General features: G+C 28.4%; 2 protein-coding genes across 2 annotated transcripts; both read right to left on the minus strand.

Annotated features, from left to right (window-relative positions):
- Positions 1-21,807: 21,807 nt before the first annotated feature.
- On the minus strand, positions 21,808-32,779 carry LOC129981510 (uncharacterized). The gene is made up of 2 exons (XM_056092368.1): positions 32,487-32,779; positions 21,808-23,935 (listed from the first exon to the last, which is right to left on the minus strand). Exon 2 carries the CDS (start codon positions 23,743-23,745, stop codon positions 22,570-22,572), a length of 1,176 nt encoding a protein of 391 aa, XP_055948343.1. The 5' UTR covers positions 23,746-23,935; positions 32,487-32,779; the 3' UTR covers positions 21,808-22,569.
- A 21,185-nt stretch (positions 32,780-53,964) lies between these two features.
- Positions 53,965-64,328, minus strand: LOC129980525 (uncharacterized). Its single transcript, XM_056090867.1, has 2 exons — positions 64,046-64,328; positions 53,965-56,297 (listed from the first exon to the last, which is right to left on the minus strand). The coding sequence occupies exon 2, from the start codon at positions 56,078-56,080 to the stop codon at positions 54,917-54,919; it is 1,164 nt and encodes a 387-aa protein (XP_055946842.1). The 5' UTR covers positions 56,081-56,297; positions 64,046-64,328; the 3' UTR covers positions 53,965-54,916.
- Between the last annotated feature and the right edge of the window lie 7,761 nt (positions 64,329-72,089).

Here is a 72,089-nt window from a genome sequence, read left to right on the forward strand (position 1 = left end):
TAAATTAATATCTTCCACTATCTAACAAATCAATCAAAATTTTAAAGGTTGTCTTTTGAATGGAATTAATTATTAAAAAATTATCAAAATGAAGAATAAAAATCAAGATTGGCAGTGTCTAGAAACATCAACATGTTTTGTCTCCAAGGAAACGTCAACCAGTAACGATTATTTCAACAAAGCTATAATACAATGAATTATTATACAGTTAAACTGAAAGGACATGACAATAAAATATAAAAGCGATTATTTTTCTTCAAAAGAAATACTGATCATAATTTCGTAAAAAAAAATCACAGTTTGCTTCATGAAAGAAAAATAGACATCAAAGAGTTTTACAATTATTCAATATGTCACAAATAATTTTTGAGGCGTCAGATAATTTCTGGACTCATGACTGGAAAAGAAATTCCAAACTGATTTTTCTGCTCTATATTATTTCCCTATTAAATGCTGGCAAATGCAACAAATTCAACTAAAGAGTTAGTCAGTTTGCTATTATAACACATTAGTTAGTTTAAATTCAAGTTATCAGCTCGACGAATCAAAACAAATTCTGCCATCAAGCCTCAAAGGATTGATTGAATTGAGATAAAGCATATTTGTGATACTCAGACAAAAATTTTAAGAAAGTATTCTAATGGAACTCAGATCGAAAAATAGAAGATAAAGAGAAGACGTATTCTATTCACTCTGTCTTCTTGCTCGTTATTAGTTTCTAAACTTAAAAATTATTTAGAGAACTTTAGAACACATATATAAAAATTAAAAGAAATGCAGAATAGTTAATTATTTAAAAAAATTTATGCTATCATTTGAAAGCAAAAAATATTGACTCAATTTTATTCATAATCTCATAAGTCTGGTAAGCAGATTTAGAGTCATTTTCTCATAAAAAAATGTAGAATTAGAAATTGTAGATCAAAATTCTATGGTATTCTGAGTCATTACTGATAAGGGATTAAAGATAAAAGTTAACGATTTGTACTTTAAGTATTGTATGTCAAGTACCAATTTGAAAAAAAAATCATGATTGTGTTGAAGAAATTTTTTTTCAATCTTTAATTACATATAAATCGTTTTCTAGAGAAAATAAATCATCCAATTGGAAGAATTTTTTGAATTTAATATTTAGAGTACACCATTAAAAGAATGAATCCAAATGTAACTTATCATGAATTTTATCATAAATAAATTGCTTTTATTAAATATACTAAACTTAAATGCAAATATATACTGGTTTATAAAACTACTACGAATAGGCAAAAAAGAAAGGCAAGAGTTAATACTAGTATGAGTTATAGCATATATCCTTCAACATAACAATAGCGAAAATGAATTTCAAAAAAAAACTATACAGAATTCTTTGATATAAGCTGATTCACAAATGTGAAAATCAAGTTGTTTATTTAATATGGTTATGTGGACAATAGTTCTAGTTGCAATCCTTCAAAGATGTTCCTATAGAATTTACTCCTTTATGAATTCATATTCTGAATATCCCGTTGTTGTAAATCTGCAGATGCTGCAACGATGCAAACAGAATTTTACTTCTGTGAGAATTTGCAGATTGAACTGAATAAAACTGCAATAGGATCTATGTGTGCACGATTTATCAATCTGCCTGAATTATACACAAAATTCTGGTCAAACACATCTCATATTATCAAAAAAGAATGAACTCAAGGTAAAAAAACTGAATCGAATTCATTTGTAGTTTCATGAGAAGTACTATACATAGAGTAAGAAATACCGACAAAAAATTGGTTACGTGATTGAAGAAGTTATAGAAAGATGTGCCTTTAATTTCAAGCATTATGAATTTGAACATATTATCAACATCATATATGATAATTGTTTTACTTTTTACATAAATGGATTATTTATTACAACAGGTAGATATGGCCACATTCCCTGGATTAAATAACGGTTTGGAAATGTCCTTGAAAATCGGACATGAAAAATATCTTCCGATATCTTATACGAATGGTATAAGAATTGTCATACACGGACCATCTGATGAACTGAAAGCAGAAGATAAAGGAGTCACTGTAGCACCTGTTTTTGAAACACACAGTTCCTTTAGACAGACGGTGTTGCCCAGATTGCCAGCTCCATATAAAGATGAATGCGTTTTCTATTGCGGTGCAAATAGCTCTTCGGTTAAAACTCAGATACTATGCACGCAAGCTTGCATTCAACAATATAATTTAGAGAAATGTCGTTTTTAGAACTATCTTTTTGGTCAAAGTCAGAATACCAACAATATGACACGACAAACTTTGCAGAGAAGAATTGCTTTGACTTCTTAATGGAGAATCTCGCTGTTGATAGAACAGATTGTAATTGCCAGCCTCCTTGTCTTTCGAAACATTATAATGAACAAATAAAGAGAGCTCTTTGGCCTTCTCAAGTGACTTTCTTCAGAACACATCATGGGAATATTATGAAGAACTATTCAAAAATTTCAGAACGTCTCATGTGATAGTTCGCATTTTCTTTTCAACACTAGAAAGATCTTAGTATGAACAAAAAGTAATGTTTCATGAGTCTGAATTGCTCTGTTGCTTAGATGGTGAAGTGGTATTCTGCCTTGAAATCTGTTTGTTTGCTTTGTTTGAATTTATATAAAGCTTCTTAATTTTCATCGACCATTTATTATGTTACTTAAAGAATCGGGTTAATTTTTTTAGTGAAAATATAAAGTAGGTCCTGTTGCATTTCCTGAACCGATTTTGCTTTACTTTCTTTTTAATCCATTTAAAATTATTCACCTAGGCAACTGATAACCTTCTTCTTTGACCTTGGCAAATGATAACCTTCTTCTTTGACCTTGACAACTGATGACCTTCTTCTTTGCCCTTGGCAACTGATGACCTTCTTCATTGTCCTTGACAACTGATGACCTTCTTCATTGCCCTTGACAACTGATGACGTTCCTCTTTGTACTTGACACTGATTCAGCCTGTTATTAAAAACAATGGATTACATTAATTAATCATTTATTTTATTTTTGAATAATAGTTTTATATATACAATGAAAAACTTTTACCACTGTGCTCGTCTTTAAGCGATATGAAGTTGTAACTTGATATCGTTTTTAAACATTCCGCGATGCTAATATTTTGGTTATTCTTACATTATAAAATTCTTTCTTTGATATTTTTCATATTCTTCACCTGTTATTTTATATTTAATCTTTAAAATTGCTTTCATAAACCTTTAATGCTAAATTTAATAATAACGCATAAGTAGCCAGTGCTAAATTTACTAATAAAGCATAAGTAGCTAGTGCTAAATTTACTATTAACGCATAAGTAGCAACTACTAAGCTTCCATTTCAATGGAAAGTTTAATTGAATTTTTCAAAATTAGTCTAATATATTTAATAAATTCTTATAATGCTGTGGTATAAAAGGTTCTATGGTTTTATATATTTCTGTTTCATTATTAAATAATAGCAGTCAAAATGGCTTAATTACAAGAATTTCTTTTCTTCTTAGCCGTGTTTAATCTTAATGATGGTTGGATTAGAATTTCTAATGCAATGATGCGATTATTGTCCACATAATGGTTGATCAGTGCATTAGTTGTGCCTCATCAAACATACCCAATACTTTGATTTTTTCTTTTTTATTAATTGATAATGAGTCATAACATTTTCTTTCACTTTTTTATCAAATTTGGCTATTCTATTCTAACCCTAAAATATTTTTGGCTTCTTAATGACTCTATAAGAATCTATCTATATTTCTTCATGCCACTCTTAATACATTTTTAATTTGATTCAAATGTTATCCTGCTCCACAATTTTAGTTTTTATTAGCTTATAATTTAAACTTTTGACTTATGTTATTTCTTTTCTCTCAAAACATTTTTATATCTTCAAAAAGCAGTTGAAGATTTCAAACGGCAAAATGTACTAATATATTTTTTCCCACTTCAAAATACAGTTTATGCTGGCATTTTCCAACCTGAAATAAAGACGCAAATAATAAGTAATTCATTAATATATGCATGCATTGTTGCTAGTCAAATAATACTTAAAGGGAGAAAAAAAAAGAAGAAAGAAAAAAAAAATAACAGTGGGAGTGGTTTTTCTGAAACATTTTCACATATTCTCAATAAAGGTGTGGTGGATTGGGATGTGCGAGGATAGAATCTAGGACCTTGTGATTCGCAGCCCAGTAACATGACCACAATACAACAGCAAATGCTTGTGTATCGTAGCTGTTAACTGGCTTATAAGCTATTCACTACAAAGGTCTTATCCTCTCCCCGGCATAAGGACCATGAGCAAGATCGTGAATCCCTTCAATTTATTGACAAATGAAAGATATGAAATGCAGATTTTGATGTGAATGCAGCATTTTTGTTTAATCGCGTATGTATTTTGAGCACTTTTCTCCACCTTTTATTCCGCATGTGTCTCAAGATCACATGCCGAATATCATTGATTTAAATTAATGCTTTTACATGCATGCCAAAGTACATACAGACAGCTTTAACGGTTAACTTTTCGATAAATTTCGTTCAAAAATTTGATAAGAATTTATATTTTAAATGGTAAACCTGTGTACCAAATTTTATTTGTCTAGTTCTTTAGGTTTGTTGCTATTCAGTTCATTTGTAATCACTTGTAATAGCAAGCGAAATAGATTTCTTTTGAAGGGTTATTGTTCAAAAATTGATAGAAATCTCCAAATTTCGGTTTCGATGCTCGATATTCGGATGCTATTAAACGCACGGGAGAAATTAATCGCCAAATAACTTGCCAAGATTGAGTAAGAATGCTAAATTCACGCAAAGTGTTAATACTTCGTGTTTATTGCTTTCTGATATGACAAGATTATTAAACAGAATGAGAGAAATTTTCGGGTGACCATTCCAGCTGGTTTTATTATAATTTCATCTACGAAACTTAAACAATTATAAGTAAGAAAACCATGAAAATGCCATATTCAACTGCTCATATAAAAATATAATAAATACTACGCATTAGATATATTTCTCTCGTTTATATATTTTGTCAACTAAACTAATGAATTTCCACACACAATTTAATTTAGGGTAAATATTCTGCAATATTTATTATTATGACGCGAAGATTATTAATCGTTTTGCGAATGGATGCAATTTGTTTTAAATAGCAATTTAAGTAGTAATCAATTAATATTAATAAATTGTTAATACGACACAAAAGAATAATAAAAATAAGATGCAATGTGATATTTTTAATGAACTTTGTTTTAATTCTCTAAATTCTTTTGTCTAAATGAATATGTTTGAGGAATTTTTGAAAATTCACAGTAATTTTAAAATCTTCCCCTTTTCCTTCATTTATTGATATACATTTCCGTAACATTAACATTCATAAGAAAATGCCAAGATATCATTTCCTATTTAATACGGTTTATGTCATGACAAAACTAAAAAAAGAAAAACTTAAGAAATCGTTAAAAATTTTCTTGAGCCATGAGAAATCTGTTACATATAATGATGTTGTTAATGTTTCCCGCACTTCAATTTCTTCTTTTTATTAATTCATTTTGTTTTGAATAGAAATACAAAGAAAAATGCCTTTTGAATATGTTTTTGAAAACATACGAATGGTTTGTATTTTTTAAATGAGAAAAATTCCTTAAGTAAAATTTTTATTATTGAAATGAAATCCTTTATTAAAGAAAATATCAAAACAAGTAACTTTTGAGATTACTTATATGTAAAAAGTAAAGATTTTGACGAGATATTCAAAGAATCCTGGTCAGATTCACGTGTAAAAAAAAATTGTAAATAATATTATCATAATACTTTTAATTGCCTATACTAGGATTGCTCGAGTTAGTGGATGTCATAGCGAGATCCCATAACTCTGCGCAGCATATCCAAGTGACTTCAAGCAATCATTCGCAAGCGCTTGTGATGTTATAATTGCAGTTTGGATAACATCTGTGATAAATAACTTCAAACCCTGCAAATTGCTGTTAAGCAACTGATATACACAATCTTTCCGTAACTGCCGGAGAAAAAAAACTAAAATACTTAATTTTGAATACCATTAATATGTACTTCTTTTTCATAAAACCATGTATTTTTTTTTCGGAGAAATTATTTAGATACGAATCACATACTGATTACATCATTACATTATCAATCTTGCCTACGTATGAACTGGTCATTTAAATAAAAAAAAATCATGAATGTATTTGGTTTAACATGTTATTCGAAACAACCTGCTATATTACAATATCCATTTCACAGTTAATTTACCATTAACTGTATTTTTTAACTTACGCTGAATTTTACCATGGTGTAATCGGGCCCGAGAAGGCGCTGTATAACATTATCAGCATTCAATGGAGATAGTCTCTGCATGTGAAAGATTTGCAGACAGTGGAGGGCAACAATTCCTTACCAGATGGAAAAATTTTATAAATTATCATGGCACGTGTCAAAAACAAGTTTGAGAACATAAGAATTATTATTTTTGGATTTAGGATATTGAAATCACCAAGGATATGATGATGTTTCTCCCATATTCTGGAACACTCAATGGCTTTCAGCCAAAAAGAAAAAAATGCTACTTGGTTTTATATGTACATTGTGCTTTTCTATTTTCTAAAGTTGGCTATTTCAAAGGCAAATTAAAAATATTCAAAACTGAGTCGGAGTAGTTGAAAAATATTATTAAGTCATGAATATCTCTAAAATAAATAATGCTTTGCAGTGCAGTATTAGAACTGAGCCCTTTTTACAAGAAAGAAACATGGGGGAAAAAACCATCTATTAAAATCGAAAGGTTTTCGTAAGGCTAAGAATCGTGGACAAATAGTATTATAAAGATCAAATTACTTAGAATTTCCTAACGTCTTGCACAAAATAATTTTATGGTTCCGAAATACTTTGGTTAAACTGTCCTTCAAGAATAATCTTCCATTCTCTAGATAAATGAAAAAAAAAAGAAACTTCAATTGGAGCTTCCAAAATATATGTACCTTTCTAATATTAAAGTGCGTTTTCAGATTGATATGGAAATATCTTGCGATATTCCATAAAAGAAAGGACCAAACAGAGACAAAAGACAAAATTTTCTAATTTCTTACTGCTTGTCAACGATAACACGGTTCAGTTTCATATTTAAAACTCTAACTCATTTGGTAATAGAAAACTCAGAGTTCCCAAAAAATAAGACTATTTGCATGTTTGAATTTTGAATTTTGATAACAGGAATACACTAGTATAATTATTTAATGGAATAAAAAAGAATATGAGGCAGAATATTATGATTGTAATATTTTTAATTTTAAGAAGAAAAATCAACCAAATAAATTCTATAACCGAGTAACCATTTTTTAAAAAAGTAAATTAAGTATTTAATGGTTTATCTTTGTAAACACACAGACTCGCCTTTTGTTAATCTTCATGAGCATAAACAGAAGTGTTCAAAGGTATAATCGGCCGAAAGTTCAACATTCTCCCCTATTTTGATTGCAAAATATCAGCCATCGAAAAAGAAAATACAGGGTTAGCAAGAAATAAGTTACCCACTTCAGAGGGCTTTAAAATCAGTTCCATTGACAAAACTGAGATAAAATTGGAACTACAGATTATTGATATGATGCGCTTTTCATTTATTAAATAAGAAACAATTAGTACAAAAATTCACTCCAGCTTTATTATGTCATAAATGTATTCAGCATCAATTAAAATATCTATTTTCCCCAGAATATTAAAATTTGTATCCGTAAGTCAATTAAGTTTGGAATCTGTACACGCGTATCGATCATCTTATTTGGTATTAGATCCGTTACTTTTGATGCCACTAACATGAAATATTTCTGTCGAAACTCTTATTTTTACTAGCCACAGTTTCTGTAACTCTGCGATTAAATACTAGCAAAGCATTATTAATGGAGGAAAAAGATTTATTTATTTATTACACTTTTCAATTTTAGTCTCTGCAAACGTTCTGAATCATGGCAAAACACTGTGTGAGCTGTTATCCAATAAGCACCTCATTTCATACCATCGTGAACAACTATATTTTATCTTTAACACTGCAAACGAGCGATAAACATTTAAATCAGGCGTTTTTATTTTTCACTACCTCTTCGCGTTCCAGAACAGAAAGTCTCTTAAATTGAGGGCAAGCATATAACAGAAGATTTTCACTCTTTAGACATAAATCACAATTTTTATTTTTCACTTCATTGAAAAATACGTTTGATGCCTGTTTTAAACTGTTGCTATGAATTTTTTTGCCCTTTTTTGTCTCATTTATGATTTTGTTTTTGGAAGCAAAATGCAGATCATATTCTTTTCCTAAATTAAGAAGTGGAAACCACTTTTGGTTTTGCCTAATATTGATATGAGTTGCTATTTCTGTGTTCAGCGTTTGAAATAATTTATCGCAAACCGTCAATTGTTTTAGGATTCCGAAATCTGCTACCCGCTCTTAATTTTAAATAATATTCAAAACAAGTTATTAAAAGTGACGGGAATTCACATGACATTCGTTATCTCTAGACGCTTGCTCTCGTATATGTTAATATTCAACAATGGTGCTTCAAAGCGTATGCTAGACAGATTGTACAGAGACTCTTGCTTCGGGTTTTTGATATCATCAATATTACTTGACTTGAAAAGTGGAAAATTTATTAAATCTTATAAGTGTAAATTTATTGACCCTAAAATATTTCTTTAACTATAAACATATTTTTCTAATAGGCTTGAAAACCCACAAAAGATTGTCTACAGCACAGTACAGAGGCTCGTTTCGTATCCAGGAAAGAAAAACAAATGGTGTGAATACCGTAGCTTACAAAAAAGAAATATTTATGCAAATGTGACAAATGGTGAAAGGTTGTCCATAATATTTTTGCTAAATAACCACATACATTGATAACAAATTAGATGGATTTTTATTGAACCACCTAGTTAATCTCTTCATGAGAAGATTACATGATGCCATAATTTGATGAAATACGTAGTATCGACATATAAGATCAGTTTCTTCATTTTCAAAGAATAATCTTCCTCGATCTGATAACATAAATCTTGTGATTCCCTTTTTGAAAAGGATTTTATCCAAATGCAAGAATACTATTTTAGGGAAACAAAGAACCATTCTTTCAAACCTAAACGAATTATGATGGATCTATACAGCGAACAACTAAAGATGTCTCTAAAGAGGAAACCATTCAGATAAAATTTAAAGTAAGTCTCTCCACAATGACAGTGTAATCAACCTATTTCCCTAAAGTACCGAGTAAAATTCCATAGGTCAAAAGTGTACCAATGCAGGAAATTATGAGGGATCTGTCCATTATATAAATTTTCCATAAAGTCAGATGGCTCCCATTTATGTTAATATTCAATAATGGTACTTCAAAGCGATTTCCCGAAAGATTGTTCAGCGATTCTTGAAGATTACTGTGGCTTTCTTTGATTGATTCATTCGTGAGTGCAGCTGATATCATCAATAGCAGTTGATTTGATAAATAGAAGATTCCTGTTGAAATAAAGAAGATATTCCTGTTTTGCGACAAGACTTGGAATGCTAATTTGTATCCGAAACGAAATAAAACTACAAATGACACAAAACTGGAAACAAAAGCAGGCGGAGAAAAATTATTATTAAATAATTTTATGTTTTTTAAAATTTTCTCGTATAATGAAAGATATTTATAAAAATCTTCAATCGTAGATACGTTTCTAACATGCTTATATAGATGGAGTAAAAGAGTTTCAATATTTTTGCAAATGAAACTGTAATAAATAACAAATATAGAATGAGTCACCCCAGTAATATAATAAAAGGAAATATCAAGAACTTCAACAATTATAGGATAATGTAAATGAAATAAATCGAAAAATTCCGATGATGATCTCATTTTGGAAAGATATTCACTGTCCTTCACTGTCCTGATACAGGCTCTTATTACCTGTATAGCCAAAGCTGTTAAATAAATTAAAGATGAAGCAAGGAACAAAGAAAACTGATTACAGGATCGTCTTGAATTATAATCGGGAAAGGTTTTTGATATCGTTTTTAAATGTTTTGTAATCAAAAACATCTGTCGGCGTTTATTAAACATTAAGATAAATAGCAGAATTCTGAAAATCTGCATTATAAATGTAGCTATATCAATTATTTCATCTGTTGAAAACATTATGGAAGATATTTGAATTAACACATTTAGAAAAAAAATAATAAAAACTGAACTTAAGAAACATTTTCCTATGAATCGTTTTGTGCGATGCATTCTGCTAACTTGATTTTCGCATTTCAAAGAATTGCAAGCATTCACTTTCGAATCATGTACATTTTTTAGTCCAAATGCACAAAACAGAATGCGTACGAACCAAACGTCATCCATTGCAAGAGTATTCAGACTTAGCCTTTATGTTTTTGAAGCGCGTTCTCACGCTTATGATAGAGTTTCAAGGCGTGTTGTTTTCAAAACAGATGAATAGCCAAATGGCATTGAGAAAATTATTTTAGCATGTTTTAATGCAGATTTATAGGTACGTTTGACATTATGAAGTACGACATGTGTGCATGTTGTATAATAGCACTTATTTTTGTGCGTGCGAAAATTGAAATAATCATATCAGATTCGGCTTCTTTATCTTGGCACTTACAAAATAATTTAATTGATGATATGAATTACTTCATTTTGATGTTTTTCCTATCTTGCCATTCCAAATGAGTTTTAGAATGAAAAGATAATTTAAAATTTTGCAACTTATATTTTCGAAATTCTAACTTTAATCAATCACCTTTCCTTTGATATTGCTTTTATAAATTTTTTTTTCACTTAATCTTCATTGTGTCACTCTTATAATTGGATTTTAAGGCATGATGTTTATAAAACAAACGACCGATAAAATGGCGCCGGAAAACTGTTTTGTAGTGTTTTATTTACTAATTTATTCTTCTCCGAATATAACTATTTTCATACTTTTTTTTCCTTTTAAGGCTATCCGAAATGTTCATAATATTTACGAATTATTTCTATTTTCCTTCTCGATTTTTTTTTCGCTTTTTTTTTAATTCTTGTCGAAAGAGCGTGTTTTTCCTTACCTTAGATTTTTGTTTGTTTAGGAAAACTGGAAGCTTTATAGTGACGGCTGTCTATACTGTGATTGCATTCAAACAGAATTATCAAAAAAATTGCTTTGCTTAAATTATTCGTAATTCATTCGACTTTAGATATTTAAAACCTTTTGCGAAATTACTATTGTATCTATTACACAATATAATATATACTCAGTGAATATACAGATTTATATATTGGCCATTTTGAAATGATTTCAAGTCGTTATACTCTTTTTTGTGTGATTAAAATGATCCATTCCGAGGCAGTTTCTTTTCCTTGGCACTTACAAAATAATTTTATTCATCATATAATTTATTTTATCTTAATTTTTTCGTAGCTTGCCATTCAAATTCAACTTTAACTGTTAAAAGTAATTTCAAATTTTGCAACTTCTGCTTTCAAAATTCTAACTAATTTTAGTCAGTCACCTTTTCTTTGATAGTGCTTCAGTCCTTTTTCTCTCAGTTTCTCTTTATTTATTTAAAGTTCATCAGAGCACTTAATATATTAATTTAAATATGTTCTATGCAATTACAGATTTTAAATTTATTTGGCAAGTAATATGCGAATCATTTATTTAATATCTTTTTCAATAAAATAAAAAGAAAAATTTGAAATGAAAAATCTATTATTTTGAAACTAAAATCACGCATTATAAAAGCCATGATTAGGATTCGTTCATTTCACAATAAATATATATTTTATTTTTAATTGTGTAATCGTGAAATCTTATAAGTGTAAATTTATTGGGTCTAAAATATCTATTTAACTATTTATTAGATTAAACATATTTTTCTAATCAGTCTGAATGCCCACAAAAAATTGTATGAGCACTGGACAGATGCTCGTTTCGTATACATGAAAGAGAAACAAATGGTGTGAGTACCATAGCTTCTAAATAAGAAATATTATATGCAAATATGCCAAATAGTAAATTGTTATTCACAAATTTTTGCTAAATGTCCGCCTACATCGATAAAAAATTAAATGACTTTTTATTGAACATTCCTAGTCAATCTATTCATGTGAAGATTACATGATGTCTTAATTTGATGAAATGCATAGTACCGACATATATGATCCGTTTCTTCATTTTCGAAGAACACTCTTCCTCGATTTGATAACATAAATCTTGTGTTTTCTCTTTTTGAAAAGGATTTTATCCAAATGCAAGAATGCTATTTTAGGGAAGCAAAGAATCACTCTTTTAAACCTTAATGAATTTTGATAGATCTGTACAGCGAACAACTAAAGATTCTCTAAGGAGGAAACCGTTCAGATAAAATTTGAAGAAAATCTCTGTACCTTAGTTGAATAATGAACCCATTTCCCTAAAGTACCAATTAAAATTCCATAGGTCAAAAGTGTATCAATGCAGGAAATTATGCGGGATCTGTCCATTATATAAATTTTTCATAAAGTTAGATGGCTTTCACTTGTCTAATATTCAATAATGGTTCTTCAAATCGATTGCCACAGAGCTTGTTCAGCGATTCTTGAAGATTACTGTGGGTTTCATCGATTGATTCATTTGTGAGTGCAGCTGATATCATCAATAGCAGTTGATTTGACAAATAGAAGATTCCTGTAGAAATAAAAAAGATATTCATATTTCGCGACAAGACATGGAATGCTAATATGTATACAGAATAAAATAAAATTACAACTGCCAAAAACTTGTAGCAAAAGCAAGCGCCGAGAAATGTTTGTCAAAGAAATTCAGGTTTCCCAAGATATTCTCACATAATGCAAAGTATTTATGAAAATCTTCAACCGTAGACATGTTTCCGACATGCTTGCACAGTGACGTAAAACAGTTTCAATATTTTTGCCAGTGAAACTGTAATAAATGACAAACATAGAATGAGTCACTCCAGTTATAAAATGAAAAGAAATATCAAGATCTTCAGCAATCAATGAAAAATGTGAAGGAAATAAATTGAAAAATTCCGATGATGATCTCGTTTTGAAAAGATATTTCTGAGCCTTCACTGTGCTGATACAAGCTCTTATAATCTGTATAGCCAAAGCTGTTAAATATATTAAAGATTAAGCAAGGAACAAAGAAAATTGATTACTTGATCTTCTTGAATTATAATCGGGGAAGGGTTTTGATAACGTTTTTAAATGTTTTGTAATCAAAAACATCTGTCGGCGTTTATTATACATTAAGATAAATAGCAGAATACTGAAAATCTGCATTATAAATGTAGCTATATCAATTATTTTATCTGTTGAAAACATTATGGAAAGAAAATCTGAAAAGAAAATCTTTCCCAATATAATTCAAGACGAATTATATTGGGAAAGATTTTCTTTATCATTTTAGAACGTTTTGTAATCAAAAACATTTGGTGGCGTTTATTATGCATTAAAATGAATACCGGAATTCTTAATATCTGCACGATGAAAGTAGCTACAACACTTCTTTTAACAGTGGAAATTATTACGTACGATATTTGAATTAGTACATTAAAAAAAATTAATAAATACTGAACTTGTGAAACATTTTCCTATGAATCGTTTTGTAGGATGAATTCTGCTTACCTGGTTTTCGTATTTTAAAGAATTGCTGGCATTTATTTTCAAATCATATACATTTTTGAGTCCAGATGCATAAAATAGAATGCGTATGAACCAAACGTCATTCATTGCAAGAGTATTCTGAATTATCTTTTATACTTTTGAAACGTACTCTCACGCATGTAATAGGATTTTAAAACGTGTTGTTTATAGAGCAGACGAACCACCACGTGGCGCCGGGAAAAGTATTTTGCCGTGTTTTATTTACCAATTTATATTTCTCTAAATACAACTATTTTCATATTTTTTTTCTTTTAATTATATCTGAATTGTTCATAAAATTTACGAAACATTCTTATTTGACCTCACGAATTACTTTCTTTACTAAAAAATAAATAAATTATGCATTTATTTACATTTTTCAATTTGTAGTTTTGCTTAATTTAAAAAGTATTATTTTTACAATAAATCAGCTGCATTTTGCAAATTGTCGTCTATATTACTTTCATTTTCGGAATCTTCAGCAATGAATCAGTCTAACATATTATTCACTACATTACTTTCTTTTATTTAAAATTACTAGAGAAGACTGATAAAAGGATTGTTTTTATTACATTCCATTTCGAATTATTATTTCTAAGTATCTAAATATTTATGTAATCCAAAAAAAAAATCGCAAAAAATATGCTCACTAATATTGGTAATAATACATTTTCTAAATAAATGAAGTAATTCATAAGTATAAGCATAAAAATAAATATATAAATCAAGTACTATGACAAGCGAAATGCATTCCTGAAACGAATGAATCAATTGCAATCCAGGCTGTTTTAAATTATACAGCACCTTTAAAATCGCTAAACAGGCCATGCTAAATATGTTACCACTAATTATAATTACGTACAAATAAAAAAAAATCGCATTAATTTTCCAATACACATAATAAAATCTAGCTATTATATCTGCAAGGTAGACAAAATATGAATACATAACTTTTAACGTATTTATTCATAATTACGCTGGGAAAATTGTAAAAAAAAAAAAAAAAAAAAAAAAAAACGTGCTTAGCTTCGCCGTTTTACTCGAAAACAGATAAAAAGAGGAAATTTAGCCGTTATGAGGCCCCTGCTGCCTTCTACCGGCCAAAAGTTGAAACGCTGATTGCGAAGGACATTCATTGCTAATGACCGATGGCAAATAATTTTCCACATGGTGCTGAGAATCAAATCGCGAGGTGGTAATGTTTTTACCACTGCCTTAAAAAGGGTTAATATTTTATGAAACTTGATTTTGAGTAGAGCTTCTACAACAAAATATATAAGCATCAAATGTTGATAGTTATATGACTAACCGTTATAGAACCCTTACGTTGTTCTGCTTATTGTAATACATATCTATATAATTTTCAGTGCGCCCTCGCAAAATTTGAATTTGAAATTGACTTAAATTAATGCAAACTTAATTAATTTTTAGCTTAATTAATACATAACTTTTTTATAAACTTAACTTAAATTAATACATGACTTTTTTGTTAAAACCAAATATATTATTTGAAAATATGAACAGAGAAAAAGAATTGTTTATAATTGAAGATTTATGTTTACTATAGAATATATTTTTCTATAATTTATCATCATTTTGATCTGATGGATAGGAAGATCTGAAATCGTGAATTTTAATAAAAGAGTAATATTGAAATTTTCACAATTTGGTTTATTTTTAGTTGCAATAGAGTCGACGTTTCTCTTTTATTTAAGTTTTAGTGTCTCCAAAATATTTTATTAAATATCATTTATAGGACCCAAAATTTGTATAAAAATGTAAAATTCGAAATTTACCCGGCAATTGATTGTCTCAAAATTGCATAAAATAGTATACTTTGGTTAATTTAGATAATTTACCTTATTACATGTATATGCCTAATAATAATTATTTAAAAATTAGGAGTTAAGAACCGCAGACCTCCAATTATGTATATATTATATAAAATATGTTTAACTTCTATACTACATAAATAATTACATGACATTTATAATATTGGTGTTTTAAAAGTTTACAGTAAACTTTCCCTTAGGCTTATTTTTATGGAAAATCTAGTAATTTATGTTTAATTACTTAGTAACACGTGCTAAAAAAATACACATTTCTAGGTTTAGTTTCCAGTTGCAGTTATTTCAATTTTTTAAATTTGAGCTTTTGTCAGCGTGATGAAACACATTGATTAAATCTATTTTTTCATTTGCACGTTTAACAGACTCGTGTGAATTAAAGAATTTTTATTTTCTGAAATATGTTTTTAGAAAATATGAATAAAATATTTTTTAAATTATTTAAGTATTTACTTATTTTACAAATTAAATATGAATATAGGATTTTCAATTTTTCAAAAAAAATTTTTAGTTATAAGATTATGAAAAATTAATTTTGTACTGTAATATTCTTTTATCTTGTAACGGGAGAAAAACCAAATTTGGCTAATTTTTTAATTAATTAAAATAAATCTAACAGAATTTTTAAAAAATGAATCCGAGCTACATTATTTCACCCTCTTAAGTATATATGAGTCAAATTTGGGAGCACTAGGTGAAAACAGGCTTGTATCTTGCATGATAATGCATACAAACAAAAGTGCAATTTCTTTATTTATGCGTAAAGATTATCTCTGGTGCTGGTAAATGGCCAATTTGTTTATATTGCTTGTTTTTTTTTTCAATGATCAGTTCTGGCTCTTCCTTACTTTATTTCATTATGAGAGAAGGTTTCGTTATAGATATACACTAGCAATTAACAAGTTGTATGTAGTTCTCCGGCTGAAAATGAATTTATAATTGTTTGATGACATTCTTTACTTTAATTATTTCAAAAACTTGTAGTAATATTTGCTTGTGGGACATTTAATAGTTTTTTTACAACTCAAGAAACCTACAGAAAATATTGTGTTGGTCACGCCATAAAAGCTATTCTCAGTGGAATAGATTGAGCCATAACCTTAAGTTCATCATCAAAGTAACTGAAGCATTATTCTATCTAGAAAATTTATTCTAATACACAAAAGGTTTTGAGGAAAATATTTTATAGACGCCACAACACTTTGATGACAAATATATCTACTTTTTTCAACTTCGGATTTGGATCAGAGAGAGCAATGTATGAGCATAAAATTTAATTTCCATACTAGTCATCTTGCAAGGGAATTATTTCTTGTGTTTCAGCTTGCCAACTCTTCGGGGCATTGGCCTGTTAGTATAGTTTATCGTAAGTCCTTCATATATTTTAGCTCTGTGCTCGTCTCATTTGTTTATTGCTGTATTATCATCGATTTTATTGTAATCAACAGCTCGCATCTTGACAACTTCTTCGTCATTTTTGAATTGTACCACTAAAGTAAATAGGAACGGAAATTGGACCGTGGAGGGGAACCATAATCTTATTTAAATTAAACAAAGAAATCTCTGCCTGTAATACAATATTTTCGAATAATGAAATTGATCCATTAGATGCTCCAGTACTTGTTCGATATCATAAAACAAAAAGCTTGTTTTTTGTCATCAATACAATTTCCTTTCATAAATTTTTGTATTGTCGATATTATGTCATTCTAAAACCAGTTTCTGGAGTTACCGTAAAAAATATGTTGACACCTGTTCTTCACTAAAAGATATGTGTTCTTCTACCTGACCACTTGTAACTAATTTGCTTATTTCTTATCTTTCCGATAATCAAATTAAAGTATTAATTATTTCTCAGGAAAGAGTTGAATTAATAGCTTGACAATATTTCGCCCTTTAACGAAAAATATTTCACTTATCTATTACCGTTAATTTATTATCAGACGTTTAAATAGGTAAATCCTGCAAAACAGCACTTAATGAATGAGATCATTTATACTGCAAATGGCTCTAATTTCTTTTGTTGAGGAAAAAGTGGATATATTTTCTGACACCTGTTTGCAAGGAGGTAGCAAATCGATACGATTTACATCTGAGTTTTAGTAATTCGTCATCACACAAAATAAATTTTTTGTTATGCCTAAAAGCTTACTTTCGATATAAAAAAAATTAATAAAGGAACTGATATTAATATATATTTTATGTTGGAAATTTATAAATATGACAGGTTTGTGTAGAAAAATTAAAAATGTTATTTAGAATCCGGGAGACCTAAGTATTAAATTATAGATATACTATTTTTAATGTCGATTAACATCCGAATTTTTAAATTTTTCAACTTGAAATTTCATGACGTATCTTCCTATACCTTTTCAGAATCTTCATTGCGTATGTTTACATTTTCTTAAAGATGATTAAAATATGCAATCTTTCTTTTTTAGAATTTTTTTCATTTTTATTTTATTTTTCAAATAATTTTTCATTTGAAAAATCATAATCTATCTGTTATGTTTCTATTTCATTATGTAAGAATCAATCATGTAATATTGTTTTAACGAAATTAGCTTTAATTTTATGCTTCTTTCTGCATATATTTTTAAATTTGAAATTTGATTTTGTGTTTCTATATTTCATCACGTGCGATTCCTATATGTAATCTATACTTATATATAAAGCTCAATGTGTGTGTGTGTGTGTTGGCGCTCTACAGAAAAGACCATTTGACATACAGCTACCAAATTTGGTACATTTATACCTTGGAGGTCAGGAATGTGCATCTGGGGTTCCTTTTTTTGAATTTTTAATTAGAATTTTAATTAATAATTAAAAACTAACTTTCCCGCCAAAAAAATCTTTTCATTTTCCCCACCTCCAAATCAGTAAGGGTTCAGGTTTTTTTTCTCAACAGTAATGAGGCTAGGCTTAAGATTTTTCGGCTGATTATTTCAAACGATTCTGTTTATTTTCTTAATGTTTGATGCATTTAAAATTAAACATTGTTAATTAATCGATCTTTCAGATTCATTCTGAAGTACTTTTGAATTAAAATAAAACGGAATAAAGGAAATTAAAAATGTCTAATCTGCATAGCGTTACCCCAACTGGCGTAGAAAAACTCATGAATTTGCGTTATCGTAACTGGTGTTGAAAATTCACGAACGCGCATTGTGTTCTGATTGTTGACATGACAACCATTTTCAACGGATGATTTAAATTATTTTTAGATTAGATGCATGCTTTTGTAATTAAAGTGTATTTATGTTAGTTATATATTTTTTGTATATGCTTATAATTTTAAGTCCATCTTTTTTAATTAGTTTTTTTAACCTGTTTTCAACCGATTATTTTAAACGTTTCGTTTTATTTTCTTAGTGTTTGATGCATTTAAAATTAAACATTGTTAATAAATCGATCTGGTCATGATGAATCTGAGAAAATTTTGTTGACAAATTCTTGAAATATTTTATAAATTAAGAAAGATATTCTTTAGTGCCTTTTAAGTTTAAACGCTCAGTGACTTTTTTCAGTAATCATATTACAAAAAAATACTTTGTTTCAGTTAAAAATATTATTATATTAATTGCAGATTAATCCTTTTCACTTTAATTTAAAATATAAATTCTACGGGAGCTAACAGAAAATGAGAGAGATACATATTACGTTATGACTGAAGGCGTTTATAATATTATGAGTGAATTATATGACTATCAAAATTTGAAGTTTTAAAATATTTTGATGAAGAAGCTATTAAGGTAGAAGTTGCATAAAATATTTAATTATTAAAATATTAACGAACATTAAGATTGGCGAACCGGCTGGTATTTTATAATAAGCGGCTAGTATTTTATAATAAAATTATTTTTCATTTCATATATTATCTTTTGATATATTTTTTGGACTTGATAAATTATTTGGCTTTCTGTTTGTCATTCATCATGCATGATATATCACATTTATTTCATTTTGCATGTTTCATATATTCAATATTATTTTAATAAAAGTTCTTACATTTCTTTTACGTTTTATTTTTTATTTTTCTGACACAGAAAATAGGCTTGATTTCATAAAATGAGAAAAAAAATTGCGTTTAGTAAACATATGTCAATTTTGGAAGAAAGATTGTTTGTACGGAGCGAAGAAATCTGTTGGTAAAAAGTAGACTATAAGCAAACGAATCCATCATTCATTTGTAATGAAATAATCCATTTTACTACTAAATCTGCATACTTCAATTTTAGACGCTACAAATTAAAAAAAAATTTGCCATTAATTAACATTCTCAGCAATTTCAATGTATTTTTTTTTCTCCAAACAATATTACAATGATTTCCAATAATGTAGTTTAAAAAACTGAAAATCTAATTAATAGTAAGAGAAAAATTAATTCTTCAGACACTTTTCGGATAATTTAATTAGTCTTCTATTTAATAAAAAATCCAATTAGATGTTTTTATTCTTATATTTAGTTTAACATATGTATACTGACATTTAATAAGCTTTAGTAGCAGGAATAATAGGAATTTGTAGGAATGTATTTGCATTCCTACAAAAATCATTCAACGATATTCATTCAATTAATGATTTTTTCCAGAATAAAATTTTTTGCCTGGAGTTGAATCACTAAACTACTTGAATTGTCAGTAATTAGTTCAGTTTGTAACGAATGATACATCAAAATAAGAAAAAAGTCCTAAAGCAATGCCATGCTCAGTTAGGTGTTTTAGTTCCTGTTCCTTTAATTTTTTTTCCCACTACTATTGTAAGAAATGTCCTTGGAGTTGCTTCAAATAAACATAGTAGATTTTTTTAAATGCATCTTAATGTTATCTTATTTAAAAATATACTATTTTTTTAAAAATGTATTTAAAAAGGTGAAGTATTTCTCAAAATTAAAAAGTTTACGAAACAATAAGGTGCTGCTTTGCAAACAAATTTTATTTTCACTTTCTTTTTATTTTATAAATTGCCGTGATTAGTTATTTCGTTTCAAGCATCAAAACCAATAAACAAATTGAGATCTTTTTAATTTTTCCCCGCTAAACGAAAGATTAATAATGCAAAAATAAACAATATAAACAAAGAATTGAAAAACGAGCAAACGTTTAGTTACTTTTAGTACAGTGAGATAAGAGTAATTTCACCATTCCTCGGGGAATTATTTTTGTTTCTGGACTTTCAGGTTACTTTCACCACTTATATACGAGAAAATAACAGAAAAATATTTGATTGCTCCGCTCAAAAGATTATATTATTCAAGAAAAATAAAATTATTACGAATAAACAAAATATTTTTAAACTTATGTGTTTATTATTGTTGTTCATAAAATCTATTAGGAATATTACAGATATTTGTATCTTCGTAAGACATTTTAATCGCATAAAGGTATTACAGAAAAACACTTTCATTCTGTTTCCATTGAGATATATTGGATTTCGCTGAAAAGTGATAAAATCGTTCATGGTGAAAAAAGATAACGCACGAAAAGAATTAAAAAAATCATTAAGAAAAGTCACTTGATTTTATTGATTTTTTTTTGTTTATCATTGGACTAAAAAAGGAAAAGCAATATTGGTAATTGTACCTAAAAATTTTGCAGATAATAAATGAAACAAATTTGATAGAAGCATTTAAATTATTAATATAATATCGAATTAAAAAAATTTTCCACTTTTTTTCAATTTAAATTTCTTTAATATAAATGGCATTATAAAAACTAAGTAATGAAATTTCAATTTTTATTTCTGAAATTCACTATTTGAGGTCTCTCTCAGCACGCAGTCAGAACTTTAGCTTATTTCAAACTGAAATCATCTTTCCAATAGTTGATACAAAAATTGTTAAAATCAAACATATGTACGAACCAAACAATGCTCAAATTTGCGTAATTATTGAATTGACAATGCCAAACTGTAATAGTATAAGCGAAATTTCCGTTGAATGTTGAATCCATCAATTGATAGTTAGATCACAGAATCAAATATAATGTTGTTTTTTTTTTTCTAATTTTACAACTTTAGTCTATAATTAGTTATATTTATGTTCTTTTTCTGAGAAATACGCTGGCTATCTTGAATAAACCTGTTTTTTGCAGAATTCATTTTTAATTATCTCTCACGCGGTGCGTCAAGTCAAGTGAGGACGTGTACAAATGGTAGCGTAATAAATTTTGTGAAAAAATTATTTTAAAATAAGTAAGATTTCATTTTTATTAGATAAAAAAAGTTTAACAGTTCATTGCAGAATGTTGCATTGTTATTGAAAATTTACAAATTATAAAATAAGTATTGCAAAAGAATTAAATGAAAATATTGATGTTATAGCTGGTACAATTCGGGAAAAATTTCCCAGAACAAACGTATAGGTTTTACATTATTTGGCCGATCAAATTTATCGTAGAAATTAATTTTAAAAAATCCAGTAACAGGTTTTTTAAACTTATAAGCAACACGTTGTCTCACGAACTAGTAATCAATAACTGCCTTCATATTTCAAATATTTTATTTATTTTATTGCCGCAATCGGGGAGCACCCGCTGCACAAAAATATTATAAGGAAATCTCGTGATATAAGAGGAGTATAATGAATACCTGATACATTGGGGAAAATAATCAACTCATTCTCTAAAAAGCAATACATTGTACACGGAATAAGATTTATGTCAAAGAATAGAGATTGATTTTTTTTTTAAATTTATATTAACTTACTTCTATTATGGGGAAAACATATCAAAAAGTATTAATTTAACAATTCTTCATTTTTATATTCTAATCTTTGGTATATTTTTCATTATTTAAAATTAAGCTACGCCATTTCAATATTGCAAATGCTATTCCTAAAATAAGTGCCAGTTTAAATTTTACTTGTCTTATTCAGACTCTTCTTGATATTTCACCCAATTTTATACTTATAATTGGAAGAATATACATTTAATACCAGCTTTAATGAGTTTCTTATAATTCAAACTAAGGCAACAATTCCTTCGTATCTACGACGTTTAATAATCTCAAATACAGTCATTAAAAAACAAGACATGTAAATATTTTCTTCTCTTCAATCAGAGCATGTGTGTAAACGCGCATTGCATTGCTGATATGTTTTTATATCCTTCAAGAATTTCCTCAAACGATACAGTCTTTGCCTTTTTGTCATAACGCAGCACTTGTGGAGCAAACTTCCTAGTTCGTATGCCAAATCTTTTTTTGTAACTTTCGGGAATAAGATTCCACAAGTCCTTAAAAAGTTTCAAGTAATCGAAATCTTCCACTGACTCCGACAGTTTTTGCTGCACTATATAAAACAAGCAATGTTCAAAACATTCAGGAGTTAATCTGTCCCACATCTGGTTTACCACATCTAGGAAAAGCCTTTGTAAAGGCCAATCAATATAGAAACCGAGCAGTTTTTTTGTTTTTGATTGAAAACGGAAATGGTCTGGATTGTGAAAAATCTCATCACGTTCAGTCTCATCACTTAAATAGTAACATTCAAGCAAATCATGAGTATGTGCATAGTAAGGCCACAAACTATGTATGAATCTTCTTTTATCATATTTGTTCAACACACTGTAAAATGACCTTATTCTTATGCGTCCACTACTACTTAAGCGTCCAGAAGTTATTAATTCCTGGTGGGCAAAACTTAAGTATTCTGGCATCCATTGTGTCCAAGGTGAAGCAGCATTTTCTCTAAGCCCTTTCGTCCACATTCTGACAACTAGATCAGAGTCGATGAGAGAAATGTTGTTCCTTTCTTTTGTTGTCATACTTTCCCATAATTGCAAAATATCTCGCTCATAAAAATACATAGCAGCTAATGCAAAACGTACTCTCTTATTGATGCTTTCGTTTTGAATGAGTTGCTTTGAAGTTTTGGTTCTGTCAATTGTTACTTCCCTTTTCCAACATAAGTTATTCATGATATGTCTCTTCTCAATGTGTTTGATGATATGATAATGGTCTCTAACCCAAAAATGAACTTCGCCAACTATTGGTCGAAAGATAAAAATGACTCGGTTCACGGGTGATTCTGGAAGATATGTGAATAATTTCATTTCAATTTCTTTTATTCTTTCTTTTTGACTTTTACTAATACGAAATGAATCACTATATGTGAATATGTCACCCAGTTTTATGAATTCGTCCAAGAAGTGGATAATGTCATCATTAAAGACAGCTAATGCCACTTTAACTTCAGTTAAACTCTGTAAAGATGGTACGGTATTCAAAGCCATGATATGCTTTCCTTCGTATCAGTAGCAGATTTAAGTTAGTCTATTTCTATACCAAGATGAGAATAAAAAATTACTTTGTAGAAGGGACTTTAACTGAGTAGACTGTTTACAAAAAATGCGACTTCATGGTTTCATGATTTTAGGATGGTTGACAGATTTTTATGATTCCTGATATTTCCATTGTAACAGCCTGAAAAGAAAAAAAAATAACAATAAATATATAAATACATAAGTAGAAATTGTAAACTCCCTTGAAGTCTATAAAGGGTAATTTATTTAGTTTAACGTCAAATTAATCTCTAATGATAATAAAGAATTCAGACGTTCTGTAAGGCAGCCAATTTTGGATATAATGCGACAGTATCTTTTAGATATTGGACAATGGAAATGTGGAGCCGTTACTATTGTTTCAGACATTTCAATTTCCACATCATAAATAGAAGAGCGATAAAAATTTGGTCAAGTGTTTGGAGATTATTTTGGAAAATATTATTGCATAAATATTATTTTTAGACCTTTTTAACATCGTCTGTTGTCGGAAGATATTTTCTAAATTTATGCACAGTTGTAACATTACTTTTCATACTTGCATTAAATCTCAATTTTTTTCTGTGAAAATTCTAAAACTCCATTACCTATTTCATAATCCTTGAAGAAAAAGTATTGAATTATATAATTTGGTATCAATTACAATATTTTGAGCATTTATGATTATTTTGATATCAATTACTATTGATTCTCACATGTGAAGCCCGATGGGCATTACAAATCATGAATAGCATCTTTTATTTGATGTTCAGTTTTATAAGGGTATTATCGAGCGAATTAAGAGAAAACTGAATTGTGTCCAGCAGGAGGGGGATTGTGGTGCTTTTATCTATTGAGGTATAACTTCGTCATTCACACACTTTTCTTTGGCAAATCTGAAAGGAATTTACAGCTTTATATAAAGGATTTAAACTGTTTATTTCATATTATTAAAATACAACAAGCTGATTTAGAAATTAAAAGGTTATGCTATTTATAGATAAAAAATGGGTAAGAGGTCTTTGGGAAATAAACAACTTAATTTCATTTTCTACTTTTGTTCTACTAAAGGTTTTTAGTTATCTGTAAATAAAGACATGTAAAATAATATTTGGATATCTATTTGTTATTCTCTTTTATTAGTAGAAATTCTTTGGAAAGGAAAAAACACGGATAATTTCTAAAATGTTATTTAAATTAGCAGTTTTATACATTTTGTAAATATTATTGATTTTTAAGTGAGAAATACAATGGACTTTGAAGGCCATGAACTGCACATCGTATTTCATGTTCATCTTATTTGGATGATTTTTATCGAACGCAATGGATATGAGTGAAGTGGGGAAGGGGACTGCAATTATTTTATCTATTAAATCATAAGTTCCTAATTTATATAATTTCCTATGACAAAATTAGAAGGAATTTATATCAAATGCTCTTTAATTTATATTATTCATATGCTATAAACTTTTTATTTGGTTTTATAAGTCAAAAAAATACAGTATTTATGGGAAAATTGTTTTCTTAAAACTTAAAATGTGTTGACTTATTTTCTGCAGCACTGTTAATTTCAGTTTTGCTAAACTTCCGTTGTTGAAATGTGACTTTATTTAACAGGACTGCCATAAATAAGCTCATGCAGATAATAAATGGCGATGCGTATGGCTGCGAAATTAACAGGGCAGAGATTACAATCACGTTTAAATGCATGAAGAATATTTACATATGTAATGACCATCCAGTTATGCATAAAATATTCAGTTGACATAGGCTAAAATGTTGATGATTTTGTATTAAACGTGAAGAAATATTTAAGAAAGCGTTAATGCTTACAATGCTATGATCCATAAAAAAATAATTTAAACTATTTATAAACAATAATAATATTATTATAGTTTATAATTATTAAACTATATTATTTTTACGCTTTTATTTTAAAATTACTATCAAAGTAACAACTTACTAAGATTGTTCAAAATACTTAAAGTGTAAAAATACCTTTATTGTTCAGCATTCACTTATCGTGATATTAATAAATTACTAACACTAAGTATCATTTTTGAAAATAAAAAATGCTGTCCCTCTACTTCTTCTTCTTCTTTTTTTTTTTTTTTTTTTTTTTTGTATGAGGATACAAAATGATTAAATTTTGAGGATACAAATTATTGTTAAATCAAAATAAACCCGGTTTATACTACATGTAAATGCAATTGTATTTAAAGATTATTTAGTATTTAATGCTTTCTCGTAATATAGAGTAATAACTTAAATAATGCTGATTACTCATGAGCAAATACTTTATAATTTGCATAATATATACTTGAGATATCATTTTAAGTTGTGTATATGCGTATATTATTTAAACTTAGGTATATATGTAAGAATTTTAAAAGTTTAACACCTATTTTTCCCCTTGAACTGAGAACGCCCCCTTGTGGCGTTTTTCAGAAGACAAGCAGGTGAACGGCAGACCTGCATCCTGAGGTCGACTTTTTCCCTATGCGCAACCCTTGTGTTATCGCCGAATGCTTTCGGCTGGAAACGGTGGAATCCCTCCACCATACTGTTTTCTTTAACATTATTTTCTATGTGTGTCTGTAATAATAAGTGTTTGTAAATTTTGTAGTGCAACTGCGTTTGTGGATATTAAAAATAGTGTCTTTAAAACCGGGCAGTTCCTTAGAAAATCACAACACACCCACTATAAAAGTTTATTTCCCGCAACCCCATATATATTAGAAACAAACATATTTACTTAATTATTTTTCCCCCCAACTTTTCATACAGCATCATCGAATTTTACAGTCAATTTTACAAGATAAGCCATTGTAAGTAGTTACTAAATTTAGCACGAATATATTTGGGAAATAGAAAAGTGCAACCCAAAAATATCAACGCACAAAAATAATGTTATATCGAATGTAAAATATCGTACAATTAAAAAAATTCTTTTATTTTATTGTTTCACTAGTCTTTAAGCTGCGTGTCTTTATACTGCTAAAACATTCGTGTATAGATCATAGATATCATACATATTTTATCGTGAGGATCTTCCTTTTAAATTTATGTATGAAAAGTTAAAATTTTCCTATATAAATATAAATTTCATATATGAATACTAAATTTTTAGGTATGAGATATGGTCTATTTTATAACTATATTATGTTTGTTAAATGATTTATTTAAAACGTATTTGCATAATTTATTTTATTACCGGAAATGCCAAAGTTTTGGATATATTTAATTTCAAAAAAAAAAATACCAGCTGTTACATTTTGTTATTAATTTATATACTATTAATTGGCCGAAATATACGACTAAATAACCCTGTTACCTTGTAATAATTCGAATTGTCTCTATTTATAATAATTAAGTGCAGGTGAATTTTTTTAGAATAGAATTTCACTGTTTAAAGTTTCTTCTTAAAGTTTGTAGGTTTTCATTTCAGAACTATATTTAATATACTTTCACATTATATTAATGATTCAAAGAGTTGATAGAATTTCTAAATTTATATTTTAAACTCGCTTTCTTTGACGACTTGCTGGTTTCCGAGAATAATGGTTGCTGAAAATCTCAACTGTTTCGGGGACAAATCATTTTTAAATTATAAATTTTCATTTCTGTCTCTCTCTCTTTATGTATATAAATATAACTCACATTATTACAAAAACCTTACTCTTTCACACTTTGCGCTTATTAGTTTTCAATTTTTCTTTCTATATCTTTTTACATTCATTTAAAACAGGAAAAAGCAGAAATATTTTTAAATGGAGGCACTTTAAAAAATTTTCCAATATTAATTGATTTTGAAGTTAAAACTTATTTGTAAATACAGAAAATTTATTACAAGCCTACCTAATACTGAAACCAAAACTCAACATAGAAAAATAATTCTAATCTTCATATCCTGGTAACAATATAAAATAAAACCCGTGATGAAATATTAGAAGTAATATTGAAAAAAGGGGTTTGAGTTTCTTTTCAAAAATGAAATATATTTTTGTAAAATACGTTTAAAATACTTCCATGAAAATTATTAAATATAGAAAAAATTTATTTCGTAAAAAAATTGATATCATTAAGAAGATAATTTTTTATATAAGTCAAGATAAAAGTCAAGCGGTCAGATTTGTACAGCACCGGCACATACACACAGAGACAGAAGTTCTTTCCTTATGTTTAAGTACCAAAATTGAGTTAAAATTCCAATACATTTTCCCATGAAATATTCTTTCCAACAGCTAATATGTTTTTTGCAAACGTAGACTAATTACTCTCTAATCCCCCTTTTTTAATGAATTACGAATGAATTATTGGATGTGTAAGATTCTTACGAAATGTCAGGTACTGAAGAGTTCTAATACAACTGGGCAGCTGCTATATTATTGTACTCATCATTACAATACAATTTGATAATTTCAGAAATAAAAAGAAGTTTTAAGAATAGTTTGAACTAAATTTCGATTTATTATGGGCGACATCATCTGCTTCTCAATTCAATAAACATAAACAATTATTCGAAATGAGAAATTTTAAAATATATTCTGGACTAGATAATAGAAAAAAGTTTAAAAAGCACATATTGTTTAGTATATCAAACACTAAAAAATGAGACGTTGTTCAAGATGTAGACATAAAAACAATTGGCCCAATAAAGTGCTTGAACTTAGAGCAAAACTACAACAATAATAATAAATTCTACAATAAAAGATTATATAATATTTTAGTTGAATAAAAGAAAATTATTCTAAACATGAATTAAAAATTAAAATATATTAAAATGTATTGAAACTTTGAAATTAACCATAGTATTGAAAGAAAAAGAAAAAAAGCAAAATATTTCATACCATAAAAAAGTAACTAATTCAGAAATTTTTATTTTTTTATATAATTAATATTTTATGAATAAAATAATTTCATAAATGAAGAAGTGTATAATTATTTTATTTTTAGACTTTATTTAAATTTTCCGTTTTAAAATTTCATTTTTCAGAAACCTGGGAATTCTTTTCTGACATGCAAAGAATGGCTTTAAGTAGTCACATCTTCAGATATTTCTGACAAGATTAAACCATTTTAATTTTTGAATCTTTTTAAACTGTAGAAATATAAAAACTTTATACAAATATGATTTCAATAAATCGTTGTCCATTAAGCAAATTAAAAATAATTTCGTTTTGCTTCAGAATTTCAAAATCCAACAAACATTTTAAAATTGACTAATGAACAAAATATAATACATAATTTTGCATGTGAGTTTTAATACTTAGAATTTAAACCAGAACCATAATAATGAAAGAAAAAGAAGAAGAAATGACTATATTTCCTATGATGAAAAAGAAACGAATTTGGAATTTTTTATTGTTTAGTATAATTAATATTTTATGAATCAAATAATCTCTTAAAAGAATACAAATAAATGCTTATTGATACATTCTAAAATTGATAAATGTACAGTTCTTAAGAAAACATAATTTTCCCCCCAACTATTCATACAGCATCATCGAATTTTACAGTCGATTTTACAAGATAAGCCATTGTAAGTAGTTACTAAATTTAGCACGAATATGTTTGGGAAATAGAAAAGTGCAACCCAAAAATATCAACGCACAAAAATAATGTTATATCGAATGTAAAATATCGTACAATTAAAAAAATTCTTTTATTTTATTGTTTCACTAGTCTTTAAGCTGCGTGTCTTTATACTGCTAAAAAATTCGTGTATAGATCATAGATATCATACATATTTTATCGTGAGGATCTTCCTTTCAAATTTATGTATGAAAAGTTAAAATTTTCCTATATAAATATAAATTTCATATATGAATTCTAAATTTTTAGGTATGAGATATGGTCTATTTTATAACTATATTATGTATGTTAAATGATTTATTTAAAACGTAATTGCATAATTTATTTATTACCGGAAATGCCAAAGTTTTGGATATATTTAATTTCAAAAAAAAAATACCAGCTGTTAAATTTTGTTATTAATTTATATACTATTAATTGGCCGAAATATACGACTAAATAACCCTGTTACCTTGTAATAATTCGAATTGTCTCTATTTATAATAATTAAATTCAGGTGTATTTTTTAGAATAGAATTTCACTGTTTCAAATTTCTTCTTCCAGTTTCTTGATTTTCATTTCAGAACTATATTTAACATACTTTGACAGTAAATTAATAATTCAAAGAGTTGATAGGATCTCTAAACTTCTATTTTAAACTGGCCGTCTTTGACGACTTGCTGGTTCGCCGAGAATAATGATTACTGAAATTCTCAACTGTTTCGTGGACAAATCATTCTTAAATTCTAAATTTTCATATCTGTCTCTCTCTTTATGTATATAAATATAACTCACATTATTACAAAAGCCATACACTTTCACACTTTGCACTTATTAGTTTTCTATTTTTCTTTCTATATCTTTATACACTCATTTAAAACAGGAAAAAGTAGAAATATTTTTAAATGGGGGAACTTTAAAAATGTTCCAACATTTATTGATTCTAAAGCTAAAACTTATTTGTGAATACAAAAAAGATATCAAAAAATTTATTACAAATATACCTAATAATGAAAACTACTCAACATAGAAAAATAATCCCAATCTTCATATCCTGGTAACATTGGTAAAATAAAAAACTAGATGAAATATTAGAAGCAACATTAAAAAGACGGTTTTGAGTATTTTTTTTTTCAAAAATGAAATATATTTTTTCAAAATATGTTTACAATATTTTCATAAAAATTATTAAATATAGAAAGAAAAATTATATCTTAAAAAAAATCTTTAAGAAGATAATTTTTTTTAAAATTTTATATATCATTAAAACTTTTTTTATATTTCAAAATTTTAGAAGGTTATATTGAAAAATGTCAATATTTCGCTTAATTTTCAACTATCTTGTTAAAAAATAAAAAATTGCAACAAAAATCACATTTGTACTATCCAAATTATATATTTTCCAAATTTGGTAGGTATAAGTCAAACGGTATCACTTACACAGACAAAAGCTCTTTCCTTATGTTTAAGTACCAAAATTTAGTTAAAATACCAAAACATTTTTCCGCCAAATATTCTTACCAATAGATAATAGGTTTTTAGCAAATCTAGACTAATCAGTCTCAAGTCCCTTTTTTCAATGAGTTCTGAATGATTTATTGGATATGTAAGATTCTTAGGGAAATGTCCGGTACTGAAGAACTCCACACCATCACGTTAAAGAACAGCTGCTGTATTATTGTATTCCTCATTACAATACAATATTTTGATAATGTCAAAAATAAAATGTAGTTTTAAGGTTAGTTTGAATTAAATTTCGATTTATTAAGGGCGGCATCATCTGCTTCTCATTTGAATGAATATAAACAATTATTCGAAATGAGAAATTATGAAATACAATCTAAACTAGATAATGGAAAATAAAGTTTAAAAAGTCCACATTGATTAGTATGTCAAAAATTATTAAATAAGCCCCTGTGAAAGATGTAGATGTCAAAACAATTGGCTCGAAAAAGTGCATGCACTTAGAGCAAAAAACAACAATAATAAATGTTAAATTAAGAGATTTTACAGCATTTTAGTTTGTATAAAAATTATTCTAAACATGAATTAGAATTTAAAATATTTTTTAAATGTATTTAAACTTTGATACTAATCAAGAATAACGAAAAAAAAGAAGCAAAATATTTCATACCATAAAAATGTAACTAATTCAGAATTTTTTTTATTGTTTTACATAATTAATATTTTATGAATAAAATAAATTCATCAATGAAAAGGCAAACAATTATTTTTTTACTTTATTAAATTTTCTGGGTTTAAAATTTCATTTTTGAAACCTGGAAATTATTTTCTGGCATGCAAAGGATAGTTAATTTTCGTTTTAAATAGTGACATCTTCAGACATTTCTGATATGAATAAACCATTTTAATTTTTGAATCTTTTTAACTTAAATGTATAAAAAAATTTTACAAATATGATTTCAATAGATCGCTGTCTGTAAAGAGAATTAAAAATAATTTCGTTTTGCTTCAGAATTTCAAAATCCTAACAGAACATTTTAAAATCAACTAATGAACAAGATATAAGCTCTGATAATGCTTGTGAGTTTGAAATTTTTAATGCAATCAAAAATATTTAGAATTTAAACCAGAACCATAATAATGAAAGAAAAAGAAGAAAAAATGACTATATCTCATATCATGAAAAAGAAACGAATTATTTTATTGTTTAGTATAATTAATATTTTATCAATCAAATAATCTCTTTAAAGATTGAATGTGAATGATTATAGATACATTCCATAATTGATAATTGTACAGTTATATCAAGAAAACAAAACGCGTACAATAAGGTTAATGAATTACTAGCAATAATTAAAAAATTATTTGATAATAGCAAAATAAAATAGTTTGAATCTGTCAGCTAATGCAGGCAGAGATTTTATGTTGGAAACGATGGCATTGTTCGTTTCACAATGCAAACCTGCTTTATAACTTGTTGCTTTAGTAGCGTTACCTGTTGCTCCAATACCTGAATAACGACGTGCGCTTCAGTTTTTCATAATTTTCAAAATAATATTAATGACTTTGTTGTCTTCAAGGAAATGATCGTCCAAAAAAGGATTATACATCATATTCATAACAATTTACCAAAATGTAATCTAGAGTCAGAAAATATTAAGACAAAAATACTCACAAAAAGTTGAACCCTTAGCCCAGTTGAAGTCGAACTGCGATTGAATGGCGGCCTCCTTCTCCGTTGCTATGGGCAACAAACAATGGCGACGAAGGGAAATTTAGCCTGAGAGGACTAGAGTGAGTAAAAAATTTAACTATATTAAAATAGTCAAGAAACGAAGCAAAAGGGATGCGAAAGGCTCTTTTTTCATTCAAAAATATCGTGTGCCTGATTTCACATGAGAAATTTTCAAAATCCAATGATATGCCGAGGAAATCTAGGGAAACCAAACACACTGGTCGATTTGCGGATTCCACACATGGAGGATCACGAAGTCGTGGGAGGAACAGATAGTAGCTACAGTTACTGTAGGAGAACGGGACGCCATCTGATATTCGAAACTAAAACATCTGCAATTTTTTTTGCTTTTAATTCCATTGTAAATAAATTACTTAAGGCTAAAAATGTAATACATATGAAAATCATAACAAAATCTTATAAAGAATTTTTTTTAATAATTTATGATGTCTAAACTACTAATATAAAATTTATAAATATAAAAATGAATATCTTTATAATTCTAATATTTTAGAACATGATCAAGATAAAGACTCGACGATGAATGTTCAAGGAATATCATTTGTGGTAGACCATTCGCCATTTTAATTCTCTTTGAAAGCCAGAGAAATTCAGCTCACTGCAATGGCGATATCGTTTTAATTCCTAATAACATATTTTTTGTAATTTTTAAAGATGTTCTTCTACATATCTGGCTTTAAATTCATGAAAGGAAATATATATTTTTTTCATTCATATGAATTTAAATTAAATTTACTCATATTGATCAATTTTAATCAGTAATTAAAAAATTACTTCAAAGTTTGAAAGGGAACTTTAATTTATTTTCTCACTTTATATAATTTGATTAAAACTCGATTTTTTTTTTATTTCTTGTAAAAGAAATCTTTTTTTTATATATCTTCTCAAGTTTCCATGCCAATTTTAAGAAAATACATATAAGTATTACAGAAAACAAATAAAACCATTTCTAAATGTGTCAAAACATTATCTTCTTTTTATAAAGCGGAATGAACAATAAACCCAAATCTTTTTTTTGTTTTTTTTTTGTTTATCATTTACTGTTAGCTTCTTGAGCGACCCCAAGGTTAAATTTTCATACTAGTATATTTTATATATAGTTAAAGTGCATTTTTAAGTAATTGAAGTGTAAAGGCAGTTCGTTCAGATTTCGTAGAAAAATTCAGAACATACCTTTCATCTTTTTTTCATGTGGGGGGAGGGGGGGGTATTTGTGAATTCCAAATTTCATTACTTTCCAAAACTCTGATCAGCCCATCAATTGATTTGTCGAAGTTATTAGATCAGATGCAGGGACAAAACTTGAAAATAAGAATAAAGCAAATTTATATATTCTATAGTTTATAATTTTTTCATTAAATTTTAAAATCAAAATTTGTTTTTCAGTAATTTATAATAAAAAGTTTAAAAAAATCCGTCGTTTCATATTACAAAAAAGAAGAGCAATAAGTAATTCATAACTGATAATAAAGCAAAGGAAATTGAGAGGAGCACAGCAAATATTGTAAGAAAATCCAAGAGTAGAGAATGGAAAGTGACGATTTTTATTTGGCTCAACAATAACTTATTATAACAAATATATATGAATAAGTTCATTTTTAAGTGTGTATAGTTTATCAATTTTTCAACAAATTTTAAAAACATTTTTATTTGCTCAAACTTAAACGTGTACATTTTAGACGAGATGATAGAAAACGAGAGAGATGCCTTGTATGTCTCTAATTTTCACAGCTTTCAATTCTTTAATGAAAAGAGAGTACAAGGCCTTATTAACTAATGTGTAGTGCATGCTGATCAATTTATTCTAATATTTTGCAGAAGAAAGATTTCATTTTTCAGATGGATAAAAAGTGACGCTTTCATTTTATTTGTATTTCTGAAATATTTCTAAAAGAAAGACGAGAATATGTTCTCGGATCGTGAAATGTTTGATTCATTGCAATTTTCTCCTGAAAAAAGACGCAAAACTGACTGAACAGACAATAAATGCATCTGCATTAATTGTATGAAATGTATGAAACTGAAAACAGCAAAAGCAAAATATTTGTCACTTCTTTTTAGAATAGGAAACGTATTTGATTTCATGATTTTTTTCAGCTTTTCTTGATAGGAAACTAAATGATTCAGTGTTACGAAATAATCTCATGTTGATTCCCCCTATATGAAAATGCAAAAATTCAAATTGTTTTCTTTAACTCTATGTATCAAAGATATATTTTTCCATGAGTTTTATTTTCATGAAATTTTGAAGAAACATCGGGCTTTGTGTTTATTTATTTGAAATTATCGACCACAGATTGTTTTTTTTAAAGTTTCTTTATAGGTAAAGATTTGAGCTTTTATACAGAAAGTCAGATATTGATAAGAACATTCGCTATACCCTACAATAGAAATTTAATAAACTCTTTTTCATTTGCTCTGATCAACCAAAATGTTAAAAGATTTTCAACGAGTATTGTAAAAAAAAAACCTTTCTCTTATGCGATAAACTGAATTCAGTTTTTTTTTCTCTACAAAACCAAGTCTTATATACATACAGAGGAGTTCCTCGATTCCGAATTAACTTTTGTAGTGAAAGTGTTTTGAAATTTTCTGTATAGTAAGCATGTAATATTGTAAAGTAATAAAAATTTCTGTAAAATATATTTTCATATAATATAGTTACGCAGACGAATAAATTGTAATTATTTTCCATTTTGTAGGTACTGTAAAGTAAAATCAAAGTTTTAGCAAATAATAAAATGTAATTCATTTCAGTTCAATAATATTATAGATTTTTTTAGTTGTACATTTCTATTATGTGTTCCTTTCCCCTACGTTATTACTCAGGTATTCCTTTAGTCACGTTTTTAAAACCTTTGTTTCCATTTTTAACAAAAGATTTCAACAGTTAAAAGCAATTTCATAAAAATATGCTGATTGCCCTAATAGATTTCTTTATAGACCACATTTAAGTTTTAAATTATTTATTTAAATTAAAATATCTAAAGTAAATAGCATTTGAAATTTCATTCAGTTAATATCATTTTAAATCATAATTGCACCTATATAAACTAAAAACTTTAATTTAGAAAAAGGGGGGGTGGGTAAGATTGCATTCAGCTAACCATAAAACTACGCAAAAAAATCCATTTTTGAATAAACGGAGCATATTCTACAATATTTATTATTATTGTAGAAAATTTATCAATCATTTTGTGGGTGCATATATTTTATTTTAAACACAATTTAAATAGTAAGTCATTAACAAGAATAACTTATCGTTATGATACAGATGCATTATAAAAATAAGAAACAATATGATATTTTTAAGGAACTTTATTTAATTTAATTCTCTAAATGTTTTACTAAAAATGAAAATGTTTCACCAGATTTTTTAATTCACAATAATTTAGAAAACTTTGTACTTCCCTCCAGTTATTGAGATACATATGCGAAAAAATTAAACATCACAAGAAAAAGATCAATCTGTGATTTTAACTCAGTTGATGCCATGACCAAAATATAAAAAAAATCAGCAACGTAGGAATAAACCTGAGAAGTTTTTTCAAATCCTCTTGAATAATGAAATATCTGTTATGTGTATTGATGTATTTATTTTAGCCTACGCATTAATCACTTTCCTTTAATCTTCTGTTTTGAGTAAGCAAAAAATAAAAATATTTTTTGAATAAAAAAAACCTATTCATTAGTTTTTGGTTAATGCATATTATTGTTTCAAATACTTGCTTCACCAACCGACAAAAAAAGAAAAGAAAAAAAAAGAATGCTTTTTCGGAGATCGATGAGCTTTGCTACTTCGCAATGGAAATAAAAAAAAATTCCAAATAATAATTTAATTCTATGATTCCTCACCCGTTTTATATTTTCATAAATATTTCAAAATATTACAAGCCCACGTGCTAAAGTGTGGTACAATTTTAATGCATCCAAAAAAAGATAATAATAATTCTTTAAAATGCTTACAAAATCTTTCATAACATATTTACAGTTGATTACTTAAATAAATATATAACTTAGATATTTTAGTTGATAGCTTAAAAATAAATTCGAAATTCTCTGCAGTTTCTGAGAAATTAGTTACATTAAGAAAAATTCAAGAACCGATGTTTTCGACTATTTTTGAAATAATTCAAATAGAGTATATAGGACTTTCGCTTGTAAATGAAACTATTCAATAATTTTTTTTCTTTAAAATAATTAACGTTAATTCTTTCTATAACTTTTGTTTTTATTTCAGAAGAATGATGTGATTTTTTTCTAAATGTTCAGATTTATATTTAAGAGTAGTTAAATGAGTGGGATGCTTTCAATAGTTAACATCATACTGTTAATCTTAACATGTTGCGTCAAATTGCAGGTTATTTTTCAATATTTTTTGTTTGTGAGCTGCATTTGATATTTTTTCTACAATACTACTCAATGTCAGTGAATGCTCTATGTTTCTTCATTTCGCATAAATCTGGAGCATCGCCGGATTTATTAATTATTTATTATTATTATTTATCATTTCTATAAATATATATCAGGGCAATTTTTCTCATCTTTAATATTAAAGAATTATTACCCAGAATGGGTTAAAGAGGTGATATTTGAGAAATATTCCCTTGCTTGTAATATTAAACACAGCTGTTGCAATTTCATGATAATTGATGACAAAGTATACGGAATTACTCTTGAAAATCAGAAGAAAAGATATAGAATGTAAATATTTGATGATATCTGGAGGATTACCCTGCATTTATTCTTGTTAGTGTTGTTTGTAAATATTAATGTTTTGATTATTCTTTTCTTTACTGTTTAAATCAAGATTAAAATATTATTTGAAGTCCAAATGTGGCAAAATATGTAAGTATCAAAAAAAAGGGGGGGGGGAGGGGATGCAAACACCAGTTTTTAAGTTAAACTGTTTAAAAGAACAAAACTTTGTTCTGTCATAAACCTGAAAAGCCATTGTTATACTCTTAATTTATAAAATAAAAACTGATGACTAAGAACTAATGATAGTTTATTTTCAACTAAAAAACATCGCTACATGTCGGCGTCATGGCATAGGGGTAGCGCATCTTGCCCGAGACTTGAGCGTCTCGGGTTCGAATCCCGGTTCGGGCATGGCTGTTCTTCATCTGTGTTCTATCTGTGAGGTGTGTGAATGCGCCCCCCTGTAAAAAAGGATTGTGCAAGCGAATGTGTGAGTTGCATCTTCATAAGAGCTAGAAGACAGTCTTCTGCCCTCGGGTGCTCAGTTGTCTTTACCCTTAGATACTATTGCTGCGTTTCCAACTTTAGCTTGATAATATGTATGACAGGGGGATTTAGAATAGGCTACAGGTTGGCTTTTAATAAAAACCTAACTCGTGAATTGTTTTTACAGCTGTTGGTCATTGAATTGTATTGTTTGTTAGATCAACTGCTGATAATGATTCCAGCATCTATGGCCAACGAAAAAGATAAATCAGTTGCACATTGCTTCCTCTATCAGATTCCAAGGACAGAAAAAGATATGAGATTTGAATTTGAAACAGATTTTAAACAAGGAAAATGTTTAACTTTATGGAAAGTGCATGCAATGAATAGGTCTCTCATAATCACAACTCTTGGCAGTCTCTTAACGTATGGAATTCTAATCGAAAATCTCGGCAAAAAATAATGATCTGTAAACTAGTGATCTGATATGAAGTTACAAAATCTAACAAGTTTCAAAAATTTTCAGAGAACTTTCCAAATTATATTATTTTTTTATTAGTTTATAAATATACTTCTATGCTTCAAAATGTGTATTTGGATATAGAAGTTTTGAACAAAACAAACCTTCTATTTCAAATCCACTTTTAAATAGTAGAGAATATATGGTTCCCGATCCTTTTCGGGTTTAAATCTTCATATATTATTGAAACATTATATGTTATATATGTGTAAATATTTCTTCAAATATTTTTTGAGATACTATATGTTAATATCTTGAAAAACGACCTTCCCTGGGCAGTTTTCTTTTTTTTGTTTTGCTTTTCTTTCTTTTGTAAAATCGTGTTTTTTCGAAAAAAAAATATTTAGATACGAGTCACATACAGATTACATATGAATACTTTTCAATTTTACCTGCATATGAACTAATCATGTAAATTTTTAAAAAAACCCATGAATGCACTTAGTTTAGCATGTTTCAGGTTGAATAGTTAACATAATAATTGCATTGTTGTTATTGGATGTGACCCCAGCGTATCCGTATTCGGATAATGTCATATAGTGCTATGTCTCAAAATTTTGAGGTACCGGTAGGTTATCATCCTACGCCATAAAAACTTGATACCATGAAAAATTGATATGATACTATGAGCACGTGAGCAGAGAGATAAAGACTCTAATAGTTATTTGTGTGTGTGTGTGTGTGTGTGTGTGTGTGTGTGTGTGTGTGTGTGTGTGTGTGTGTGTGTGTGTGTGTGCGTGTGTGTGTGTGTGTGTGTGTGTGTGTGTGTGTGTGCGTGTGCGCGTGTGTGTGTGTGTGTAAACTCCTTTTTTTCAGGAAAGATACCTATGTAGATAAATTTAAACAGCAAACCCTTTTCTAAATATGAATATTGATCCAAATCTTTAGAGTCGATTTTGAGATACAAGAAATAAATTCATATACAAAATTTATATGTATATACAAAAATTTCTCGTTTAAAATTATAAAACAAGCGAAATCTAATTGAATTGCAAACATGGGATTCAACATGAGAAACATGCATGGTACTTCGAAGTCCTAACCACCACTCCATCTTTGAGATGCTTATGCACGTTATGTAGAGTGACATAATCAACATTTAGATATAAAAAAATTGTTTGTGCGTAAAATTGCATTTTTTTTCAGAAAAGACACCTATATACATAAACTTAAAAAGCAAAACCTTATCTAAATAAGAAATTTGATGCAAATCATTTAGAGCCATTTCCGAGATACATGAAATAAATAAATTCATATATATACAAGAATTGCTCGTTTAATGTTATAAGGTTATTCATTCATAATTTTATAGGGATACATTTTAACGTTTCGTATTTTTAATTAATTAAAACACGTTTTTGGTCGGAGAAACAAAACATCATTTCACTCCATAGAGAAGAATTTGTGTTTTTAAATACAATATCCCTTGTAAATTCATAAAGGATTTCTTCAATTTTTCTTGATTATTTTCTAGTGTTTCGCTTGTTTTTGAAAAGAACTGGTTGCCTTTCTATCATAACTTTTAACTTTGACAAAACATTTAACTGTATATATAACTCTGAACAAATGGCAAGAACTTCTGCGACAAAAATAGTTTATTTGATGGAATAAGATGAAAGATTATTTGAGAATGAGATGAAACAATGTGATCAAGGGATTTGAAAATGGCCTAATTCAATACATTAAACCAAAAGCTATTGGAATTTCTTTACAGTGAAAAATGAATTAGAACAATTGAAAATTGGAATTGCACTCCTGAGGTTATTATTGGTATCACAATAAGGAAGAAATCTGCAAGAACTTGAAAATCTGTTTGAACAGTTGGGGACATCATTCATACTTCTTGGAGCAGATTTCGATGTTCATAGTCCTCTGTGGGGAAATAAAATTCCCGTTCATAGACCACAAGATGAAGCCGGCTCGTTTATAGAATTCACTTTTAAGAGAAACCTTGTTATTTGGATTGATCCAAACTGATTTCCAACGTTTCAATCTACACGTGGAAGAAGCTGGATTGATGTCACCTTATCAACTAAAGACCTGCATGACAATGGGCTGGGAGTTAATCCAACGTACTCTGAGTGACTATGGCTTTTTGGATTTTCAAATTAATATGGATGAAAAAGTGTTTTCAGCAGAAAGATATAAATTAAGAAAGAGGAAAATTCTAAAAATTAGCTCACAAGTGGCTGAAAAATATGCTATATTAGAGAAACAATTCAAAAGATAAAAACTAAAAAAGATTTAGAATTATGGGTTAAAGAATTTACAGAGTTCATCCAAGGAATTAGCCAAACATCAAACAGTAAATAGACAAATCACCTCAGGGTCCCCTGGTGGGACACTGAGCTTGGGAAACAAAGAAAATTGACAAGAGCCTTGCGGCACAGATACCAACGTTGTAAAAACCATGAAGTGAGAATGAAGAGAAGACAAATGAATAAAATACAGAATATAAAACAGAATATACATACAGAATATGAAACAGAATATAAAACAGAATATAAATACAGAATATAAAACAGAATATAAATACAGAATATAAATACAGAATATAAAACAAATGAATCAATATACAGAGAAATGTTGAGAAAGAAAAGTATTGAATGCTTTGAAAAGTTATGTAGCGAAATAACGAGAATGAACTGTTTTTAGCTGCCATATAAATTAGCGGCAGATAAAATGAAAAGGAAAACAGTATTGCACAGTGTCAAAAAACAGGATGGAACAAAAATTAAAAATACAAAAGAAACTATTGTGAGATGCCTTTTCAAAGAGGAACAGTCCCAACAAGAAAATAAAAAGCAGAATAAAATGAGGAAAAGTATTGAGGAATATAAAACAAAAGAAAAAGATAAAATTTTGGCAATAAATGAAATAAGAACAACGATTAATCAAATGGCTAAAAAGAAAACGCCTGGATTAGACAACATCCCAATGAAGACGCTTGCTGAAATTAACCGAAAAAATCCATTCATACTTTTAGAGTTTTACAACAAGTGCTTAGAATTAGGTGCGTTTCCTAATCAGTGGAAAGAAGCAAAACTGATTTTAATTCCTAAAACTAATAGAGACTTAGAGGACCCTAAATCCTACAGACCAATTTGCTTGCTAACAACAGCAAGTAAAATCGGGAATAAACTGATAACTCAAACAGTACAGCACTTATTAACGGCACAAAATAGACTACATGATCAACATGATTTTAGATATAATCACTCTTGTGAAACAGCACAAAATGCACTGTGGAGTAAAATAAAAGGTGCAATGAATCAAAAACTAAAAACAACAGTTATATCTTTGGATGTAGTGAAGCATTTGATTCACTATGGAGGAAAAGCATTTTGTATGCCCTTATAAAAATGAATTACCCGAGAAACCTTTTTGAAGTGATTAAAGATTACTTAAGTGAAAGGCAATGCATTTACTAAGATGGAAGGAATAATTCGGAATTTTTAATGGATAGAGAACTGCCACAGGGCTCATGCAGCGGGCCGTTAGTGGGGAACTTGGTTATGAATTCTGCATTTAAGATCAATCTTCCAGAGAACTGCTTTATACAAGCGTATGCCGATGATGTGCTACAAATAATCTCGGGAAGAGCAAAAGATGAACTGGAAATTAAAGAAAAACAAATAATTCATAGGCTAATAAAATAGGGCAAAATACATAAACGTGAGTTTAATTAAAAGAAAACAATTCAAATGCCTATTACATTTAGAGAACGTTTAAAATTAACAAATCCGCCTAACATAAAAATGGGCAATAACAATATAAATGTGTCTAATCAAATTAAATACTTGGGAGTTACATGGGACCGTAAATTAACATTTACGTCGCATTTTAATAAGGTCAAGAAAAAAGTGGATGTATTAACATATAAACTAGTGGCAGTTGCGGATAAATTTTATAGAAAAAAGAAATACCATCTAAGAAGAGTCTACACTGGAGCCATTGAGTCATGTGTTCTTTTCGGGCACGGAGCATGGGGACATAGGCTGAATCTAAAGAAAATCAGAGAAGCATTAAATGCAATCCAACGACGCCGTCTCATCATTATGTCTGGGGCATATAAAACCATTTCTACCGAAGACCTTCAAGTGATAACGGGAAGTTTGCCAATGGACCTCAAATCAACGGAAATATTCACTAAATTTCAAATAAGAATTACTAGTAATATAGTTAAATTTGGAAACCAATGCTTCGGCAATAAATATTATGAGATGTATTTGGCAAATTCGAACAACACCCTGCAGAATGGTTTCTTCATGGGTTTCGAATGATAATCCCAGATATGGATGGAATAGAAATTTTTACAGATGGTTCAAAAGATGAATATAAAATAGGAGTTGCAATAGTAGTATACTACTCTGTGAAAGAGATCGATAAAAATCTTGTGAAAATATCGAACCATGCCACAAGTTTCTAGGCAGAAATGCAAGCTTTAAAGATGGCCGTCGAATATTGTGAAAGAGTGGAGGACGGACATAAGTGCTCAATTTTTTTAAATTCTCCGTCACAATCAGCTCACAATGGTAATAGGAAAATATGGACGATAAAAAAAAAAGATTAAAAAGTGTAAAAATTAATTAGTGGATAGAGTTGAATATATATATATATATATATATATATATATATATATATATATATATATATATATATAATGACCTTATTCTTATTTTATGATATTCATTCAATGAAATTTTTATCGATGTAACTTTAACATTTAAAAAAATTTCATAAATGTTCTGCTTTAAAAGTATATTTTTCAACATAATGTTTTTATTCGCGATAAAAAAAAAAACCTGTTGTTTAGTATTTAGAATGTTTCTGTTGAATAAAATTGATTTCATCATTTACATTGACATTCTTGTCATACTGTGTTTATATTTTTTCTAAGTGTCTAGAAAAATAAATGTTGATAAATAGTTTTTTAGTTTTTTTGAATTAGTGAGTACATTGAAACAAAAATTTGATCAAATTTTTTCAAATAATTATCATATATATTTTATCTATCTATATATATATATATTTGCAATGTGTAAATAAAAAACATGAAACTGTAATTTTGTTTGTTTTCCTTTAATGATCTCTACAAATTAAAATGAAATAACTGATTCATAAGTTGCATAGATTTAACAAAAGGTATCTATACCTTTTATATTTCATAATTTGAAATTGTAAACATAATTTATTCGATATATACTCATTTGAATTTCATGTTCTTTTCTCTGAGCAAACTGAAAACATCAAAGTCTCAATATTAATAAAAATCATTACATTAGAAAAAAAAAATGTAATAATTTTATTAGTAAGCTTTAAAATATCAACTTATCTAAGAGTAATAATTTATTTTTGAAAAGAACTATATTTATAAGATTCAACATTCAATAACATTTAAATAGTATGTAAATAAAGAATATACGTAATTTTTCAAAAACACTGCCAAAGTCATTTGTCAAAATGTATCCTTTGGATGAAAAAAGGGGGGGGGGGATATGGGAAAGGAAAGAATAAAGAAGCACCAAACGAATTAAAAAGTGACGTTAATTAACTATGCGAAAACAATAATTCCATTGAATATACTAATTAAAATTTTAATATAAGAAATAAAATTATATATCTACGAAAATTTGGAAAAAATAATTCAAAATAAAATCTTTAAAAAAAATCAGAAGTTTTTAATAATGGATCGGCTAGAGTAATATTTACTAAACTTTGGTTTCATCAACGTTATCGACAGACATCCCGACATGTGCAGAACGGTTGAAAATTGAACAGAAACGGTTTGTTTGGTACCTGACACGTGACCGTGAATTGACCCCATTGTCCCCAAATCAAATAGTGTCTTCAAATGGGAAATGAGAGAAGAAATAAAGCTACAATGGCTTGACAGATGTTATATGTCCAAAGAGTAACTTACGACTCTATTATTAATCCAAAAATAAAAATAAGAAGCTACCATCCACTGGTAATCCAAATTTTGTCAGGACATGGGAGATTTCCTGCACATTTCCAAAGATTTGGAAGAATGCTAAAATAAATGCAATTGTTTAGGAACCGGTACTGCTTACCACTATTTAAAGGAATGCATAGAAATCTGAGAATTAAGGGAGAATCTGAAAGTTGAAAATAATGACTTAAGTGCATTACTGATGGTACCAAGTAATCTTAACACTCTGAAGGACATGATGTCAAAAATTGTCAGTTTTTTACCAACTGTTTGAAAGTGTTCAGATTTCTGCTGTTGTGAAACGAGAGAATTTGGAGAAATATTTAGAATTTCGCATAGATTTTCTTTTTAGTGATGACCTGTTCCTTGTTTAATAGAAAGAGGAGGAGGAATGACAGTAATTGACCACTTTGTGGCCAATTCCCTCGAAGAGAATCTCAGTTTGACAAATCGGTCACTGTAAGGATGGACAATGCTTAAGATAGCAGTCAGCCACAACAAATTCTGTCGATACTGCTTCGTTCAGTGGTGGTGGGGTGGCCGGCTATACACAAGAAGTATTCCCATCTCCGAACTTCTACTCTGCACCGGAATGAGAGCACTGGCCTTTCGGGATTGAAGGGAAATAAATTCTATTGTATGGCGATTCAGCAATAAAATTTGAATTCGAATCCGAAACCCTTCGATCATACCTAAAACTATCAATTAAAGTTTAAGTAAAACCTCCGATTTTATATTAAATTTCAACTATTTTATAACTCTATTCGCTAAATACTGTTGTACATAACTACTTCCCAAGCATCTGCTTGCTAATTCTAGTTCATAACTAGTTAATATTTTCCATTTATTTGTAAGTCAAAATAGATTCCTGCTTAATCCCCTTTCTTCGGTAACACGAATGGCGTAATATTGGACAATTACTCTATTAGTTATCTAAATTACTCTGAAGTTGCTGAAAGATACAAATGGGAAAAAATTGAAACCAAAAGTTAATCCTTAAAATGCATATTCTCTATTTTTTAGAGTTTTATTCTTGTATAAACATTTAGAAAATAATAAATAAAATAATGAATTTAAGAACAAAGTTTATTGATTTTCAATTTGTATTCTAAAATAATATTCTATGTTTATATTTAAAATTAATCTTAAAAATTATATTTTCACCTTTTCAGGGTTTAATTCTTGTATGAAGACTTAGAAAAATAAGAATAAAATAATAAAATGAAGAACAAATTATATTAACTCTGCATTTTTATTCTTTTCTTTGAAAAAATATCTTATGTTTATTTTTAAAATTAATCTACGGTTTATCAACATGGCATTTTCTGCTAAAAAAAAGTTTCACATTAAATTACACTAGTTTTAACATAGGTTCCCCTGGTACTTCCTCTAACATTATTATTATAATCTGAAGAATATACATTTGACACCTGGTTAAGAGATTTCCTCATAAGTGAAATAAATGTACTGATTTATTAACTTTCCCTATTTCGCTTAATATCCATGACATTTAATAACTTCAAATACAATAAGTCTAACTACAAAAAGAATACATATCAATATTTTGTTCCGTTCATTTGCGTAAAAATAAAACAAAATGTTTATTCTCTTTCTAAAACAGTAAACATTCGAGTGAATTCAATGATATTATATTTCATTTAATGCAATCTTATAAATATATATATTATATATATATATATATATATATATTTGTAGGACTCAGAAATCACTACTATTTTAGAACGCACATTTAATTACATTTAGGACGATTAGGACATATATACATTAACATAAAAGAATTGAACATTCAGTAGATTTCGTCGAATACGTCGCGTCTCATCTCGTCTTTACTCTCGTCCAGAGCCGTCTGATCTGACACGTCTTCACTCTCGTCCAGATCCGTCTGATCTGCTCTCCGTCTAACCAGCGTCAACTCCGTCTAACAACCAGCAGATGGCGCTAGCCACTACATTCGGCGATCCTGACGTCTCTTTCGTCCTCGAAAGTTAAAGTAGAAAAATCTGAAAGAATAAAAAAAAGAAAACAGTATCTGGATAAAACAATAAACATTTTTTTTTTTAGTCTGAAGACCATGCTTTCATGAAATCGGCTGCTGTGGAAGTTGTATTTGGTCCGTCATGACATCCAACTTTTTCCACGTCATAGCGATCCTTAGGTTTAACCTTAACAATCCGATATGGTCCATGAAACTTTGGTCTTAGTTTGAGTCCAGTTCCAAACTGCGTCCCTTGTACTGCCACGAATTCACCAAGTTTGTAGATGCGCGCCACTTTTTTTCGTTTGTTGAAACTTTTCCGATTCTCTTCTTGCATCTTCAAAATGTTTTCCCTTGCTTCTTCTCTCATATTATTTCGATCTTCCATCATTGCTTTTGTGTATTCTTCTTCCAATATTTCCTTTAAATGTAAATCAGTTGTATCTTTTAATTTTACTCCAGTTAAAAGCTCAAACGGGGTAAACTTTGTACTCCTTGAAACAGTACTATTGATAATTTTCTGCACTGATGAAACATGTTTATACCATTTGGTAGGGTCTGTTATTGAGAGTTTTGATAGAATGGGTATTAAAATTTTATGCATTATTTCAATTTGCCCATTTCCGCGAGGAATTCCAGTGCTAATTTTGAAATGTTCAATATTTTCATCCTGACAGTATGTTTCAAATTCTTTTGAGGTAAAAGCTGAACCTCTGTCTGTTATTATTCTCGTCGGATTTCCAAAAGTAGATTGTTGAAGCTTAAGTTTAGTTATTGCATCCTGAGTAGATGTTGATTTAACCGGGTACAACCAGACAAATTTTGTAAAAGCGTCGACTATTGAAAAAATATGCTGATAGTTCTTATTTGTAGAAGGCATAGGACCAATGAAATCTATGTGATATGTACTTAAAGGCAAATTTTCTTTTGGGATGGGATTAAGGAAACCTTCACCTTTCCCACGTTTCTTATTACAAAGAATACACTCCACGCAATTGGCAATCACACTTTCTATTTTTGACCTCAACTTTGGTATGTAAAATTCTTGCTTTAAAATTTCTTCCGTCTTAGCCACAGCGTAATGTCCTTTATTGTGAATTTCTCGAATAATTTCTCTTTGTAATGCTTCTGGGACTATGAGCAATTCTCTACCATTATCGTATTTGTATAAAACTCCATTTCTCACAATGTGTTCACCGTCTTCTTGTTTATCTATCAAAGCTTTCAATTTCTTAAGGAATTCGTCCTGATTTTGAGCATTGGCTATTTTAGTGGTCACTTCACTATATGAACGAGTAACAACAAGTACTGCGTTTCGACTAAGAGAATCTACGTGTGCCATTTGTTTTCCTGATCTGTGAACAATTTGGTAATCAAATTCCTCTAATTGTAAAGCCCATCTTGCAACTTTTGGTGTAAGATCTCTTTTACTCATAGTTTGTTGAAAAGCGGAACAATCAGTCACAATTTTAAATTTAGAACCCAGTAAATAATGTCTAAATTTTTTTAACGCTTCGATCACAGCCAAAACTTCTAATTCATAGCTGCTATATTTTTCTTGTTGTGGGGATGTTTTTCGACTAAAATAATGAATAGGATAAAACTTATTGTCGGTTCCCTGTTGCAGCAGCACTGCTCCGAATCCCTGACTGCTAGCATCTGTATGGAGTTCTAAAACTGATCCCTGTTGATAGAGATGCAAAATTGGCTCCTGAGTTAAAATATCTTTGAGTTTTTGAAAAGCTTCCTTTTGTTCAGATTCAAACTTAAATGCAATGTCTTTTCTTAGTAGATCACTAAGCGGTTTTGCGATTTTTGAATAGTGGGGTATGAATTTCCGAAAATAACTAGTAAGGCCTAAAAAGCTTTGTACTTGTTTAACAGTTTGTGGTTGTGGAAATTTTTGTACAGCTACCGTTTTAGATACAGAGGGCTGTATAGTTCCGTTTTGGATTCTATAGCCTAAAAATTCTATTTGTGGTTTTAAAAACTGACACTTCTTAAAATTAAACTCCAAACCGTACTCTGATGCAACCAGTAGAACACGTTGTAATTTTTCTAGCCCTTCTTCCTCGGTTTTGGATGGTATAATAATGTCGTCCATATAAATCAGTACAGTTCCATCTAGCATCAAATTCCTGAATATCACATTAATGTAACGCTGAAATACACTCGGACTATTGGAAAGTCCAAATGGTACTTTAAGAAATTCCCACTGGCCATGATGTGTTACAAAAGACGTAAATTTTGTGCTATCTTTCTCTACGTCTACATGAAAAAATCCGTTTTTCAAGTCCAAAGTAGTAAATATTTTTGATTGCTCAAGTTTGTCTAGCAAATCTTCTATGAGGGGTAAAGGGTACCGATCTTTAATCATCTTTTTATTTAGCTTACGAAAATCAATGCATAACCTATAACTGTCATCCTTCTTCTTGCTTAAAACTATGGGGAAAGAGTAATTAGAACAACTGGGTTTTATTATCCCTTCCTGTAACCATTTATCAATCTGAGTTTCAACGAATTTTTGTTCTTTAAAAGGCAGCCTTCGAGGGTTATGACTAATCGGAATATCATCGCTCAATATTATTTTCATTTGCAAATCCGTACTTTTTGTTTTGTTTGGCGAATACTTATTTAAAAGACGATTTATTTCCTGTCTCAACGGTTTTTTTACATGACTCATGTCGATTTCACCATAGTTTATCGAACCCGTTAAATGAATGAAGTATGGGAGAGGATGTGTATTTCTTTTATTGCCAGTCTCAGCAAAAATAGGTGCCTGACTGTCTCTTTTCAGCTCCGAGGAACGTAGTGATACGACCTTGACCTCGTTTCTCACTAGCCGGGTGTAATTTATTTGGGCTCTTTTTTCATGAATGATAATTTGATTTTCTTGAAATGAAAAGCTTAGATTATTTAATACGTCCATGCCAATGATTATTTCGTTCGGCATTATTTCTAACACATACACATTAGTTGATATTACATATTCATCAATTAATATATCACAATAAAAAAAACCTAGAGGAGTAATGCTATCTCCACTTATACCAGCTAATTTCACATTATCAGTCATTCAATTAGGTTTACCAATTTTCAAATAAAAGTCACAATTGATCATAGTAATATCACTTCCAGTATCAATTAATGCATCACAATTTACACCATTTATTTTAACATTTTTACTAAGCTTATTTACAGTTTTTGGAGAGTTACGAATATACACTTTATTAGAGAGAGACACTTTAAAATCTCTTTGCGGGCAGTTACTGGCTTTGTGGCCAAAGTTACCACATTGGAAACATTTCAATCCTTTGTTTTTAAACTTGCAATTAATTGATTTATGGCCAGTCTCATTACAATTAAAACATTTATTATTACTCTTGTTATAGTAATTATCATCAGCATAATTCTTTTGAGCACGAACGAACGGCAATGGTGAATTTTTAGCTTCTTTCGCGATATCAAATTTAATTCTGTTTTCGGAAACACGCCAATTTCTGTTTGTTTCCTTTTTAAGGTGACTTCGTGCAGCTTCATATTCGTCCAGTTTATTAACCAAATCTTCTACTTTCTTTATTTTGGGCAAATCGTCGAGGAAATGATCGCGTACGTCATTTGGTATTTTACTCTTTAACTGGTCAACGACCATTAGCTGCTTTAAATCTTCAAAATCGGATATTTCTAAACAATTTATCCATTCCTCAAAAAAGTTATTCAGTTAAAAACCGAAATCCCGCCATGATGAAGAAGAATCTCGTTTGTGAGTAAAGAACTTCTGCCTGAGTTGTTCGAAAGTTAATTTAAATCTTTTAAGCAAGAGTTTTTTTATGTAATCATAGTCATTAGCTGATGGATCAGGTTCGCGAGCAATTAAATTGACTATATCCAATGGTAATAACCCGAGTAAATAAGAAATCCAGTTTTCTTTTGCAATGTTAGCCCTACTTATTTGTTTCTCAAATAACGAAAGGTAAACACTTATGTCTCCGCTATTATCATAATTCTTTAGCAATTTTAATATATCAGTCTTAGGCATATCTGAAACAGTTAAAGTATTTTCTCTACTTTTTAACTCAAGTTCTAACTTTTTCAAAGTATATTCAAGCTCATTCTTTTCGGCTTCTGCCTTAGCCTTTTCGGCTTCGGCTTTGGCCTTTTCAGCATCTAACCTTTCGCGCTCCTGAGTGATAGTTAAAAGTAAGTCTTTTACGAACTCTTCGTCATAGTCTTTCGACTCTGTTATCATTGTAACTAACTGTCGCACTTTGGCATCCTGTGGTGCCGTTAGTTCTAATTCGTCTACTAAAGTTAGTAAGTCGCTCTTTCGTGCTCGTGTAAGAAATGCCATACTTGAGAATAAATCAAAATTGTACTCACAATTTCTTCAACGTCGATCCACACTGCGTCAGTCCACAAGTAGTTGATATCCAAAAGGTTTATTGTAGCACGTCAAATTGCTCTACGTCAAATTTCACTCCTGTTTGGCTCTTCTTTCGTCTATGTGCCGGTCTTCATTAATATCCCGGCCGAACCCCCATATTTGTAGGACTCAGAAATCACTACTATTTTAGAACGCACATTTAATTACATTTAGGACGATTAGGACATATATACATTAACATAAAAGAATTGAACATTCAGTAGATTTCGTCGAATACGTCGCGTCTCATCTCGTCTTTACTCTCGTCCAGATCCGTCTGATCTGACACGTCTTCACTCTCGTCCAGATCCGTCTGATCTGCTCTCCGTCTAACCAGCGTCAACTCCGTCTAACAACCAGCAGATGGCGCTCGCCACTACATATATATATATATAGAAAGAGAGAGAGAGGGGGGGAGACAGAGAGGAAGGAGAGGATGAAAGACAGACCAAATAATATTTAAGCAAAAGATAAAAACCAATATCAGAAATATAAAAACAAAAAAATTGTAACAATGGAAATAAGAATACATTAAAAATATTAGATTAATTTTAGTAAAGATTGAAAAGTGCTCAAAAATATTTGAAAAAAGTGCTGCAGTTCAATGGGTGCTGGGGAAATGAATTACAATTCAATATTGGAATACAAAATAGTGCGTGAAACTTGCAAACAACGCTTTTATTTATTTATCAGCGATTCCCAAAAAGAATTAGAGCATTTGCTACGGGCAGAAACGAACACTTATGTGAAATGATACGGTTTTCCAAATTTTAAAACAGAGGTTAAAAAAACTGAGATATAAAAATGCGATACAAAATTTAAAAAAAAAAAAAAACACAATAATATAAATGCAAAAATATTTCTTTTTGCCACAAAGGGCTTGTATTTTCATCATATGTCTGCACTTTCTTAAAGACAATAAAAAATCTTTTCTGGCTAATTTGTTCGAAATATGGTTTCAATAGACAAAATTAATGCAAAATGTCAAAATCTTAGGGATGACGAATATTTTACGAACTGTTATTACGTAGCCAATATCAAAAAGTCACAAATATCAGTGATCAATACTTTTAAAAAGGGGTGTAATTCAAATCCTTGATATGATCTTACTGGTGATATTTCGATTACAAGTCTTGGATCACGATAGAAAGTAACAATCGATACGATCTGTCCAATTTAAGCTCTCGAACAAGTGTTCAATCATGCATAGGGAAAGTCCCTTACCCACTGATGCATTTTTCAGGAACAGACCTCCCACAAACAGTAGTGGGGGGCTTCAGGACCTATTGATCAAAAGCAGAGAGCTTCCTATTTCTATCTCCCTATCCCATTGCATGATAACGACTATCGCTAGAATCTATACGCTGTCTGCTTCATTGTACGAAAACAAGTTTTCTTTCCCACTCAAGTCTCCACAGAAAAATATTTATTCTGAGAAAAAACTCTATTTGAAAAAGAGGATTAATATCTTTCATTTAAATAAGTAATTACTTAACACATGTGGAAACTTGAATATGTTTTTCCTACGCCACTCATTTTGATATTTGTAGCTTTATTTTGTTTACGGCTTCTTTCATCTTTAAAAGCTTTAGTCTAAAATTAAAAAAAAATTGTTGTAGAATAATTTTATTTTATTGTTCACCAAATTTTAAATTGATAACATTTTTAACAATCTATTTTGAAAACAGCTGGCGAATATATTTGATTCACTAATTTTGATTGTGATTATTGTAGATTTCAATCCAAAATGTTCTCAAAATATAATTTAGTTGACTTAATGTTAAAATTTAAAAAAAAACTGAAATACAAGGTTCTTTGGAGAATATACGATTTTATGCAAAAATGAAAGTTAATAAAAAATTCTAAAAATGGTGTTTAAATGACATTTGGATGGAAACTAGGGATTTTTTATTTTCTTGAAAACTTCATTTCAAGTAGCGATAATAATTATTAAATTTATTACTTATTGTATAATACCATTTGTTAAAATTTGAATCTTATTACAGTTGCACATTGTATAAAATACTTACTTAATTATTATTTTATTGTAAAATCAAATTAGTCTCTTCTTTATTTTTATGAACACAAAAGAATATATACATTCAAATTATTGGCAATGCAGCAGAAAATTTAACCCCTAGAAAAATTGTGAAAAAAGTTCAAAGCCAAAGTCTTCCTGCAATAAACTTGCAGAATAGTGTAGCAGAATAAGACTATCAATAAAAAAAAATTTATATAGTAAAAATCTTATTTTTCTGGAGGTTATGAAAAGGAAACATAGTATTCCCAATACTTTAGTGAATACTATAAAGAAATGTAGTATAATAAAAATTACTAAAAATGCAGAGTAAATAACTAAGATTTTATTTCATTAACGGTTACAAAATATTCTAACAACACTATAACAATTTTCGATACAATGAAATCAAATCAGTTCTACTTATTATTAAAACTGCACACAGACACATATAACAGATGCAAATATTTTAATAGCAGAACAAGAACTAAATCCACTCCATATAAAAATTATACAAATATATGTATTTTTTTATTTGTTTGTTTCAAGAATAAAATCTTTTTTCCTCATTTCGAGAAATAATTTTACAATTCAATGTAATAAAAATGTTTTAATAAATGTAAGCATTTTTAAAAAATTCATGAGATTGGTCACATTTAAATATTAACAACTAGAACTTTATCAAAGCAAAAACTATAAATTATTTTACGTGAGTTTCATGCGATGTTATATGAAACATGATTACCAATTTCCACTCAGATATGCTGTCTTTTGAAACTACAAGGCAATTTTAATCTTTCTCAGAAAATCGAAAAAAAAAAAGAAAAAAAGAAGGATCTATTTTTCTCACAAAGCGAAAATTCAACGCCTTATGCAATTGCTTTCGAGTGGCTGGGAATTTATTAGAATTCCTAATGTGCGGAAAATCTGCAGAAGGGCAAAGTAATATCTTTGCTCAATTTGTGACACTTAAAAGTAGTAAACAATGTAGGAAATCGTGAAATTCAATTTTAAAAGAATCGTATTTTAGAGCAATGCATAAATATATTACTTCATCCATCCTAAAAAATTAGATTTAAAACAGACATTTTAGGGGAAAAAAGTTTATATTCTTTTCAAAATACCTTTTAAAGAACAAAAAAAAGCCTATAAAAGGAACATAAAATTAGTTATGCTTAAAATTAGTTAATAATCAATACATCTAATGATTCTTTCTAATTGTAATAGCAGAAATGAATGGTTTCATTTACAAAGATCTATGAAATCACATCCATAAAAGTATGTATTTTGTATGAGAAAAATTTACACGATAACAATTTTTTTTCAAAATATATTTAACAAAAAAAGAATATAAGACCTCTTTGTTGTATAATACTTGGAAAATAATCAACTTTTAAAAAAAAGAAATTTTCTTTTCACTTTATTAATATAAAATTAATCATTATCACGTTAAACGTTATGAAAAACTCTACGTATTGACATTATGCTAAAAACACTTAAGCGGGCTGAGCCAACATCTCTGAAAGAAAAGAAGGGGTATCAGCTGATCCCCGACACTTCAGGGATTGGAAAAAAAAAATTCCAGAAACACAAATCATTCTTCTCTTGGGCCCTGAGGGTCCCATCCCCTTAACACGAATAAAGAGAAAAGGAGAAATCTGTGAATGGGTTGAAAAGTGAACGGACCAGTTATTCTTGGAATTATCGTATCATTGATCCACATATCACTGAAATTTATCGGAGCGGTGACTTCACTGGAAAGTGTGAGACCTCATTGGAAAATGTAAAGTCACCGCTCCACTTCATGGGAGTGACCTTGACTTCCCGATATTCGTATTTGACGATGCACTATTCCATAAAGGTCACTTTTAATTGCTTGTGACATGACTTTGATTGCATATATTCTGCTTACTGCAAACGCCATCTCTTGGTAGAATATAGAACTAAAGTGAACATTTTAAAGAAATGACATACATAATTAATTCAAATTTTTCAGAAAATTATTTATTCCAATAAAGAAATTAAATAGTTTTGAAAAAAAATCAAAATTAAGATATTAAGCTGAAACAGATAAATTAATTCAATCACACGTTACTTAAATTAGTAAATTAAGTATTAATTACAATTAATAAATTTTATATTTAATGCTAATTAATAATTTTAATTAATAATATGATTGAAATAACAGATATTTTGAACAAACTTTTAAAAATAACAATAGCAAAATTATTTGTTTTTTCAAAAAATCGTGGATTATACATCTCTAAAGTCTACTATATTCAAATCTGCACATATTTCAAGAAATTTCCCAATCCATAAAGTGCTCGTTTTTCTGTCATAACGCATCATTGCATAAGCGCAAATAAGAGTATGCCTGCAAAATTGTTCTTTGTAATTATCGGGAATCCGATTCCACAAATCCTTAAAAAGATTCTGATATTCGAAATCTTCCATACATTTCAAAATTTTATCATACACTATAAAACACAAGCAATGTTCAAAACATTCTGGAGTTAAATGGTCCCAGATCTGATCTACCATGTCTAGGAAAAGGGTTTGTAACGGCCAATCCAAATAGAAACAGAGCAGATCTTTTATTTTTAAATCTAATAAATAGCCTGAATTGTTAAAGATCTTGCCACGTTCAGTCTCATCAGTTAAATAATAACATACACGCAAATCACAACTTAAGTAAGGGCACAACTTATGTAAGAATTTTTTTTTATTCAAACCGTTCAACTCATTGTAAAATAAGTTCATTCTTACGCGCCTACTTCTATTTTTAAAATTAGAAAATCGAAGTTCCTTTTGGTCAATACTTAAGTATTCTGGAATCCATTGTTTCCAAGGAGAAGCAGCATTTTCTCTCAAACATTTCACCCAAAATCTGACAGCAAGATTAAAGTCGATGCGATAAATGTTTTCCCTTTCTTCCTCCGTCATACTTTGCCATAATTGCAAAACATCTTGCTCCAAAAAGTAGATAGATGCTAAAACAAAACGCACTCTCTTATCGATGCTTTCGTTTCGAATGAGTTGTTTCGAAGTTTCGGTTCTGTCAATTGTTCCTTCCGATTTCCAGCGTAAAGTATTCGTGATATGACTTTTCTGAATGTGGTTAGCGATATTAGAATGGTCTCTAACACAATAAAAGATTTCAGCAACTATTGGCTGAAGTAAGTTTACGATTCGATCTACGAAAAGTTTCGGGAGAAGTGTGGATAATTTCTGACTAATTTCTTTTCTTCTTTGTCTTATTCGTTTTTCTTGACTCCAATTGGTACAAAATGAATCACTATAATTTACATCTTTCTTAACAAATTCGCAAAAGAAGTGGATAATGTCGTCATTATAGACGGTTAATGCCACTTTAACAGCTGCTATATGTTGTAGAGATGGTAAGAAATTCAAAGCCATGATATATTTTCCTACGTATAAGTAGCAGATTTAAGTTTGTCTATATTTATATCGAGACAATAAACGTTTCCTTGTAGAAGTGAATTTCACTGATTAAGTTGCTTTACAAAAATGCGACTTGATGAAATGGTTCAGTTGAATCCATGTTCGGTTACACACGTTGCAAACGAAACAACTTGTGAGATTCCATTATTCCTGATATTTGTATTGAAACAGACTGAAAAGAAAAAAGAATAAAATATATAAATATACATAAGTAGAAATTTCAGAAATCTTTGAAATATAAAAAATATAATTTATATGGTTTAAAGTCAAATTAATCTCTACTGTTAATAAATAATCTGTGCTGTTGCTGTGCTATTTTGGATATAGAACTATAGAATCCATTTGACGTTGGTCAATGGATATGCTTACCCGGTATTATTGTTTAAGATATTTCATTTTGTACCTGGTCAAATAAAAAAAACCCTATGAAATTTCCCATTATCTGATCATTAATATTGAAAATATAATCGCATAAATATTATTTTTATACCTGTTGAAAATGCAAAAAAAAAAAAAAAAAAAAAAAAAAAATATTTTTGAAACTCAACCAACTTAACGATCACCCATCGTCAACTGCCTTAATATCTTTTGTTAATTCCTTTATGCATAGTTGCAAAAATAATTTTCGCAGGTGCCATTAAATTCAAACATTTTTTCTATTAAAAATCTACGAATCTACTACGTGTTTCCTAATCCTTAGAAAAATAATATCGAATTTTATACTTCGGTAACAATTATCTTACTTTGAGCTCTTATTAACATTTTTATACCTTTCTATCAATTCATTGATTATTACGTTTGAAGGACGATGGAAATTACAGATCATGAAGGGCACATTTTATTTGATGTTCATTTTTCAAAGGTTTTTATCGAACGAATTAAGAGAAAACAGAATTGTGTCGACGGGGTGGATGATTGTGATGCTTTTATCTATTGAATTACAACTTCACCATCCACGTAGTTTTCTATGGCAATTCTCGGTGGAATTTATACTATATACTGCTATTTAAAGAATTTATACTATTTATTTAATCAGTTGTGTTAAGTCAATTTAATATGACAAACTGATTTATAAAGAAAATATTTACAGATTTTAAAAAATGGATAAAACTCTTTAAGAAACAAACAACTGAATTTCATTTTCCGTTTTTATTTTGCTGACAAAGGGAGAGCAGTAGGTTGAAAATTCATTTCAGAATGAGATTTAGTATAAAGGTAGTATATATTTAGAATGCTCACTCAGGAAAATATTAAAGCGCAATGGCCAGTCAATTTCGAGAAAATGGCCCTCAAACCTTCTGCATAGCTTATATACTAACAATGTGTCGCCGATGCTAAAGAGCGAATAGTAATAGTGGTTAACGGCGCCACAGTGTTAGTATAAAAGCTATGCAGAAGGTTTGAGGGCCATTTTCTCGAAATTGACTGGCCATTGCGCTTTAATATTTTCCTGAGTGAGCATTCTAAATATATACTACCTTTATACTAAATCTCATCTTGAACTGAATTTTCAACATCGTGCGCTTCCCTTGTAAGTTTTAAGTAATCTTTAAATAAAGACCTCTAAAATAATAATTGGAAAAATATCCTTTATTTTCTTTTGTAAGTGGTCACTCTTCAAATTAAGAAAAAGAAAAAAAAAAAACCTGGATTCTTTTTTCAAAATGTTATTGAGTTGATCATTTCTATATTTTGGCTTCAGTAATTATTGATTACAGCGTTTAAAAAAGATGAGCCTACAGATAAAGAATATTGCATCATATCTGATGTCCATTTTTGGACGAGTATTATCAACCGGACTGAATGATATCTGCATGCGCATGGAGTGGCAGTGGGATCGTATTGCATTTATCCATTAAATTATAATATATAAAATTTTCTATGGCAAAACTAGAAGGAATTTATATCATTTTCTCGATAATTTATATTATCTGAATGCGATATATTTTTTATTAATTTTGTAATTCAAATAAATAAAGTATTTATGGCAAAATTCTTTTTTTTTAAGTCAAATCATTTGACAGATATTTTCTGCAGCATTGTTGATTTCAGTGTTGCCAAACCTGCGTTATTCAAATGTGACTTCATTTCAACAACTTTAAAAAAAATAATTGTAAAACCTCCTCAATGGATTTTGTATATTATTATTTGTGGAATAAAATATAAATAGCCATCAGCTAAATTTTTTTTATTCTTGTGCCTTGATATAATAAAAATATAATAGTTAGCTTTATTTTCGGGTATCATTATCAATTGCTTAATGCCAGCAATATTTTAAAATAATGAACAATCCCATTCATTTGCACCAGCTGTAACACTGTACCCCTCATAACAATATAATATATTAATAATTTCAAATATAAAATACAAGTTTAAGATTTATTTGTACTAAATTTTGATTTATTATTGGTAACATCATCAACTCCTCAATTCAATAAATATAAACTGTTATTCATAATGAGGGATTAGAAATGTATTGCACACTATAAAGTAGAGAATAATAAAAAAAATTAAACACGCACTGATGAGTAGAACAAAAAGTAAAAAAATAAGTTGTTGCGAGAGATATAGACATCAAAGCAATTGGATAAAAAATTCTTGAATCAAAAGCAAAACAATAATGATTAAAAAAATTATGTTACAATAAAAGACACAGCAGCATTTAGAAAATATTTCAGAGCATGAATTTAAGATCAGCATATATTAAAATATATTTAAAATTTAATAAAAAAAACTTTACATAATAGTATAACAATTTACTTAACAGAAAAAGAACAAAATTATTTTTAGTTTATTTAATTTTCTCTAAAAACTTCCAGAAAACTGGGAATTCTTTTCTGGCATTCAAAGAATATAGGATTTTGGCTTTAATTGGCCACATCTATAGACCTTTTCAGCATGATTAAATCGGTTGTATGACTTTTGCGTACGAATCATAAAACTGTCAATCAGTTGTCTCGTTTACAATGCGGTTGTGTTATTGATAAGGGTCCGTTCTAGAAGAGGTTACAACATCTTAAACGTTATCTAAAAGTGTCATATTTGGCGAAAATTAGCTTGATGTTTGACACAATTTCGAATACTTAACGATACGTTCATTAATATAATTTCATGCGTTTTAATACAATAGGAGTAATTTCCACTTTGCTTTTTATGAAAGATAAATTTCTTTTCAATGTATTTATTTAAAAATGCAAGATAAAAACATTGAGGAATGATATTTCTGCTCATATAAACAGTGTACCCACTTCGAAATAATAATCATTTTTTCAAGATTTTAGATATAAATGCATTACTTTACATAAATATAACGTTTTGCATTAAACGAAAGAGATTGCGTTTCATTAATTTTTGATTTATTTCTTCATCATTCGTTTATTTAATTCAGTAATTTCGAACATTAAAATATGTTATTTAAATATAGGCACTTAAAAAAGTTGTTTCTTAAATTTAAAGTACAATTAAATGAGGTTAGTATTATTGGAATGATTTGTAAGGAGCTAAAACTTGCAAAAGCAATTCTTGAAATTCCGTAAGTAGTAAGAAAAGCTTTCAATTACGGATGTTAAGTTTCCATGCTATATCAATTTAAAAAAAATCAGTTTCCAGAGTAGAAAGCCATTACAAATTTAAAATTTTCTGTTTTTCATCGTAGATATAATTTAAATATTGTTACATTTTTTTTAAAAAATCTGTACTCTGATAAAGATAAATTATTTGTTCATTGTATGACTTTGCATTTTGTATATGAAATAATGTAAGTATACGGTGCATAAAATAACCAACTTTCTAAATCAGAAGTATATTAATATTTTGCTAACTGATCATTTGTATCTGCGAAAATTTGTAGGAGATATTAGCTGAATTCAAATTTAATTTTCTTCTAGTTGCACTATTTATTAAACCATAATCCAAATCTACTGTTAAAAAATAAAATAGAATTAAGAAAAATGATTTTTACATTAATATATGTAGTATATGTTCTTAAGTAACTTTAATTTTATTGAAGATCGTTCTTATATTTACAATAAATCATTAAAAATAGTTTTGAATGAAGTTCTGGTAATATACTCTTCAACAATATACATCTACACCTAATTGAAATGTTTACTGATTAGCTATGCGTTTTTTCCATATTTTAATCAATGTAATTATTTCTTCTTTCAGAAGAATTCATGGCCGTTTTAAACCTTCCAGGGACCCTGAAATAATGCAAATCTCAAAGCCCTTTTTCTCTCCAAATTTTTTAATTGATTTTAATTTAATTTTTATTCAGCAATTTTAAGTAGTAAATTTTGAAAACTGAAGTCGCAATATTATGTCCCTTTCTAAAAAGTCCATTTCAATATTGTACAAATAAAAAAAGTGCACAGTCAAAACGTAAAATTAATTTTAAGCAATATATCGAAAACAAAAGACAACTTTCTATAACACTCTAAATAATATTGTAAAAGGAGGAAATATATTTTTTTAAACTTTAAAGCTCCAAATTTTTTAGAATTATAAAACAGCATAACAAATAACTTGTAAATGGTAATTAGGAATATTACTAGAATAAAATTCCAAAATTGATTTAATCAATACTTGATTATGACTTGAATAAATTGACTGCAGGGCTATCTGTCATAAATGAAAGTATAAAACTACTAAAATTATCAAGAGCTGAGGGTAGTTTTCTTTGTTGCCTTTTTTAATTAATCACTCTTTGTTAAGATTTTTCATTTAATCAGACTCGTCATATTCAAATAATTCTTCATCCAATTAGAATATTATGTTAACTTACCTGCATATGCATTTTACGATTAATATTTATCATAAGTATTCTTTATAAGCTTCTTATGCATTCTACTTTCAAAATTTACATCATCAATGGAAAAATAAGACAATACAGCGTTTCAAAATTATCTAAATTTGTAACAATGTCACAAAAGATAAAAGAAATCACACTAAGAATATTTTAAAATAATATTCAATTCATTGCGATATTATAAAAATCAAATAAATAGTAAATTCGGGAAAAGTTTAAAAAATGCTTTCTTACGCATTATTATTCCATTTTCAGTTGTAATGTTCCATTAAAATATCCCGAATTTTATTTTTAATTCATAAAATAAAATAAGGACTGATTTAGGAACTTAAAAAACAAAATACCTGATAACATACGCGCGCGCGCGCACACACACACACACAAAGGAGGAGGGAGGAGAGCGAATGGAAAAAATTTACTTTAAACACGGAAGCATATACTTTAAATTTCACAGGTATTTCCAAATTTTACGTTTAAAATTATTCAAAAATTAAAGTGTGGAATATTCAGACTTTTAATCTAGAAGTTTTAATTAACAAAATAAGATTTTCTTCCAAAAATAAAAGTGAATGTATATATATGCGTCTATCAATCTATTTAAAATATCGACCATTGGATGTAGAGGTACTAAATTTAACACACGTATATTTGGGAGAAAGAAATATGCAATTCAGTGCATTTAAAAATATTAATACAAAAAATAATGTTATCTCTAATGTAAATTATCTTAAAATTTTTAAAACAACATTCATTTTATTGGTTTATTAGTCCTTGCGTATTTTTATTCTGTAAAAAAAAATACAGATCTTAGATAGCACGTATGTTTTATAGTCAAGATCTTCCGTTTATATTTACGTATGAAAAGATAAAGTTTTCATATAAACGAGAATACTAGATTTTTAAATAAAAGATAAATTGTATTTTTATAATTATATCAGGCTTCTTAAGTTATTTATTTCATGTGTATATGAATTATTTATTTGATTACCAGATTTATCAAAAGCGTGGAACAGATTTAATTTCAAATAGTACCAAATTTATCAACTGTTAAATTCTCTTATTGACTTGTGTGTTATTAATTAGCTGAAACGCACATTTAAATAATCCACTTATCTTAAAACAATTGGAATCGCTTGTGATAGTAATAGTTAAGTTCAGGTGTTTCTGTTTCATATTTTCTTTTAAACTTTATTGATTTTCATTTGAGAACTGTATTTAGCATACTTTGACTGTGAATGAATAATGCAGAGAACTGGTATGATTTGAAAGTAAAAACTATTTTTTACTGTAAATTTTTAGAAAGTTATCACGGAAAAAAGTCATTATTTCTCTTAATTTTTGATTAATTAAAATTCTAATTAAAAATTCAAAAAATCACTTTCCTACCATCCAAAGTATATATTTGCCAAATTTGATAGGCAGACGACCTGGTGTGTACTGAGTCAGTATATACACATAGAGACAAAAGTTTTTTCCTTGTGTTTAAGTATCAAAATTTAGTTAATTTAGTTTCTCGCCAAATACTTTTGCCAACAGAAAACATATGTTTTAGCAAACCTAGACTATTCAATCCCTACCCACTTTTTTTCAAAGAGCTAAGCATGATTTATTGGCCTTTTATGATCCGTATGCAAATGGTTGTACGCATAGTTAGCTTTATTTTCGGGTATCATTATCAATTGATTAATGCCATCAATATTTTAAAATAATGAACAATCCATTAATCTGCGCCAGCTGTAACACTGTACCCCTCATAACAATATAATATATTAATTATTTCAGATATAAAATACAAGTTTAAGATGTATTTGTACTAAATTTTGATTTATTATTGGTAACATCATCAACTCCTCAATTCAATAAATATAAACTGTTATTCATAATGAGGGATTAGAAATGTATTGCACACTATAAAGTAGAGAATAATAAAAAAAATTAAACACGCACTGATGAGTAGAACAAAAAGTAAAAAAATAAGTTGTTGCGAGAGATATAGACATCAAAGCAATTGGATAAAAAATTCTTGAATCAAAAGCAAAACAATAATGATTAAAAAAATTATGTTACAATAAAAGACACTGCAGCATTTAGAAAATATTTCAGAACATGAATTTAAGATCAACATATATTAAAATATGTTTAAAATTTAATTTAAAAAAACTTTACTTAATAGTATAACAATTTACTTAATAGAAAAAGAACAAAATTATTTTTCGTTTATTTAATTTTCTCTAAAAACTTCCAAAAAACTGGGAATTCTTTTCTGACATACAAAGAATACAGGATTTTGGCTTTAATTAGCCACATCTTCTGAGATTTTCAGCATGATTAAATCATTTTAATTTATGAATCCTAGTAAATTAACTGTAAAACCAAAAAAAAATTATAAATGTGTGATTTCAATAATTGTTACTCGAATAAATCAAAATAATATTTTTGTTTTACTTTAGAATGAAAAAATCGAACATAGCATTTTAAATTAAGTGATGGATAAAATGCAAAATCTAATTTTACTTGGAAAATGTAATTTTTAATGCAATAAAAATATTTAGAATTTAAATCAGAAAGATAATAATGAAGTATAAAGAAATGATAATATTTGATAATAAAAAAACAAAGTTTCTTTATTGTTTAATGTAATTAATTTTCATTAAAAAACTAATTTCTTAAAAAAATGCATGTGAAAGTACATAGATAAATTTTAAAAATGATAAATATTCAATTATTGAGAGGAAAAGGAGTACAATGCTGCCAAAGAATTGTTAGCATTAATTAATACACTTTTTTAATAAAAAACATAAATCAGTTTTAATTTATCCGTTAATGCATAATTTTTCATTTATTTACATGAAATTAAAATGTTTTAAATTACATGTTGGAACCGTTGGCACGGTTCTTTTTCAATACAAACTTACTTTAAAAGCTGTTGCAATACTTCCTTCACCTGCTGTTCCGTTACTTAAATAATGACGTACGCTTCAATTTTGTATCATTTTCGACAGGATGGGGGTATTTTCAGAAGGAAAATTTCATTCTAATGGGATTATACAGCCTACTCATAGAAATTTAAACGAATGTATTCTAGAAAAAAATATTAAGACAAAATTACTCACAAAAAGAGAAGTGTAGCTGTAGGTGAAAATCAATGGCGCCATTCTTTTCCGTCGCTATGGGCAACTGGGGAGGAAAACTTCTCCGGAGAGGAAGACGATGATTGCGATGTCAAAAAGATGAAATACTCAAGAAGCGAGACCCAAAAAATGCAGAGCAACAAAAGCAAGAACTTCTTTATCTCTTCGGAAAACATGTGTGTCCAATTTCAGAGGAAAATTTTTTTAAAATCCGATGATATGCCGAACGAACCTTCAAGTCTAGTGGAAAAAGACACTCACTGAGATGGTGGATTCCGAGAATGGAAGATCCGAGTGCTGAAGCTGTTATTTTTGCAAAATCGGCGCCATCTGTTATTCGAAATTGAAATATCTGCAGGATAAATAAAGCATAAAATATCTGAATGTTTTTAATTTCAATGTAAAAAAATATACCGTGATGTTAGAAGTCTAATATATATGAAATTCATAATAAAATCGTATAATGATTTTTTTTCTATTTTATAATTCCAATATTATCGATAATAAATTTATAAACATGAAAACGCTTTTTGATATATATATATATATAATATATATATATATATATATATATATATATATATATATATATATATATATATATATATATATATATATATATATATATATATATATATATATATATATATATATATATATATTAGAAATCACTATAAATACTTGATATTTGAAGTTCAAAGAATATCATTGATAGGAGACCCTTCATCATTTGACAGCTCTTTAAAAGCAACAGAAATTCAACAATTCCAATATGTTTATGAATCTTACTGACTTATTGTTTGTAATTTTTATATAATTAGCTCTATATGTCTGGGTTTGGAATTATAAGTAGAAAATATGCTATAATTGAATCATATGCTTTTAAAATATATATACTCATAATGGACAATTTCAGACAGAATTTTTTAAGAATCAATTTTAAGTCTGAGAGGAAACTTTAAATTATTTTGTATAGTTTAACTGAAACTCCGCAATTAAGAACCAAAAAAACTGAAGGAAATTTTTTTGTCTCTTGACTAATATTTTTTATCTTCTCAAATTTGTTTGCCGATTTTACAAAATTGCATATCAGCATGACTAGGGATTGCAATACCGGACCAAAATTTCAATACCGGTATTCGGTATTTTTTAAATCTTAATACCGGGATACCGGTTTTGATACCGGTATTAGAAATTTTGGAAAAAGAAAGAAAACACAGGTGTTTCGTTTTTTTATTTGAAAGTTTTGTTAGAGAGTGTAAATATCACAAAAAATAATTTGTAACTTATAAATTATAACAGTATATAATCACAAAAAAGTAATTATTAAGTATTTAAGTAATTAAGTATTTAAATCACAAAAAAGTGTAAATATCACTATTCAGTTTTTGGTACTATTACAAATTTTTGAAATATGATCTAAAAAAACATAATGCATCAATCGTACTGTCATTAAGTCTGAAAAGTAATTTTGTGTAAAAATGACCAGCTGTCGAAAACGCTCTTTCGGCGTCGACGCTAGTTGGTGGTACTGTTAGCAATGCGCTATATACTTTTTCAAAGTATTTATCTCTAAATCCCTCATCTTCAAATAAATCGATTTCCAGTCGGATGCTTTTGAATATAGCTGATTTCTGTACTGTATTTTGGTTCGTTGAAATTTTTTTATTTATCGCTGATTCTAATTTTTGTTCAAGAGACAATTCCTTTTCCCTATTGACAGTAGTGACATCATAATTTTCGATAATTGAACCGAATTCTGAATTTGGATAGGTTTGTGGGAAAAAAAAAATTAAGAATCTTTACTCTAACTTAATCAGATTTGAATTGGTTATTTTCCTTTCTTCTTTTCATTTTCATTTTTAAAATCATTATAATTATGTAAATACCATAAGACATTTTCTATTTCGGTATGCCTTTTTTTGAGCGATTTTTCAATGTAATATATAATTCTTCAGATACTAATGTACGCTGTTCTTTCAGTGACTGCAACATGAAATTTACTGTTGCATTAGCTGTTAATAAATTAGAATCTCTCCGACATAATGCCTCAATAGTCAGTTTTATTGGAAGTAGAGCTGGTATAGTTCTGGATATTAAGTTGAATTCACTATCTGAAAAATTAATTTACAGGTTTATGTCAATTATTGCTTTTTGGATTGGATTTCCCAGTTTCAAAAATCGTTCCATCATGAGGAGTAAACTGTTCCAACGTGTTTTAGAATCTAATATTAACATAAATTCTGTTTCATTTTCAGTTAGTATATATTTTAGTAATATATCCTTTTTATAGGGTAACGTTTAAATATTTTAACTATTTTTCGAACTTTATAAATTACAGGAAGCAATTCTTGATAGGTTAATATTTCATCCTCATTAGCAATATCTTCTTCAACAATTTCATTGTCATTATCTTCATTGTCAATATCACTCTCACTCTTACTCTTTTCAAAGTTGGAATCCGAAGTGTCTATATCCACAGTATTTGGATTCTTCTGTTCTTTATATTTTTGGTATAATACATCTATTACTCCTAATTGAATTCCATGTGCATAGCACAACTGCTGATTTGCACCAATCAACTTTCCAACTTTTTTCATAATTGTTGCTCCATCAGTCGTTATGGATACTATATTTTTTTCAGGGATAATCCATGTTTCACTAATTTAGATTTAAGCAATTAATTAAGCCATTCATTAGCTAATTAATTTCGCCTGTTAGGGAGACATAAAAACAAAAAAGTATAATATATTGCTATGTTCGCGATGCCTGAACATATAGTGGAGACAATTTAAAAATTTTCTAGTAAATACCGAAAAATCGGTATTCAAACTTGTGAATACCGGTATTACAAAATTGTGCAAATGGCTCAAAATACCGGTATTCGGTATCCCGGTATACCGGTATTGCAATCCCTAAGTATGACATAAAATAAATAAAATCATTTTTTAAGATTTTAAATCATTATCTACTTGGAATAATACGGAATAATTCCAAATCATTTTTTTTCTTTATCGATTTCTGGTCAGTCTCCTGCATGATCTTAGGCGCGAATTTTTAGATATCTATATCGTGTTTATATTTCAAGTACACAAGTGATTGAAGTTCAAAGGCTTGGTTGTCGCGTTTTTCTAGAAAATTTTTGAAAATACATACATCCGAAAGTGTCTCTATAGATTTGATAACATAATATTGTGTTTTATATGGTTTTATATGCACCTTTGAAACATTTTCATCCTTGTGAGGCAAATGAGCATTGCACATTTCCAAACCTAAGATCATAATTAAGTCGTTCATCAGTTGATATGTTGCAGATATTAGACTAGATACAGAGACAAAATTTTTAAAAAAAGAAAAAAAAAATCAAATCTGCGTATTCTGTATACTATGCTATAATATCTCCATTAAATTTTAATGCATAATTTAGTCTTTCGGTAATAAATGATAAAATGGTAAGTAAAAACGTAAAATGAATCCTTCATATCACTTTACAAAAGAGAATAGAAATAAATAATTTATAATTGATATAAAAAAAGCAGGGAGAAGGGGTGGATTGAGAGGTATACAGCAAGTAATGAATCCACCAGATAATGAAAAAGAAAAAAAAAGAGAGACTTGTGATACATTCGACGTAAAAACAGCTAATTAAAAATATACCTGAATAAATTTATTTTTCAAGTGTAAACATTTTACCAATTTTTAAAATATTCATTAAAATTTAAAAATTCAAATTTTAGATTGGATGAGAAAAAAAATTAGAGAAATGTTTTATATCATTCAAATATTTTCACTTCTCAATTCTGCTATGAAAGGAGCGTTGTGTGGCTTTTTAAGTAAAGCATATAAATTAAAAAACATTAAGTAAAACATGCTAATTAATTTTTAAAATTGCAAAATTTTTCCTGGGGAAGGCAATGAAAAATGGTTTTATATATTAGAAATAAATTTAAGGATAATTAAAATAGTAATCTTTCTCTTCTATATTAATAATCAGGACGTGATTTTAATATCATTTTTAGTGTTTTTATATCAAAAGCATTTGGCATCTTCTATTGTATATTAAAATGAATTAAAATTCTTATATGACTGTTCCAAACTACCAGTTCATTTATTTTTCAGAAGAAAATAATGTATAATATAAGCGATTTAGTATGTTCATAAAAAAAATCATTACAATGCAGCATTTGACATATTTGCTAATAAACAATATTGTACGTGTATATTTTGTTAACTGTAATTCCCAAGAATTGCAGTCATTAACTTCCACATCTATCAAATTGCCGATTCCAATTGGATAAAATAGAATGGGAATGATCTAAATGTCATCCTTAAGCAGAAAATTCGCTTTCTGTATATTAAGAATATTTGAAGGTTCTGACAAAAATGGAAGATTTTGAAGCAGGGTGAATGTCTATATCTATAGAATGTCCAAATCTATATCAATAAAATTGTGTTTCTCTGGAAACAACATCGGTTTAATTTTGATCATTCCTTCAGGTGTCAAAGGTCACCACGTGTATTGAATTTGTTTCGTGCTGCGCTGCGCTTTCTTGTAAATAATCATGCCTGCCACCCGGAAGAGAATAAAATGAAATTTAAAATACAAAGTCTCTTCAAAGTATTCAAACCTGCATTCGGCGCCAACCAAAATAATGTTATATATATATATATATATATATATATATATATATATATATATATATATATATATATATATATATATATATATATATATATATATATATATATATATATATATATATTGTTGGTAATCAGTCTTCGGATCATTATAAAAAGTGTCGTAAGCAGATGAATTCAGATGCCATTGAGCTCACGATATAAGTGTATTTATATAGACGAAAAGACGATGGAAATAGGTAGACGGAGATGGGTATAGATGACATGTACCAAACATGCCCTAATGTTCTACAAAATGTTCATTTTTAAGTTTTCTTTTGAACCTTATTACGTTTTATTCAAGACGAATAAACAAAGTTGTTTCGAAAACCTGTTCTCTGTTACTTCTCCAACATATATATATATATATATATATATATATATATATATTAAACTCTTAATTTAACCACATTAATTTTCCAAACTTTATCTTAATTTAGCCCAGAGTAATTTCATTCTTTTATTTCTTGGTCCCATTCCACGTATGAAGCTCTGTAAAAATTACTGCGCAATCAATCTACGTATCAAGTGGAAGTGATACTTCCTTTGCACTTCTCAAAGTCAACACGTTTATTGAATGACGCGTGACTGGAAATCCCATGTTATGTAAGATTAGTGATCATTTGTTTCAGCCTTTCTTTCTTACTTCTGCTTTTGTGACGCGTTGCGCCTTCTTGTGAATAAATCATGCCTGTCTCCTGGGAGAGAATAAAACGGAATTAAAAATATAAAGTCTCTTCACTGCTTCTCAAACTATATATATATATATATTTCTTGCATCACGGAAACGGCTCTAAAGACTATATTATATTAAATTTTATATCTAAATAATGTATTACTTTCTAAATTTATCTATATCTAAAAATGGGATTAAATAAAAGTAAGTAAGGAAGAAATGTCTTTCCTAAAAAATGGGATTTTATACACAAATGTTTCTATAATTAAATAGTGATGTGTGGCTATACATAACCTGCAGAAGGATATCAGAGGACGAGTAGTGGTTATGGCTTCCATACATTTCTCTCAGGTTCGACCTCATGTTTGCAATTCAATTATATTTCGCTTATAACTTTAAATGAGCCATAGGATAGGATTTTATTTGCGATTTTACAAAAAAGAAATCTTAAGCTACGAAAATTATTTTATTCAGGTTATGTAAAGTTTTAATTTTTGCTATTTTGTTTCAATGTAATTTGAAACATCTTATTATACTAAGTAGTTATTATATTTATCGAGTTAATTTCATTAATTCCATTTGTATAGTCAGAACTTTAGCGATCTGTCAGGTCATTCATCACCTCTCAGTTCCAGACAAAAGAATTAATTTTACTGATAATAAATTTTATTCCTTTCTTCAGACTTCACAAAGTTATCTTTTAAATCACCAGGAGTTATTCTTGATATAGATCCCTAGAAAAATCCTGATTAGAGCAAAACTAAATCAAAAGATAATATTAGTTTAGACTCTCTAGGACATTCAAATATTTCTTGGACTGATAATACAATTCTCTCACAAAAACGGTCCTGGATTCGAATCTACAATTTCAAAAGATTGAAGGTGAAAATATTATTACATGTACCAGATAATCTTTTAAATTCATATTTTGTAAAAAAATTATTGAAATAGTAAATACAAAGAAACCTGATGAGACATTTCTTCCTTTTATTCCTTACTCCATGGCTAAAAAAATAAAAAAGAGGACTTAATAAAAATAAGCCTCATTACCAAGATGGTTCCAATCCTCTATGGCATGTGATATTTGTAAACATGCATCTAAGCATATAATAACCATTTTTAAGGTATTGAATGTTTCTTCATTTGAATCAATTATGTTTCTTTAGGTGCGTCCCCCCACCCCTTCAAAATTATTTCAGATAACAATTTTGAGATTCTTCGGACAAATATTATTTTAAAATCCATAGAGACGGAGTTATTTTTTTTTTTTTTTACAAAAATTTATAAGATTGTTTGATGAGTTTCTCTCTGAGACTGATTCACGTCATGCTTTATTACCTTTGTTGTTATTTTGTTTATCTAATATATATCAGTAATTCATATAACAGATAAATGATTTCCAATATTTTTTACAAAAGGATGGCGTGTATGAAAAGATGATAATGCACCGATAGGTTTTAACAAACGAAAGTAAGGGAATTGTCAATGTTCTCAAGATACAATTTTATTTTTGAGGTGTGATAACTCTTTTGCACTATCATTTTTAATTCTGGTAACTTCGTAGTAGTTATTTGCATAACAATAATTCATACGTCCCACATAGAAATCTTCGTTATTAAAAACTGAAAGAGCAACAATTTCTGTTCTATGAGCTTCTGCATAATAATTCGAATCACAATATTATAACCTATTTTTCTTACAGGCTGAAAATAATTTCTTAACTTTCTTTACAGACGATTTCATCTTATTATTTTCACCTTTAAAATACGCTTGTCACGTACTAAAAACAAGATCTGACATTTTAAAAGAAAAAGAAAATTTGAATTTGACATTTTGAAAGAAAAACAAGATCTGACATCTGAAAGGATTTTATGTACATTCGCTGCATTACCTCTCAAGTTTGTATGTACTGGCTAAAAATAAGTTGAAAAACAGCAGAATATGGAGACAACCGTTTAAATTGTACTACCCTCTTCAATAGTATCAATACACATTTTATACATATTCTTCATTCAAATCATCACCTTGAAGATGTGATTGAATTACTTACAATTGGAGGTTGGTCCTTTTCCCAAACAGAAAGCTATGTTTAACATTCACCCCATTAAAAATCATCGTCACTTGACTCGAGCAGAAGTATTTGGTATTGAAAGAACAAGTAATTTTTTATACAATTAAAAAAACGCCCAAAACATTCGTTACTTCCAGTTTTTCTGTTTTCGTTTTTACCTATCTACTTTCATAAAATTGTCCTCTTAACGCACGGTTTATTCATATTCAGTATAATTTCAAAACAAAGAAGTAACCTGACATAACCCCTCATACGAATTACTTTTCGTTTATTGAGTTAAATAAAGAAGCTTACTGCGTTGAAGAAGTTTTTAATGCCTTTGTTTTAACACTTATGGTGCACCAGAGACAGAGAGCAATAATGATTTATCTACGATATATACATAGCGTAATAACACTAAAATGAGAAAAAGTAAAAAATAAGTGATTAAGTGATGAAAGTGATGAAAGTGATGAAAAGAATGAAAATGAGTTGTGATATAAAAGACTTTTTTGTTAAGTCACAAGGTAACTATTCTGATATCTTGTATCAGATATAATAAATTATATGAATAAAAGAGTAAGAAATTGATATCATTTTAAAATAGATATAAAATAATTCTA

The sequence above is a fragment of the Argiope bruennichi genome, chromosome 8 (assembly GCF_947563725.1).
Source record: "Argiope bruennichi chromosome 8, qqArgBrue1.1, whole genome shotgun sequence".
NCBI lineage: Eukaryota > Metazoa > Arthropoda > Arachnida > Araneae > Araneidae > Argiope > Argiope bruennichi.

Excerpts from the sequence above, each read along its gene's own strand:
- LOC129981510 (XM_056092368.1), bottom strand. The coding sequence starts at position 23,745 with ATGGCTTTGAATACCGTACCATCTTTACAGAGTTTAACTGAAGTTAAA.
- LOC129980525 (XM_056090867.1), bottom strand. The coding sequence starts at position 56,080 with ATGGCTTTGAATTTCTTACCATCTCTACAACATATAGCAGCTGTTAAA.